Source organism: Hesperophylax consimilis, unplaced genomic scaffold (genome assembly GCF_061612785.1).
Source record: "Hesperophylax consimilis isolate HC1 unplaced genomic scaffold, BYU_Hcon_1.0 scaffold_34, whole genome shotgun sequence".
Taxonomy (NCBI): Eukaryota; Metazoa; Arthropoda; class Insecta; order Trichoptera; family Limnephilidae; genus Hesperophylax; species Hesperophylax consimilis.
The window spans coordinates 255,849-327,937 of record NW_028301264.1 but is presented as its reverse complement, the minus strand read 5'-3'; the positions used below and the strand labels follow the sequence as shown (position 1 = coordinate 327,937).

General features: G+C 36.4%; 1 protein-coding gene across 1 annotated transcript; it reads left to right on the top strand.

The window, feature by feature from the left end:
• Window positions 1-30,454: 30,454 nt before the first annotated feature.
• LOC149409152 (uncharacterized) lies at window positions 30,455-55,318 on the top strand. Its single transcript, XM_089650086.1, has 2 exons — window positions 30,455-30,927; window positions 55,232-55,318. Exons 1-2 carry the CDS (start codon window positions 30,634-30,636, stop codon window positions 55,316-55,318), a joined length of 381 nt encoding a protein of 126 aa, XP_089506212.1. The 5' UTR covers window positions 30,455-30,633.
• Window positions 55,319-72,089: the final 16,771 nt, after the last annotated feature.

Sequence of the window (72,089 nt, the reverse complement as noted above, 5' to 3'; positions counted from 1 at the left end):
ACAATATCATGGTGGTGTTATGACTCATAAAACAAAAGTAAAAAACAGTCGATCTAGATAATAATAATAATGATAAGTAGAGAGAGAGTACATTATTTTGAGTTTGTGTTATCTTTTCGAAAGTTAATAAGTCGAAAGTAGCCAATAGGGAAAGTGAGAATACATATTGAGTGTTATAAAATAACGGATAAAAGCATATAATAAAGTAAACATTACTGTAAATAGTTGATAGATGAGAGGAGAATAATTTATATCTCGTGTACAATATCATGGTGGTGTTATGACTCATAAAACAAAAGTAAAAAACAGTCGATCTAGATAATAATAATAATGATAAGTAGAGAGAGAGTACATTATTTTGAGTTTGTGTTATCTTTTCGAAAGTTAATAAGTCGAAAGTAGCCAATAGGGAAAGTGAGAATACATATTGAGTGTTATAAAATAACGGATAAAAGCATATAATAAAGTAAACATTACTGTAAATAGTTGAGAGATGAGAGGAGAATAATTTATATCTCGTGTACAATATCATGGTGGTGTTATGACTCATAAAACAAAAGTAAAAAACAGTCGATCTAGATAATAATAATAATGATAAGTAGAGAGAGAGTACATTATTTTGAGTTTGTGTTATCTTTTCGAAAGTTAATAAGTCGAAAGTAGCCAATAGGGAAAGTGAGAATACATATTGAGTGTTATAAAATAACGGATAAAAGCATATAATAAAGTAAACATTACTGTAAATAGTTGATAGATGAGAGGAGAATAATTTATATCTCGTGTACAATATCATGGTGGTGTTATGACTCATAAAACAAAAGTAAAAAACAGTCGATCTAGATAATAATAATAATGATAAGTAGAGAGAGAGTACATTATTTTGAGTATATGTTTTCTTGTCGAATATAGCTAATAGGGAAAGTAAGAATACATATTTAGTGTTATAAAATAGTGAATAAAAGCATATTATGAAACAAAATTTTTACTTTCATTTTTTATTTTTTGTTATTTTTCATTTCCTTGTTTTATATATTAATATTTCTTTAGTTTAATATATCAGCTAAACAATAGTAAAAAAAAAATGAATATACATTTGTATCACCTTACCAACAGAATTTCTTCAATTCAGTTTCATTTTCAAATTCATTTTCTTGTTTTTATCTATTAATTCAGCTTATGTTATGTTAATTCAGTTATTATGTCAGCTAAATAATAGTAAAATATGTCGTGATATAACTGGAAGTATTCTAGAATATGAATATACATATGTATTTTTTTTTAACAACAGAATAGTCAACACTATAATGTACCATATATTACATGTAAAAACTTTATCATACTGGAATGTCCTAAAACGGGCAATCGCCTAGTTGGACATTTTAAGTTCATTAATTGTATTATGTAATATTTACAAACAAACAATAAATAAATAAATAAATAAATAAATAAATAAACATCAATGTATATACTTGATAAATTATAGAAGAATAATTTAAATCTCGTGTACAATATCGTGGTGGTGTTATGACTTATAAAACAAAAATAAAAAAAACAGTCGATCTAGTTAATAATAATATTAGGTAGAGAGCGAGTACATTATATTGAATATGTGTTTTCTTTTTTAAAGTAGCTAAGAGGGAATAATAATAATAATAATAATAATTGGATGACTTGTATAGCGCCGTTTTTGTGCAAAATCACCTCAAGGGCGCTGTACAAACTTATAATCTATGTTCTTACTTAACTACTTATGGAGAAAATATACAGTACAATACTTACCTGGTAGGTCACTTGAGATTAACACTATTAACATTATCGAATTGTTTATTGGCGGAATTAAGATACAGGATTTAGGACTTTATTGAAAAATTGAATACAACTGGACTTTCTCTTAGGAATGGTATATTTAATTTAAGGGTACGACAGCTCAAAAAGGTAAGTTTTCAGTTTAGACCTGAATTCTGTTGGACTTGTTATGGATCTTAGTTCCGGAGGGAGTTTATTCCAAGCCTTCGGCCCAGATACTCCGAAAGCGCGATCACCAAACTTAGTATTTGGCTTGCGCTGAGGTTCTATCAGTCTGCCTACAGCTGATGATGTTGCTGATCTAAGCGTTGACTGCCTCAGACCAGTGTTTTCCGGGACGCATAGTTCAGAGATGTAGGGTGGGGCCATTTCATTGATGGATTTAAACACCACCCAGCACAGTTTGTACTGGATTCTTTCAGGGCACTTGAGCCAGTGAAGGTTACGAAGGTGTTCTGAAATGTGTGAATATTTTGAAACCCCGGTTATGAGCCGTGCTGCTGCATTAAACACTGATTGAAGTTTGTCAATTTGATATTTTGGAAGGCTGGCATAAATGCCGTTGCAGTAATCGAGACGTGAGACTACGTAAGAGTTGACAAGTAGTTTTGTTGCTTCTGTAGGAAGGTTTCTTCGGACAGACTTGAGTTGTCTTAGGTGAAAAAAACCGGTGCTTACAGTCCTATTTATTTGACTTTTAAACGAAAAGTCTGAATCTAAATTGACACCGAGAAGTTTAACTGTTGTTTTTGGGATGATATCGCTGCCGGAAATAGTAATAGGTGAATTGTCTATGAAATGTTGACGTTTGTTTGTGGCTGCCCAGAGAAACTCAGTCTTAGATGGATTGAGCTTCAGCTTGTTTGAAGACATCCAACGAGTTATTGCTTCTAGACATTCAGTTATACGGATCTTGAGACTATTGATTTCATTTGGAGCACAGTAAAAATAAACTTGCTGATCGTCAGCGTAGCAGTGAGACAAGAGATCAAATGACTCGATTATTTTGGCGACATCATTTGTAAAAAGGATGAAGAGAAGTGGACCCAAAACGGATCCCTGGGGTACCCCTGAAGAAAGTGTTGCGAAGTTGGAGAGTTTATTTCCAACCCTCACGGCTTGTAAGCGATTGGATAAATAGGATACCAGCCAATTTTTTATGTCGGATTTCAAACCAAATGTTTCCTCTAATCTCCTTATGAGGAATTCATGATCAATCGTGTCAAACGCTGCACTCATGTCTAGGAGTGAGATAAGTGATAACTTACCTGACTCTACGGCAAGAGTTATGTCTGATAGCATACGAAGTAGTCCGGTTTCAGTTGAGTGGAACTTTCTGTACGCAGATTGACGTTTTGTGAATAATTTATTTGAATTCAAGTGACTGGTTATTTGTGCGGCAGCAATTTTCTCCAGGATTTTTGAAATAAATGGTAGATTTGAAACGGGTCGATAATTACCTAAGTTATCGGCGTCTAGTTTTGAATTTTTCAGGATTGGTGTAACTACAGCTGACTTGAGTGGTTCAGGAAAGTCACCCGTGCTTAGTGATTTATTGAAAACGTGAACTAGGAATGGCGCTAAAACAGTAGAACATTGTTTTAATAACCATGTCGGTATGGGATCAAGACTGCACTGTTTATTAGGCGAGCTTGAAATGATTTTTATTACTTCTTCCAGCGTTGTGGGTTTGAAGGACGACAAAATTCCTTTAGAATTTAAAGTGAATATTGGCGGAGGGGCGTAAGATGCGGAAGCACGAATGGATTCAATTTTTTCCCGAAAAAAAATTGAGAAGGCTTCCGGGGTAATATCTATTTTCTTTGGAACAGTGACTTCGGAAATTACAGTCTTTATTGAGTTCCAAAGACGTCGCGGGTTGGTTCGCTCAGAGTTAATCTTTTCTTTCCAATAGTCTGATCTTTTGGAATTAATTTTACACGTATACAGTTTTTGAGCAAGGATCCACTCGTCTCTTGTAGTTACAGAAGAGTTTTTCCTATAGGTCCTCTCTAATTTCCGCATAAGTCTCTTCTGGTTTCGACATTCATCGTCAAACCAGCCGTCAGACTTTCGAACTTTCCGTGTTTTTGATGATGTCGGGGCATATTTATTTAACAGACATGAAAGTGTTTTATTATATGTCTTGACAAGTTCGGTAGGGGTCTTTGTTTCCCAAACATTGGGTGTACATAAGAGAGAGGTCTGTAACTCTTCCAGAAAATCGCTAAAGCAAAATTTACGCCATTCCCTTGATACAATTGTTCTATATGGTACTCTAGGCGGGTTAAAATCAATATCAGTGCAAACGAGCCGATGGTCTGACAGTCCTATATCACGAATATCTGCTGAAAGCGGTGTATCACTGTTCTTTGAAATTAGTACATCTAATGTACCACCAGCATCATGAGTTGGGACGTCGACCCATTGGTGGCATCCAAAGCTGGCTAACAGATCTAAGAATTTAACAGTGTTTGGTGATGTCACGCGCTCGAGACGAATATTAATGTCACCTGTAATAATGAGTGCGTCGGAGAGTCCGACTGAAAGTTCCAAAAACTGTGAAAACTCATTATAAAATTCGACAGAGATTGGTTTCGATCCGGGTCTATAAAGGGTGCACAACATGAACGACGTTCCTGAAGAAGAAACCCTGCATCCAATATACTCAAACGTGTTAAATGTACCGAGAGCTACTTTGTTTAGCCGTAATCCTGATCGGGCTATTATCGCGACACCCCCGTGATTCACGTGTGAGATATTGTTTGATGGTAGGTCCCCACTAGGTCGGGCTTCTTCAAGAACCACATATCCTAAAGCTCTGAGTCTCTTAATTGAGTACGAATCACTGTTCTCGTGCCAAGTTTCTGTGACCGTAAGGATATGGAGTTTTTGGTCTCTGAAAATATCGTCCACCACCTCTAGTTTGTTGTTAAGGGATCGCGCATTCCAGGAACCAATCGCAAGCTGTCTGCTCCTGTAGTTGGCATGTCGTTCTAATCTAATTTCATTTGAGTTGTTGTGGAATTTATCAGAATCGCGGAGGGCTATAGACGGTAGGTAATTCTGTTTGTCTATTGGTCCGACTACTTGAACACCCTGTACTGACGGATACTTATTATTATTTTCATTACTATTGTTATTATTAATAATTATTGGAACGTATTGTTCCTCCCTGCATAAATATTTTGTTTTTTGTCCACCGCGACACCCCCTGTATCTAAATTTCACATTCGGATCACGGACTGGATTGTATATTGTTGCTTTTGCAGTCACTGAAGGGTTCAACACACTATCACTTTTAAAACTTGTTGTTAAATGTTTTTTATGATAGCGTCCAGCACGACAACCCCGAGATCTAATTTTATGAGTAGTATTATTATCGCGTCCAAGGTCATATAATGATATTTTACAGCTAATTTAGGGTCCGTAAAAACACTTTCACTTTTGAGATGTAGTAGTGTCGCCCTGTCGTATCGGATATTGTTTACAGTCACCATAGTTCAAAGAATACCCATTATAAATCACTTGACGCATTTACACTTGACACGGTTGCTCGGTTCTCTTTACACTGCACATGTGGCCTATTCCTTCGGCCGATTACCGATGCTCAGAGTTATTGTGCACTTCTAGAAACACCGTGGCAGATTTGAACATAAAATATTTGAAATTTTGTATTAAAACTTGAATTAATCTCGAATCAGTGACACTAAAATTATTTTATTTTTATACATCTAACTTAAAAATTATTGCGGTTATTTTACACTTTATCTACACCGAAAAAATTGAGAACTTCCCAAGATTTTCAAAATAAACGCGGAGCGCTTAAAAAAAGCAGCCGGCCGCCCCAAGAGCGCCTCTCTGTCCAAGCTGGCATTCCTTGAAAAAAAACACTCCAAGTGTAGACAAAACGTCAGCATTTCTTGTACAAACAAAACAAAATTGTGTGATCAACTATGGCTTTCAGTGAGTTGACACTATTCGAGGGGTGATCAATCCAAAATTTAATGAATGACCTTAGTAATACTTAATTTATAGTCTAATACTGGTATTAACAGTAAGACTCTAATGTTTATCACATTTAGACTTAAAAACTATACAGAAACACATTTTCCTGTATTAGAGGCAAAGTGATAATTCCAAAGGAATTAATTACTAGTTAAGCACGCCAAAGCAGTACTTACTTTGTTAGAGACAAAACAACTTTCTTATGAACTAAGACTTATTTAAAGAACTTTTAGGAAAGCTATACCATACTTAAAGTTTATGAAATACAACCTATCAATAATAGAACAAACAGAACTTTTGTGCATCAGAAAGTAGCTCAAGTCTCTGAAACACAAAATTCCAAGATATACATTCTGAAGTTCCCTGGAGGTTCAATGGGCCGATAAAAGGGCCTCCAGTGGACTAAAGAAAGAAGGGCATAAACTTAAAAATAAAAGTATTACAACATAATCCGTTATACAGACGGAACCAAGAAATAAATCAATGTGTGTGCATGTATGTAACTAAGTGTATTATAACCAATATAATCAAATATTTGAAACTACCAAAATCCCTAAACTAGTGCATGTTATTAATAACAAGAAAAAACATAGTAACGAAGAAAGAAAGACTTATCTAACAAAATTTGGGCGCCAGTGACCACAAGGATCACGTTCCAGTTTACCGAGGGTAAATAAACGGTTTATCGTCGATAAACTAGATTTTAGTGTCCGTACTGAGCACAAGAAATGGAGGTACCAAACTCCAAATCATGAGAACAGAACAGTCACAAAAGAAACAAATGCCATAATGTGAAGGGTTGGTAGGCCTACACACTAAAACATTAGCTTCCTTAAAGGAAAAAATAACAAAACTAATCTACCCGAACAATATCTTTTACGTGAAAATTGCCTACAATTTTACCTTGCATATCTGCCAAGGTGTATACTAAATCTGAAACTTTATTTTTTATAACATTACGCACGAATCTTGGTGCCAACTTATGAGAAAAGTAATCCGGACCACTGGATTGAACAAAATTTTTCCTCCAAACGACATCACCTATATCATAAACCACGGATTTACGGCGTAAATTATAATGTTGGGCATTCTTTTTAAAGGCCTGTACTAATGCATTTGAAACTTGTTCATAAATAGGAACTAAGTCTTCCAACTTCTTTGCAAAATCGGGTCTAGACTGATCTAAAGGTATGTCCGTGAGACTAGAAGAAATATTAAATTTATGTAAATTACCGTCAATAATTTGTTCCCTGCCGTGCATGAGGAAAAAAGGCGTGAAGCTTGTAGCAAAATTAACAGAATTATTCAAGGCTGACTGTATCTGAGGCAGAAATCTAGACCAATTACGATAGTCAGACTCGGTCAAGATAGACAAAGCAGTCCCGACAGTTTGGTTATACCGCTCGACTACATTGTTTTGCGGGGTGTAATACGCGTTATAAAAAGGCATAGGAACATTATAATCGGACAACAATTGTTTAAACTCTTTTGAAATAAATTGTTTACCATTATCACACACAAAGGTTTGAGGAACACCGTGAACCAGAAAAATGAATTGTTCAACATTTTTTACAATGCTTTTAGCAGTAGCATTTCTTAGCGGAAAAATCCAAGTGTATTTCGAAAAGACGTCAACAACCGATAAAATATACATAAATCCCGCGTAACTACGTGGAAGAGGACCAACAAGATCGATAGACAACATTTGCATCGGTCTGTTGACTATTTTAGGATTCGTAGAAATACCCGCCGGCGCTGATGTATTTATTTTATGTGCTTTGCACGTTTTACACTTATTAACAAATTTTTTGACATCATTGTACAAACCCGGCCAAAAATAACGTAGTTGGACTTTTTTATATGTTCTGAATACACCTGGGTGGCAAGAATTAATAGACTCGTGTTCTTTACTTAAAATTGCGTTACGGTCCTCAAAAGGCACAACCAACTTCCAGGCTGTATCCTCCTGCAAATCGAAACGAGATTTAGAATGTCTAAATAAACAATTATCTTTAATTTGGAAATTATTGAATCGTTGTGGATTATTCATACAATTGGAAAACAAATTATTATACCAACTATCAGAAATTGTAGGCGTAGAATCTAAGGCAGCAACGGTAAAATCATCTTTACGAGAAAGAACATCTGGAACAGTATTCAATTTTCCTTTTCTGTGCACCACATCAAAAGAATACTGAGAAAGACGCGTAGACCAACGAGCTAGTCTACCAGTTGGATTGGACAACGAAACCAACCACTGCAAACTGGAGTGATCCGTTACCACTGTGAAATGAACTCCTTCTACGTAAGGCCTGAAATGATTCACCGAGTCTAACACCGCAAGGAGTTCGCGCTCCGTAACGCCATAGTTTCTCTCGTGAACATTTAAACACCTAGAGAAAAAAGAAACAGGATGTTCTTCACCGTCGAACACCTGGGTAAGCACGCCGCCGATTCCAACGTTGCTCGCGTCGCAATGTATAGTAAAGGGCAAAGAAAAATCTGGGCAGCTAATAACGGGAGCAGAAGTAAGAGCTTTTTTAATTCTTTAAACGCGTTTTCTGCTTCTGGAGACCATGAAAAATTACCTATTCCCATTCTAGAACCAGTGAGTTTAGTCAACGGGGCCGCAATAGTAGAGAAATCTTTAATAAAACGCCTGTAATAACCGCACAGACCTATAAAAGCTTTAATTTGTTTAGAATTTTGAGGGGTAGGGTACGTTCGAATACATTCTAATTTAACGGGGTCTGTACGAAGACCTTTCGCGTCTACGATATAACCTAGATACTTCAACTCTTCTTTACAAAACTCACATTTTTTGAGGTTAACTGTTAGGCCCGCATCTCTTAAACGTTCATAAATTTTAATCAAAATCTTCAAATGTGATTCAAAATTCTCTGAAATAATAATCAAATCATCGAGATAGCAAAATACGTTCTCGTCGAACTCAGGACCAAAAAGGGCATCCACAAGACGCTGCAATTCGCTGGGAGCATTCTTAAGACCAAATGGCATCCTCAAAAAATCAAATAAACCGTGGCCTGGTACAACGAAAGCCGTTTTAGGACAGGATTCCTTATCCAAGGGAATCTGCCAAAACGATTTGGACAAATCTATTGATGAAATAAAACGAGCACCCCTAAGTTTATCTAAAATACGTGAAATATACGGAAGAGGATAGGAATCAGCCAGAGTAACGCTGTTCAAGCGCCTTGAGTCCAAACAAAATCTGACAGAACCATCCTTCTTAGGGACAATCAAAACTGGGTTTGACCAAGCCGAACGAGAACGGCGGACAACACCTAAATCCAACATTTCTTTTAATTGAGCTTCTAGTTGCTTCTGACGAGTTTGAGACAATGGATAGTAACGCTGCTTAATAGGATCCCCTGTTGTCTTTATTTTATGACGTACCAAATGGGTTTTTCCTAAACCTCGTTCTTCGAAAGAAATCGACTTGAACTTAAATATAACCGAATTTAACTTTAGATTGTCTTGAGGGGACAGCAAGGAAGCTGATGTTAATTTACGAACCTCACTGACAACATTCCCAAAATCAACATTGCTGTCAACTTTTGGAAACAACTGAGGGGCCACGTCAAATTGCTTCCAAAAGTCAACTCCCAAAACAATTGAAGAGGACAGAGACGGAATTATAAAAAAATTAATATATTTTTTAATATTATTATAAAATACCAATACTCGCATGGTACCAATTATATCCTGACGTTTGCCATCCGCGGTGGTAACGTAAGAATCTAATTTCTTTAACTTAAATCCTAGACTTATGAAAAAATTATAAACAGAACCCCCGAAACAACTGACAAATGCTCCACTGTCTAAAAGTCCTGAAAAAACCAAATTCTTAATTTTAATATTAACATGTGGTCTAACATCTTGTCCACAATCAGCTAACGGCAAATATGCGTCCATGTTGCGCATGGAAAACTTAAACTTAGATTTATTACTAGAAACTGCCGACGACCCCTTATCACCCTTGTGCACAGAATGCAAAAGATCGTTGGCTAGTTTTTTGAATTATACTTATTTGCGTCATTATGCTTAAAAGAGTCCCTTTTCCATTTTTGACAAAATTGTTTCGTATGTCCCTGTTCTTTACAATAGAAACAATTAAAAGTTTTCTTACTATTAGAAGAAGAACTTGAAGAAGACGCGCGTGGAGAAAAGGAAGCCTGATTATACTTAACACGTGGAGAAAACGACCCTTGAGCTTGAGGCGGATACGACGGTTGAGAATACGGAACTCTATTAGAATACGACGATTTAGGAAACGAAACTCGCGGAGAAGGATTAAAGTGTGGAGCGGGTTTTTCTACCGAAAGTTTATCAAATTTACTGCACACACTTACTAGGGCTGAAAGACTCTTATCCGAGAAATAAGCAACGGCCAAGGCGTATTTAGGTAGGAGACTGTCACAGACTAAGTCTACCAATTGTTCTTCCGAGAGCGGAACATCCAACCTCAAGTTTGCTAATTGAACATCTTCAACATATTCCACCACAGCTTGATTAAACTTTTGCTTCATAGCGAACAAGGCTTTTAAAGCTTCCGTTTGGTTGGTACAAACGTCAAAACGGGAAATGAGGAGCTTTTTCAAAGTTGACCAAGACAGAGAGTCGTCAAAAATAGTCCTAAACCAAGAAAGAGCTCTTCCCTCTAGGAGGTCAGAGAAAGCGATAACAACCGAGGACAACTCCACCTTCCGGCTTCTAGATAGTTCTTCAATTCGTAAAATGAAATCTCTGACATCCGAATACCCAGAAAATTTTAAACCCCAAGAATGGACAGAAGACGAAGTTGAAGGAATAGCCGACTGATAATAATTATTAATTATAGTTTTAGTATTTTCTGAAGAAACTGTATTATCATCCCCCACATCTATATTAGAACCACCCCCAACTTTCAGACTTTTATTAAAGGAGCGAGCCTGTTCGCGCATACTGGATAGAGTAGCTTCCGGAACGATGTTACGATCCGATAACAATTTAATCATTTCCTCCTTCGTCACCCCATTAATATCCGAAATCGCCATCTTTGTTAAACTGGAGAAAATGATAATTAGAAATTAAATAATTATTCTTTAATAAGAATAATAACTTAAATGTAATAATGAGATATAAATAATAATTTATTTATAACACATCAATTACCAAACCCCCTGTACAAGTCAACTCGACAAGTATAAATTGTATACATTAACACGAGACACAACAGTACCGTCAAAGTATCCTACTAATATTTCAGTGCTCACCAGGCGACGGTATACAAGTACGATTATATACTAGAACGCCAAGTACAATTACGAATCAAGGATATTTACTTTATTGTAATTTAATCAAAAAAAAACAATTATCCAAATTGTTATAATAATTGAAAAAGAAGAAGAAGATGCTCATTAATAGAAATAACACGTCGTTAATTTCGATTAGATAACCTGCAAAACAGTTGTCAATGTTTGTAAACAATGAAGTAATTACTAGTACCTAATGTCAGATGAAACCACAACAACAACATAATCAATAATTTTTTTATAAATTTAATTTAGATTAAATTTGATAATATTATTATTAAGTTCTGCAAGTGTTTTAGTTTTTTATTATTGTGACAGCTGTTTCGGCTTACAAGGCCATTTTCAAACTGTGGTTAGTCCACATTGAGACGACGTTTTTATACTATTTCAAATGTAAATTTTGAAGGTGCATACATTGATTTATTACTGGTTACACCGATGACATGATCTATTGTTGGTTAAACCAATCTATGTTTTCCCCTCAGTAAATGGTAATGGGTTCTTAATTATTTACTAATGACTTTATTGCTATGAATTATTTGGGTGCATTATACTGCTTGGGTTTTGTGAAAATACTAAGAAGTGGTGAGTAAATTATTTTCCGTACTTTATTAATTAGTGTTAAATTTGGGTCATTCGTTCGTTTATTGATTTCTAATTGTTCAAGTAAATTTAATCTAATGCCCTTTTTTTCTATATGCAATGGTTTAGGACCCTTGTTGTTAAGTGGGTTATGATTATTCACCAAGAGATGTTCTGCGAATTTTGAGGATGTGTTTTTATTATTATAACATCGTATATGTTCTTGGATAATAGTTGAATTAAAAATATTTTCCTTCACAAGTTTGCAGGCATTGCCATCTATTGATTCGTAGGCGTAACTTAGTTTATTTTATAATTTTAATGCATTTAGGTATTTACTGACATCTATTGACTAGTAGAATAAATATGCCATATGTAGGTAGTGTATCCAAATAATTTGTTAAAATCTCAATTTTTAAATTTTTTTAAATGAGTTTCTCTTAAGAATGCGGTTCAGTACATACATAAAATAAGTTCCAGAATTTCCGCCGCACTATGATGCACAGATACACAAGTGATATAATGTTTCAAACAAACTTTTTGCGCTTTATTCCACTATTTTATACGGAGAAAAATTATACTTGACGTCTGTCATTGACTTTGTTGTAATGTTATGCCTTTGCCAATAACTTTCAAAGGATTCCCTGCGTACCCAGTAATGATACGGTTATCCGCCAATAATTTTAATGAACCAAAATGACGCTTAAAGATTTCTTCCTGCATTACACTTAACGAAGATCCCGAATCGACCATCGCTCTAAAATGCTTGTCGTTAATTATAATGTCTGCTGTGAACGGTTTTATTGAAGCTATCACATGATTATTACAACAAAAATCCTCAACAATTAGATTTACACTATTTGAAAAGTTATTATTCACACAATATTTTTGCAGATGACCTACTTCATTCCATTTGTAGCATCTCGCATTGCGAAATTTGCATGAATTAGTACAATGACCCGTTTTCTTGCAAATTCGGCACTGGGTTTTCGCACCCGATGGTACTGTATACGTCGGTTTGTTTACAGATGAACTCGCGGCAAACTTTTGTTTATTGCCCTTAGAAAAATGCCTATTGTTAGTATTCTTACTTATGATGTTAACCTCTGATTTAACTGAATTATTTGGAACGTCTAAAACTGACATACTATTAGCTATTTCCTCTAGTTCGCTAAGTGACAATTTCAGCCCTTCCAAGTAAATCTTGTCTTTAATGCGACCCGGTAATAATCCAATGGCAAACATATCTACTAAATTTTTCTCCAACCTAGCTTCAAATTCACAATAAGTTGACAAAGACCGTAATCTAACCCCAAAATCTTTAATGGATTCGCCCGCCTCTTGTCTTGCTGAAAAAAATACTTCGCGTTCTTTGAATACTGAACGCTTTTTACTGCAATGTTTTTCAAGAAGTGCCCATAATTTTTCAAACGATACGTCCGTAACTCTAAGTGGAAAAAACAAAACCCGGAACAATAACCTCCAACAAAAAAAAACAACTACTTAACTCAGGAACTCTCCTTTCCGCCGCCAGTCTTTCAGAAATTCCTTCAAAAGTTGTTATTATCCACCGCTCGCCTTGGCAATAGATAAATGCTGCAAACACCGCAGGACCTGGCAATGTTTTATTGTTCCAAATTAGCTCCACCTCTCGCCTTTGCAATGGATTATTTTCCTTTGTTAAAATGGTCCTCTGGTAAATTGCCTCTTAATTCCTAGAACAGAAATCGTCGATCCTAGGCCTCCACGGCCCTGGATAACAATCTTGTCTCCCTTCTCCACGAAGGAAAACACAATTGGAAGTCACCCCGTGACTTAGTTCTCACGTTCCTGGTTGACAAAATTCTGCTGCCGTGTGACAACAAAAAAAATTTCTCCAGTTATCCTTCGACTGCGCCAGCTGTCGAAGGATGACGGCCGGCATAGTCCAGTGGTAACGCATCGGACTGCCATTCCGAAGGTCGCGGGTTCGAACCCGGCGTGCGCAAATAAATTTTATTTGATTAATTTGTGTTATTTCACAATTAATTAATTAAAATAATATATAGTATATTTGCGGCACGTTCCAGAGTGGAAGATACTACCAGTATCGCCCTGGTGTAAGACCACCATTCAGAATTGAAACGTTGCTCCAAATGGCTTTAGCCGTGTTTAGTGACTAGATCTGAATAGCCAGGTACTTCCCCACCTTCCTCTTTCCCTTCCCCACTTACCTTCAGCCTCACAACATCCCCCAATTGGGGATGCCATAGTCTCACTGGCTCCAGACGGGAGCAGTTGGGACTCTTGTGAGGTATTCACTATAAAAAAAAAAAAAAAAAAAGCTGTGATGTTCTATCCTTTAGGACAGGGGTCTCCAAACTACGGCCCGCGGGCCGTATCCGGCCCGCCAGTGTCTTCCATACGGCCCGCGACATCTTATGACCAGTGTCATCAAGGACCCGCGACAGCTAATGGCTAAGACCTTGCTCAGAAGGGGCGAAAACTCCGCGATTTTTTTCGTGCGAATAAATAAATATGCTCGTTGGCGAGGTACTTGGCACCAATACATTGCGTCCACAAGTATCGCGCGAATATATCGAGAGGATTTTTTTGAAAAATCTCTATTTGATTCGCAATGATATCAAGGTCTGAGAAACGAGTATCAAAAATTATCTTCAAAGCTACGTTATCTAAAGCTATATTTTCATCCCTGAAAATTCTATTGTCTACCCCCCCCGCCTCCCTAGAACAGAAAATATGGGTGTCTAGAAATTAAAACGGTTTTGGCCCTCTGAACTCACTGGAGTAGTCAATGTGGCCCTCCGGCTGAAAAGTTTGGAGACCCCTGCTTTAGGATATACAGCCGTGGACTTCTTGCCACAGACTCCCAACACTCCTTGGATGGAAGATACCTCTTTCAGTAATAAATAGGTTACTTGTTATTAACTGGTTTATTTAGAATATCGCGTGTACAATATAACGAAAAAAGAATATCAAATACACTATAATTTAACTACAGAAACTAAGTAGCTTCATTTTATTTTGTTTTTGGCATTATTTTTGTAAGAGGTTGTGTTTTACTATGTATTCTATTTCCTTTTTGATTTTGTTTTGTGATTTTACGTTGACTTTGTTTTATTTTTGATTTGTTGTGTTCTTTGTAAAAAACAAGAAAATAACATGTAAAAGCCCAGCCGGGCGTAAATTTATAAATAAATAAATAACCGCGTTGGTCAACCTTTATCGGTACTCGCTAGATTCGGTCCCCTCGTGGGATTCCAATGAAACCTAACCTAAAGCTGAGACGCCCTCTGTCGTCGGAGGCTAAAACTAAGAGCACTGCCATCTGTGTCTGAAAGCCCGAAGCTTTATACACAACAATTTGGAACACTGATTAGAAAACTGTTATTGGCTGAAAAATTTGCGCTTCAGATCGACGAAACAACCGATATTAAAAATAAAGCACAGTTGATGGCTATTGTACGTTTCGTTAACGAGGACTTTATTAAAGAACATTATTTATTTTGTAAGGAGGTTCAAAACGAACTACCGGAGAAGAAATTTTTTAAGTAACCGATGATTTCTTCAAAATGTATAATATTAAATTGCATTGCTGTTTGCACGGATGGCGCTGCGGCAATGACGGGTAGTAAAAAGGGTTTTGTCTCTTGTGTAAAATCAAAAATTCCAACGTTACAATTTACACACTGCTGCATACATTGCGAAGCATTGATGGTCAAAAATTTACCGGAGGAACTTTTGAACACGATAAATAAATGCATTAAAATCGTAAACATAATTAAATCAAGAGCCCTAAACTCGCGAATCTTTGGAATACTCTGTGCAGAAATGGGAGTCAAAGGTGAATCCTTTTTGTTTTATACTGAAATTCGTTGGCTATCCCGAGGCAAAGTTTTCGCTAGATTGTTTGAGCTTCTTCACGAGGTGCATGAGTTTCTTCTAAATCAAAATACGCCCGAACTATATCAGCACCTCGATGAAAATTACTGGATAGCCAAACTTGCATACATGGCTGATATATTCGAGCATTTGAATGAACTTAATAATGAACTATGGCAGAAAGAGTTGCAAAAATGATGTTTGGAAATGTACCAAAGGACCTACCATAGTACAATTGAAAACAAACAATCTTGGTCTGGCCCAACAAAATGTAAATATGCTTCAGCAGAAATTTGGTCAGTATTTTTATTCCATTAATACGGAACAATACGATTGGATTCGAAATCTTTTTGCAACCAGTGCAATAAATTCTACAGAAGCACTGCCTCTGCAAATTCGAGAGGAATTTACAGATTTAAATAATGACATGACATTAAACCTTCACTTCTCCGAAGATCCATTAGATGTTTTCTGGATTTACGTTAAAAAATAATATCCTCGCATTTCCGTCAAAGCATTCCATTTTCAACGAAATATTTATGCGAGCAAAGTTTTTCAACGCTTGTATTAATTAAAAATGATAATCGGTCTTGCTTAAAAGGTCTTGACCAAGAACTTCGGGTTGCGCTGTCAAAAATCGAGCCGAATATAAAACTTTTGTGTTTTTTCACATTGTTCGTATGCGAATCACTGATTGTCTTCTTGTATTGTACACATCAGTTTTATTTTTGTATCTAAATTGTTTCACCTCTGGAATGCTTTGGTTTCACCTCTTACGCGTTTCACGTATTAAATAGTCTAATTTTGAAACTAAGAAACTAATTAGTAGATTTCCTGAATTTATAATCGAAGTCCAATAATTCTGAGCACTTTTAAAAACAATTTTCCTCACTTAGGTACTTATCAATAATAATAATTGGATTATTTGAACAGCCGTTGTTTTTTAAATCACCGTAAGTGCTCTGTCAAAATGTTACTTGCTAGGCTATCCTACAACGTATATTTTTTAATAAATTTAGTTATTTACAACTTCCCGGAATGTGATTTATGAATATTATTGCTTATGTTAAAAGCCTTCCAGAATTACCGGAATATAACGAGCAGCTTGACACACTTAAGTTTATTTCCACTAATTTGAAGGTACAAAGAATGTATAGTTTTAAAAACAATCCCGATGAATCAAAAAACGGTTCATATAAAACTGCTGCGCAACACACTCACACAAAGGAAAGCACTCACACAAACGTCATGACTGCATTGGATTGACCACCTGCAAATGAATGCTGCCAGATTGCTAATTTATTTACACAATAATTATTAAATTTTATTTAAAATATCGCAATTTTTTTAAAAAATCGACAATAAATTACAACTATAATTTAAAAAAATATTCTTAACCCCACGCTTTTTCGTAATTGATTAATTAATTCAGAATTTAAACGTTGCTTGAAATGACTAGCCGTATTTGGTGACCAGATCTGAATATCCAGGCTTAGAATTTAAACAATGCTTGAAATAACTAGCCGTATTTGGTGACCAGATCTGAATATCCAGGTTCAGAATTTAAACGTTGCTTGAAATGACTAGCCGTATTTGGTGACCAGATCTGAATATCCAGGTTTAGAATTTAAACGTTGCTTGAAATGACTAGCCGTATTTGGTGACCAGATCTGAATATCCAGGTACTTCCTCACCTTCCACTCCTTCCCTTAGCCATAAAACTTACCCCAATTCAACATAAAAATTGTTTAGATTATCGGATGTAATGAAATGCATAATAATTAGACCCCAAAATACTTAATTATTCAGGGAAATAAACCCCTGAGTCATCAGTTGGAAATACCAACGACATTAAGTGAAATTTTAAACAATGCAATAATCCTATTATTGCATTGTTTAAAATTTCACTTAATTATTAGCATTAGCAAATAATATTGGGATTAGCAAATAATAATTTACGACAATTTACTCGGAAATCAATAAAGCCAGAATAATAAAAAAAGAAAGTTATCACTTACGTCGTCTGTAAGTGGCTTTACCAAAGTTTGATAATGCCGTCAGAAGGTGAAACAGCTGTCACGCGTAATAATAATTACAACTAGCAGAACTTGTTTATAAACACACTGTTTTTATAAATTTTTTAATAAGACTGTTAAAAATAAAAAAAAATCTCTAAATTGAAATGGAGTTCTACAAACTAAACTTAAAATCAAATAAATTTATTGCGAAGGTTCAAAGTACTGTACTGTAATATTATATTAAATAATTTTTACGTGTTTAATTATTGTTTAAAGTCAGATTAAAGCGATTAAAAAACCCACCTGGCAATTCTTATTCGAGTTTCGTTGTTTTTACGTATTGGCGCGCTTACAAGCATCAGTCGTCTCATTTTTAACCATTAATATTTAGTGTGTAGGAAAGAGAGAAGACGCTTTTCGACACACTTGTCGAAAAACTTGTTGAATGCCGACGGGCATACTCTTCTACAGATTTTATTAAATATTGATATGTAGGTAATATTGATGTGTAAATGAATGACATTGTGAGAATTTTACCAATAAATAATAAATGAAAATGCGGACATGTAGTTTATGTTAATTTTTTTATTGGAGCATTTGTTCGAAGTGACTACCATTATTTTCAATGCAAGCGTGTAGTCTTGTTATATTTTGATTATTTAAGTTTGCAGGATTTGCTTTAATTTCTGCAGCGGCTTCCATCACTCGCTCGAGCAGTTGCTCTCTTGAGGCTATTGGCTTAGCATACACTTTTTCCTTGAGAGCCCCCCACAGGTAGTAATCCAGGGGGGTCAGGTCGGGTGATCTTGGTGGCCAAGCAATGGCCGGACTTCCACGGCCTATCCAACGACCAGGAAACTCGACTTCCAAGTAGTTCCGCACGGCAATCGAATAGTGTGGTGGGGCTCCATCGTGCTGGAACCACATTCTCCGTAGTAATTCGAGGTTCACATCTTCCAGAATCTCGCCCAGTTGCACTTGTAAGAACTCCAAATACATCGGTCCATTTAGTCTGGGAGGCAACTCGATTGGACCGAGTATTTGATTTCCCAGGATTCCTGCCCACATGTTGATGGAAAATCTGTCCTGGCTCGACGACTCCCGAACAAGCTTGGGGTTTTGTTCAGCCCAATGGTGCAAGTTGTGCACATTTAGCACTCCTGTTTTAGTGAACTGTGCTTCGTCGGTAAACAATATGTTTTTCATGAAGTCTGCATCTCTTATGACATTATGCAGCATTCTTCTGCAGTACACGACTCTGGAAAAGTGGTCATTCTCCATGAGGCCTTGGCAGCGCCTATAGTGAAAAGGTTTGAGCCCGTGCTTCTTCAGAACTCTCCATACCGCCATGTGTTCCCTATGTCCTATCATCAGAGCGACCCGACGCACGGACAGCGTGGGATCTTCGGTAATTAAATTCAGGATTCTCTCCTCAACTGCCACAGGAACGATGTTGTGTCCTCCGCCGGCGCCTTCAATCCGTCCGATGCCACAGTCACGCAATTGTTGATACATCTGAAACAAAACAACAAATAACAACTGCTTTTATTATTCAGCTCAGTAATAATGTCAAATAAACAATCGCGGGCTTTTTCACTCATTTTATTTTTAAAGAACACTTATTTTAGGCACATATCAGAAAACTTACGTTTTCTCTTCATTTATTTCATTTTTTTTATAGTAAAATGTATAACAAAGTGTTTTAAATTATAATTTTCTTAACTAGGTACGGTTGATATCACAGGGGTGAAATTGAATTCAAGTAATTTAAATAATCCCATGGTGAGAAAGGGAGTGAATTCAATTGCAGTGAATGATGCATTTATTAGAGATTAAAATTAATTAACTTTTTAAAACGCCGTTTAGTGACCACTGAACACAAATCACCTAAAGTACAATTTACATTTTTAAAGTTGGTGGCCCCTTGTTATGTTTTTAATGTTCCCAGTTTAAATTTCAAAAGCGCTTTTTGGCATTATCAATGAATTTTTTATTTTATTATTCTTTATTTTGGCTTTCACCCATTAAGAGTGATCTTGGCCATACATTACAACATTTTTCTTATTAATAAATATAACAAATTACAGGATAAAATTGACATGATTGACAAAACAACATTGATAAAACAACATAACATAACATAACGTAACATAAATAAACCAAACATAACATAAACATAACATAACATAAATATAACATAACATAAACATAACCATAACATAAGCATAACATAACATAAACATAACATACTTAACATAAACGGTACAGAGCTGGTAACAGTAGATTATCACAAAATTATAAAAATAGGAACCTGTGTACAATATAAGTGGGCGCTTTTCGTTATTAAACCAAAGATTTTTCTAAAATTAGTAGCGTTTTTTAAAAATAGAATTATGAAATTGGCAATCTTATAAACAAACACAGCATATGGGAGTAAACAAATGTGATTATAAAACATAAAGAAAAACATAACACAAACATACTATGAACATAACATAAACATATCATAACATGCACATAACATGAACATAACATATCATAAACATAAACCTACCATAAACATAACATGGGTGTAACATAAACATAACTTGACAAAAACAATACAGAGCTGGTAATAATGGGTAATTACAAAATTATAAAAATAGGAACCTGTGCACAATAGTAGTGGGCATTTTTTGTTATTTAAAAGAACAGATTTTTCCAAAATTAGAAGCATTATTTTTTTTAAAACAGTTCTATGATATGAATATAAACAAATACAATAAAAGAATCAAGAAAAATATACAAATGCATAAAGAATAGTGTTTTAACTCAGTCAAAATATGCAGAGTTGGGATTAGTAAAAATAGATGAAAATAGGAACCTGAACAAGTGAATACAAATGAAAGTGAAAGAAATTTGGTTTATATTTATTATTATGGTCAGATATTAAGGCCATTTTTATAAATAAATTTTGCCAACAAATGGTAAATTTCAGGAGTGTTTAAACTAAGAAGGCAGGGAATACTGGTAGGCAATTTAATATCAAGTTTTACCAATTCATGCATGAAGTTTGGAAATTGGTCATTGATAGGACACTCAAAAAAATTATGGTCCAGAGTATCCTCTGACCCACAATCACAGTACGGCGAACTGACTATGTGGAACCTGGCAAGATGGCTAAGACAACAAGTGTGACCCAGCCGCATTCGGGTTAAGGAAGAAATATATTTTTTAGGCATGGTAGTGTATTTGTGAAACCAGGGCTTAACAGGAATAGAAGGTTGAATTAATGAGTACTGGAGACCTTTTATCAAAGAAGATTTTTTCCATTCAGAAGACCATTGGAGTTGGTACTTAATTTTTAGGATAGGGAAATGGTCTCTAACCGGAATAGGGATATCACTTAATGGACCATGGGCAGTGGCTTCCTTAGCAATATGATCAGCCATGTCATTCCCAGTAATACCGAGGTGTCCCGGTATCCAGGCTAGGACCACTGATGCATGAACCAGTGACATGGAATGCAGTAGGTCCCTGATCGAGCAGATTAGAGAGTCGCTACTGGAATTGAGTGGGGATGCGCTTATTTTTTGTAGTGAGCTAAGCGAGTCTGAAAGGATGAGTGCGTTTTTAATATTTAATGATTTGACGAGTAGAAGAGCTTCTATGATAGCTATGCATTCAGCAGAGAAAATGGAGCATTCTTTGGGAAGTTTGTGTGGGAAACACAATTTTCTGTGAGGAACATAGACACTGGCCCCGCATTGGGAGTCCTGACTGAGTTTGGAGCCATCTGTGAAAAATTTTATGTAGTTTGGCCAGTTGTTTTCAATAATTGTGTTAAATTCTGCATTATTTAATTGAGTTGAGTTTTTAATGTTTTTTTTACTTATTCCTATAAATTGATGGACCTTCGGATAGAAAGTAAGGCTTTCATAGGGGTATGAGTATAAGGGAAGAGATTCATTGAGATAGGTGTTTGTAGATAAATCCAGGAAAGAGTTGTAGCAATCATAAAAAAGGGGAGGGGTATGATTTTTCCAAAAGTGATTTGAATTAACCTCATACTTTAAGGATTGAAGTATAGGAATCAAGGGATGGGATGTTATTGAACATGTTTTGTAAACATATTTTTCTGCTAGGCATCGCCTTCTTATATGTAAGGGAGGTTCGCAACATTCCACTTGCATTGCGTTGATTGGAGAAGATTTCATGGCTCCTAAGACAAGGCGAAGTGATTTTGACTGGATTTTATCTAATTTATGAGAATTTGAAGTGGACATTGGATCAAACAGACAAGATCCGTAATCGAGATGGCTTCGGATGAGGGCATTGTATAGAAGTTTTAATGAAGCTGGGTGGGATCCCCACCACACTCCTGCTAGAAATCTGAGGGGATTGATGTTGCTTTCACATTTTGTAACAACGTGATTTATATGAGAGTTCCAAGTAAGCTTGGAGTCCAAAAACATTCCAAGGAATTTAACTTCCTTCGAGATAGGGATCACTTCATCGCCAAATATTACCTGAATATCCGGAAGCTTTCGTCGACGAGTGAAGATGACAACTTTGCTTTTGGCAGGGGAAAGTTCAAGACCATTACTATTTAACCAAGCCAAGAGTTTTCTAAGAGCGTTGTTAATTGCTGATGCTGCGATGAAAAGATTGGCGGATATTTTGTAAAACGTTAAGTCGTCAGCATATTGGAGTATGTTGCACATAAAATTAATAGATTTTTCCAGATCGTATGTATAAATATTATACAGAATCGGGCTTAAGACAGACCCTTGCGGGAGTCCTTTGAATATTTGTCTTATGTGGGGAGAGGATTCGGATCCATCTACAAAAACAGTTCTTTCGGAGAGCAAATTGATAATGAATTGAACCAATTTAGGAGGAATGCCAATCGCCAGTAACTTTTCTTTAAGAATGGGTATATTTACATTGTCGTATGCTCCACAGATGTCTAAAAATACTGCAATACAATATTCGTTTTTAGATAACGCTAATTTGACATCTGTAACAAGAGAGGAAAGGTTGTCAAGGGTACTTTTACCCTTTCTAAATCCAAACTGGGAAGGGGGAAGAATATGATTTTTCTCTACAAACCAGTCTAATCTATTCTTAATCATTCTTTCAGCTACTTTGCAAAGTGTTGAAGAGAGAGCAATCGGTCTGTAACTTGAGCCTAGACTTGGATCTTTGGTACTTTTGCAAATGGGAATGATTTTTTGAATTTTCCAGTCCGGGGGAATAATACCAGAGTCCAGAAAGATATTGATGAGAGAGAGAAAGTAGGAAAGGGAATCGTCATCAGTGTGGCGGATGAATATGTTCAAGATTTCGTCATTGCCCGGAGCTGAGTCTTTTAGGTCTTCCGTGGCTCTTTTTAACTCGTCTATGGAAAATGGAGCATCTAGCCAAGATGAAGAATTTGGGAAGTAAGATAAAACAGGCACTTCGTCAAGATTAGGTACATAAGGGGGAGCAATTTTGTTAAGAAAGTCAGAAATCCAAATACCAGAATTATGAGATGACTTCGGAAGGGAAAAGGAAGACCTAAACCTGCGAATCATGGACCAAACCTCCCCCGCTGGAGTAGCAGGGGATATATTAGTGCAGAAATTACGCCAGCTGTTTTTTTTTTTAAAACGGAATGTACGTTTAGCAACAGCTTGGGCATTCTTGGCTTTCAAGAAATTTTCCATTGTCATCTGTTGGCAGTATATCTTATTGGCCGCTTTCCTCTCCTTCAGCACTCGAAGGCATTCTTCATCCCACCAGGGGGGAGGGTGAGCCTTCGTGCTTACAGGGGATGATTTGGGAATAGACTTGTCTGCAGATTTTAGAATGGAATCAGACCAAGATTTGTAAGAGGAGGTGCAGTTATCTGAAGAAGGTGTAGGCAGGGAAAGGGTGTGACCCTGGACAGATTCTCTAAAATGGCACCAGTCGGCTTTTTTTGTGATAAATTTTGGCTTTCTTTTAAAGAGGTTAGTATTTAACCCTTGAGCCAGATTTATAATAATTGGATAGTGGTCACTGCCGCAGGGGTCTGATGAAGTTCTCCAGGAAATTATTGGATATATACTTGGGGAACAAAGAGTTATATCCACCGCACTAGGGCTCTGCCCAGGTAGACTTAACCTTGTTGGGGATCCGTCATTTAGAAGGCACATGTTCAAGGAGTCCATAAAGTCAATTATTTTGATTCCTGAGGGATCCGTTGATGAAGAACCCCAGAGAGGGGAGTGGGCATTGAAGTCACCCAGAATGACCAGGGGAGAAGATATTTTTCTAAACATGTGGATCCATAATGAAATGTCAAATGGGGTAGAAGGGGGAATGTAGAGGGATACAAACGTAATATTAGAGACAGTAGCTGCCACTAACTGGAAGGATGAATCTGGGGGTTTAATGGAAATAGGGGTGAAGGACAGGGAGTTTTTGATTAGAAGGGCTGCACCACCCTTCCCATCAATGCGGTCGTCCCGCAGACATTGGTAGCCACTCACCTTGAAGAGCTGAGATGGTTTAAACCAAGTCTCAGAGATGGCAGCAATAGAAATTGTGTGTAATTGTAGAAGGCGGATGAGGTCAGCCTTATTGGAGAAGGCGCTTCTACTATTCCACTGAAGAATCCCTGCTGTCAGGGCAGCCATTGGAAACAAGAGAATTTAAGGAGGAGAGTATAGAGGCAGCGTTGGACGGTAGGGAATTATTGTTATTAATTATAGAAATAAGTAACATGATGAGAGTTTGAATAATATTAGAATTGTCATTAGAAATGATGTTGTTTGAGGAATTGGGATTTGAATCAGGGATAAAGGAATTGCAGTTCAAAGAATTGGTGTTAGGAAAGACGGTATTTTGTGGAAATGGGGAGCTGATGTTACCATTTGGGAACAAGAGCTGGGAGTTATGGCCAAGATGATCATATCCGGGGGATTTAAGAGGACGAGAAGCAGATTTTGTCATTACAGTCTTCCTGTATGACGAGTTTGGAGGAATAATGTTTTGAGTTAACTGGGGTTGAGAGGCGACTTCAGCAAAAGATTTTTTAGAGGGAGCTATTATTTTAGAAGCATGGAAGTATGATACGCTATTGGAAGCCATATAACTTTTAATGTTTTTTTGGCGTGAAAGTTCGGGGCAGGATGGATTTATGGCTGTGTGAGAGCCTGAGCAGTTGATGCAAGTAGGGGGGTTGGAAGGGGAGGGGCATTGCTCTGCTAAATGACTTTCTGCACATTTAAAGCAGCGAGGAGAAGAACGACATGATTGCTTGGAATGGCCGAACCGACAACAGTTAAAGCACTGAATTGTCGGGTATGAATAAATTTCCACTGGGAGAGAGTTGTGGAAAAGGTACACATGAGAGGGAAGAGATTGGCCTTCAAATGTAAGAACTACAGTTTGGGAGGGTTTCCAAACTATAGAATCGGAAGTTCTATCTTTATAATTCAGCCGCCTAGTCTTTAAAACTTTCCCCGAAGATGCTGGGATAATGAGTTCCGTGATGAGTTCTTCCTCGGATAGGTCTGTGGGGATACCTCTCACTAGACCCATGCGGGAGACATTAAATGAAGGGATGTAAGCCTTGTATTTTTTGGCAGAGAGGTAGTCAATGGAATTTATAAATTTATTGGCATTGAGTGCAGTTGTGAACTCTACACAAATGCGGAATCTTCCTTCGGATCTGATACCACCTGGGGAAATGCCAAGTGGTTTTTTTCCAACAAATTTACCGAAATCAAGGGGATGCAGTGAGTGGCCTTGTGTGTTGTTTTGCACATACACGATGAAGGGGGCTTTTGCTGAAGTCGGGTACAGTGAAGCGAGTGGAGGAGCGACAGTCTCTACAGGAACTGTAACCTGAGAAGATTCCTTTTTCGGAAGGACGCTAACTTTTCGTTTTTTGGGAGTAGAGGAATCAGTCATTATTTCAACCTCGCTAGCAATGTCATTATCAAAATTAACAGGGTCAGGATCAGGGGGGACGGGATCTGGTGGTTTTTTACCCATGGCAAAGGCCATTGGGGCAAAAGGAATGTATATTAATATAAAATAACACTTACTGGACTTGGTCAGCAATAAAGGCACTCAAAGAGGACAAAAAATATAGTTTTAACCGAAAAAAGGCAATAAAATTAGGTTTTTTCGTATTCGAACGGAAAAAAGACAAGTGAGTTCTTCAACTGTCAAAGTTCGAATGATTATCAATGAATGTAAATAGTTTCAATAAACAATTGATAGGGTACAAACCTGGACAAAGGTAGCATGGTGTGGGACGCGTCTTCCAGGAAACCTCATGCGATACTCCCTTACGGCTGCTCGTGAATTTCCATTGCAAAATCCATAAACAAAAACAATATCTGCTTGCTCGGCAGGTGGATAATTGAGGGGCATATTTCAACAGTAAAAACTTAGATAACAAAACAAAAACAAAACTAGAAACTTGATGACATGCGAACTCCCAAAACAGCACTGACCGTGACCACTGATACGAGACGGGGTGGCGGGAACCACACGGGACTTGAGACAGAATATGTGTGAAAGAGATGACAGTAGCGCGGCGTTGCCAATTATTTTACCCCTATACTGTGGGCAGTAGCGGAGTGTGGAAATTTTATTTATTTTTTGTTTTTAAAAGAAAAAAAATGCTACCGGACAGCAAAGTGTACATAACATTTTTTACTCCAAATGTGCTAAGGAATAGCTGGTTAAAGTTTGTCGGGTTAGTGCCGATACACCCTGTATAAAAAAAAAAAAAAAAAAAAAAAAAAAAAAAAACGATAGTTTTATTTTCACTCTACCGGTTTCGGAAGATCCCTTCCTTCGTCAGGAGAATATTTAAAACTAATCTACTACACAAAATATTGATACATAAATACAAAAATGTTAAGTGTTTGAGAGAGATGTCGACAAAGTGGAAGGGGTAATTACGGGAATTCCAGGAAGAACAGAGCGGTTAACTGGAAATATGTCAAGAATAGGACTATAAGACAGATTAATTTGGTTATTTATTATACTGGAGTTATTATTGATGGCTTTTCTGATTTCAAGTGCTTCTAAATTATCTAATTTTTTGCCTTTATTACTACGGTGAAGAATTTTAACCCCTGTATCTTTACTAAAAGTATGATCGGTGGAAATGAGATGATTGGCAAACTCCGAAAAATTATTGTTATTTAAACATCTTAAATGTTCGGTGATTCTAATATTTATATTTCTAGTTGTCTTACCTATGTAGAACGATTGACAATCATTGCAACATAGTTGGTAAATGCCTGAGTGGCTAAATTTGTGATCTTTATCTTTAGTATTTTTAAGTAACTTTCCCAAGTTGTTATTAGTATAGAACGCGGGTTTAATGTGCAACAAACAATAATGTCTAATATAGTGGAGTGGTATAGCAGCACAGTAATTTGTATCATTAGTCACAGTAAATGACGTTTTTCACGGTCCAAATCAGCAATATTATTTATTGGAATTGTCTTGGATGTATCAGATTTCCGCAAAAGAATGCGCCCTCCTCTAGACCAAGCATGTTTATAATTATGGTCTCTAGCAAATTTTTTTGTTTGTGATAGCAAAAATTTTCCTTTCTGAGTTAATTGGTCGGATATATAAATGTGATTGGCGGTTTGCGATAATCCTAGGTCCCTTGTTTTTATTTGGTTTGTCACATTAGTAGTGGATTTCTTGTAAGATTTGAATTTGGATAGGAACTCGTCCCGCGATGTTATGGTATTGAATGTCGCCACGATAGATCTTGAATTTTTGTCGGAGAACTTCGGTCCAATCCTGTTTATTTTTTTTATTACAGAATGCACGTCGCTATTTTCGTAGTTGATGATATTACAGATTTTTTGAGAACTTCTGCATTATTTTCAATGTTTGACTCCGGGACACCTCTTATCTCGATGTTACAGATTTGGCTTAATACTCCAATTTATCAATTTTTTCCTCTTCCTTAGAAATAGTATTGAGTAGTATAATATTATGATTTTTTTGTGCAGTTAATTCATCATTGACTATTTCTTGTGCTTTTTCGATAGTATTTATCCGTTTTTTTAAGTCTTCTTGTTGATCTGTCATAAATTGGATAGTTTTTATTAATTCGATATTTTGTGACATGAGAGCTTCATATTTATTTACATATGAATCAAATTTGTCTTCCACGAATTTCATTATGGTTGATTTGAATTCAGTGAGCTCATTTAAAAATAGTTAAAAATAGTAATAGCGAGGTCAATGGACCATTAGCTCCATCTATATTTGAGGTTGGTAAGCTTTCTGTGGTTGTTTGAATTGCGAGTTCAGGTTTTGGCGCTTGAGAAAACTGTTTTGCTTGTATGGCGACAGATGGCGGTTCTTTTTCGTTGTTCAATGTTATTTCATTATTCATCTGCTTTGATTTGATATTTTTATTATTTTTAATACATTTTTTGCATTTCCACTGCAAATTCCTTGCACTACGGCGCCGCGGCGTGTCGTTTCAGTAATTTCAGCACAGCCAAGGTGGTAGCTTTTTTCACAGACACTACAGCTTATGAAATCCGATGGAGTGTCAATGTCTTTTTCGCAAATAATGCACTTTGTATTCATTAAAATATTGTTTGACACAGTCTTTACGTAAAAAGTGATTTTTAATGGCTAATAATATTTTAAGATAGTAATCGTTAATCACTATAGCGTCACAACCGATAATTTTTTGCAATAGGTAGAGATAACACTTCAGGGCAGTTTGACACTTCGAGGTAGTTTAGAAATGTAGGTAAAAAAGCACTAAAACAAGCCACTTCACGCGATAAAAATTCACTGGTTTAACGCGCGGTCTACAATTTAGAAGAATTGGGCACTTTAAACTCAGTTCACTAATGGTTTTTTTGGTGATTATTAATAAAATTATGTAGACATAAAAATACATCACACTGCATGAATGGGTAGGTATGTTGTTGAATGATGAAAAGTATGATTTTTTTTCACTGTGAATAAAGCTAAATCCCACCAAGTTGTTATGCAATATTTACAGATTGGTATGTTAGCTTTCAATAATTAACATAATTTAATACATTTTATTAATTTTTGTATTTTTAATTAGTTTTTTACTAAAACCCTGACAATAGAGCCATTTAAAAAAAAAAAATTTTAAACGGAAAAAAATAAAACATGTGTGAATCACATATTGTTATCAAAAGGTTAAATGGTTGGAAACACTGTTTCAATATAGTATTATATGCATAAGATGACCGCTGGATGTCACTGAAATCAGTTGATGCCTGCGCGCAACGTTTGGAGGTTAGCTGTCACAGTTTTTACATACGTTTTTGGTTAGCTTGCCGTCAAATAATACGGTTTTGTAGTGTTTTTATGAGTGATTTTTATTAAAATTAATAGTTTGTCTGCGGTTTTCGTATATTTTTAAACGGAGAATGTTGATGAACAGACGGACGAAGAGCTGATTGACGATGGTTTGATGGCATATCTCGACTTGACTGGAATCCACCTTTGACATCCTCTGGTGCGAGTCGTAATACCTTGCGAATATCTATTTCAAATGCACCACCATCCAAAAATCAAAACTACAGTAAACTGTTGCGTTCCTGAACCGCTGAATGTGGTGCATAAAGATATGTACGAAAAGCTGAAGTCTTATAATGCTTTCCAAGAGTTTTCATTATTCTTTGATGAAGTGATTCAGTTTATTCTTGAGAGTATGATCAAATACGCTCGATTTAAAACCAATACCGAATTCCAGTAAGATATATACGAATTGAAGCGTTTTCTTGGTTTCTGTGTTGACCGGCTACAATACATTGCCATCTACCACAGATTATTATTTGTCTGACCCGACCTTGGGTGTAAGCGTCATCAAAAAAGGAACCAACATCCACATTTCGAGCTTATAAAGCGCTAGATACATTTTTGCGATAACAACAATCTAGATATAACCGACAGAATGGCTAAGGTATAGTAGCCATAACATAAACTTTTTATATTTAGTATTCTTCGACTGACGTTCCATCTTTATTTGTAGGTTTGTCCATTTTTTAACATGCTAAAAGTGAAATATCTTCTATTTGGTGTTTTTGCACACAAACTTTTCATTGACGAGCAAATGATGCCATATTTCGATCGACATTATTGCAAGATGTAAATTAAGAATAAGCCAATCAAAGTTGGCTACGAGATTTGGTGTCTTGCTTCCTCCGAAGGCTACCTGTTTCGAAGCAATGCCATATTCCTGAGCATCTGATACATAATTATGACCCCGTATTAGGTCAGAGATTATCCGTCGTACTGTCTATGATTGACCCGCACGCCATGAGTTATTTATGGACAATTTCTTCACATCTCACCATTTGATGTGTATCCTGAACGATAAGAGAATGTGCTAGAAAAATCATAATTTTTATGGACGCTATTTTTAGACTTGGGTTCGAACTTTGGAAACACTTTTATCAGGCTCTATGTGACCGAACGGGCTGAAATTTTGGAATGGTGATGAGAATTGTAATCGAAATCGAATTCAGTCACAAAATCTGTATAAAATTCTAAGAAAAATCATGACTTTTTTGGACGCTAATTTCAGAACTTAATGTAGATTCGCTCTTGGTCGTGTGGGTATTCGTATGATTTGAAATCATCGGATGAACATCCGTTTCGACATATTATTTCATTAGTGAATCTTTAACACGATTCTTGTTACACATTTATTTTGTCGCAACGTGAGTAGCTGACGCAATTTTTTCCTGTCCTTACTACAAAATGCTAAAAATATATTTTATTTTGTTTCAGACTGACGTTTGTTACAGGATTAACAAATACCTAGGTTCCTTTGTAATTAATTGTGTTTGTAAATCAGCTTCGTTGACAATAGTTGGTTAAAAGTGAATTTACTATTATTATAATTAATTCGTGAACTGTGTCAATAATTTTACTTCAATACGTGACGAGTGAACAGTACAGAATAAAACACAGTGACGTGCTATCAAGTGTTGAAGTGCGAAGTGCCGTGAAAACGAATAATAATAATGGATACCGTAACTCAAGTTAATCAGGGTTCTTGGATGAACACTCTGGTAGCCCGGCTTGGTGGCAGCAAGCACCCCGAGGGGGAAGAGGAGCCCGGGGTACTGTGCCCCAAGGACAGGGCTGGCTCCCCGCGCCCCCTGGACAGACTCAGCCCAGCGCACAGCCCCTGCCTGCCGGAGCCCCCGTTCCAGGCTTCCCTCGTGGCAGATAAGTACCTGCTGCTGGAGCAGGTCGAGGGTTCCTCCCTCTGTCGCTGCGTGGACGTCAGAACACAACACGAATATGTTTGCAAGGTAAGAATACAATATCATCACCGTCCGATAATACCTATTCCATACGTTCACTTATTCACTCATTCTTTCATTCCCCTTTTCCCGATTTCTTAGAGAACGATTACAATACATAATGAATACTGACATTGTCATTAGAACGTATCGTGTCATTGTCATAATGCTAGGTACCTAATTTGTGCGCCTGCCTAGTGATTAGAAGCGTCATAAACATATTGTAAAAGTTTCCGTCTTTTACACATTATTTGTAATACCTATCAAATAAATCATCATCTCTATTTATCATCTATTTCATAACAAATTACGTTGTTTGTCGAAAAGTCTCCGTATGTTTTGCATACTATCGGGTTTCATATTTTAATTTACCAATATCATTTGCGTCGTAGTGCTGATTTTTTTTTATTATTCTAGAAGAATAATAAATAACACGTGGAAAACAATAATACGATATAATACCTACCAACCTATATTGCATTGTGCATGTAATTTAGAATAACTGCTTCTGCCTTTTCCCACGTGTTGATTTTGTGAGAAAAGTTAGCCCAGCTAGGGGTATCCAATAGTCAATGGTCCTCGAATACCAATATTGTAAGAGCTGCCCTTTTTGTATAGTAATGATTCCAATGTTAACCCAGCAGGGGTTTCTGTTGACTACGCCTTGCCCGTAGTAGGTACTGTTGTGATTCCAATTTCTCATTTCACAAAATGCATATTATTTAGTATTATTAATATTAATGAGTTTGATCAGGTTTGTCCAGCCTGCTGCATCGAATTGCCTCAAGTTCGTGAGAGATTTATCGCTTAATTTATTCTTTGTATTCTCATTTTAAAATAACACGTCCTGCCGTATTATGCGAATCGGGGATAAATCTCGGAATACTCCCAGTATCCCAAATGATTCGACCAAAGGGTTGGCCCTGACCGTCTGTATGTATTGTTGTACCGGTTTATTCTTTGGTCTACATCTCCTAGTCTCCTTCAATGGAAGCAATCTTCCAAACAGGCCTTCCATTGATATTTATTTATTTTTATTTTTTTATTTTATTTATTCGATACACAAACAGGATATTTATAAAAACATTAATTATGGTTTACAAAATAAAAAAGTACAATTATAAATATCCCTAGACTAATGTGTCTGCAGCAATCACATTTGCACATTCACATAAGCAAACATGTAAAACAATAACAGTATTTATTATACAAAACATAAAACTTAATAACAAAGATTGAAGCACATAATAAGTAGAAAAATTTAAAGAATACATATTATAAAAAAAAATCTAAACCACTAAACAAGTTTTTTATTTATTTATTTTTCTTTTTTAAGTACAGAAATCGTGGAGATATTTCTTGAAACACGTTATATTATTTGCAAAAAATATCTATGACAGTGTGTATTTTAGCAAGATCATTGTATGATCGAGACATTCTAGACATAGGATTAAAATAACCAGTGTTATTGGCAAAAATTTCGGTCCAAAATATGTTCATATTTCTAGTATATTTGGGCCTGGCGTAAAAAGTGATTTGATTGACTAAGTTACTATTAACACGATTATTCACAATTTTGTAAAGCATTAAGAGGTCATTTATATTTCGTCTTTTAACTAAACTCTCTAATTTGAAATATGTAAGTCTTTGTTCATACCCATTTAGAAGATGGTAGACACCTGATCGATAAGACAAAATCCGTGTAAATTTTCTTTGGACAGATTCAAGTCAGGATATCTGTGTCGTGTAATGTGGATTCCAGACTGTTGACCCGTACTCAAGAACACTACGGATTAACGAATTGAATAGAATTATTAGGCTATTAGAGTTCTTGAACAGTTTAGTTGATCTTACAATAAAACCTAGTACTTTATTTGATTTATTTACAATGTATTCTATGTGTTGGTTGAAGGTTAGTTTGTTGTCGAATATAATTCCTAAGTCTTTGATCGATTCAACTGTTTCCAGATTGTGACCACATATGCTATATGAGTATAGAGTTTTGTTGGTGTTCTTGGTGAAATTTATTACTTTGCACTTAGCTATATTCAATTCCATTTCATTGTCAATACACCAGGCAGATAATGTGTTAAGGTCTTGTTGTAAGAGTTCACAATCTTCCATAGTTTGAATTGCTTTATATATCTTGAGGTCGTCAGCGTATAGAGAAAAATTACAGTGGAGTTTACATGTAAGGTCGTTGATGAAGATTAAGAAAAGCAAGGGTCCAAGGTGTGATCCTTGTGGAACGCCCGACGTAACTTGTATTGGGGAAGAGTTAAAACCGTTAGCAGTAACTAATTGACTTCTATTTGATAAATATGATTCTAACCAACGAAGCAGATTTCCGTGTATGCCGATTTTATCCAGTTTATTCATTAAGATAGGGTGACTAACTTTGTCGAAAGCCTTACTGAAATCGGTGTATACGGCATCTGCTTGTGTTTTTTTATTCATTGATTTTTTTTATAGTATACCTCACAAGAGTCCCAACTGCTCCCGTCTGGAGCCAGTGAGACTATGGCATCCCCGATTGGGGGATGTTGTGAGGCTGAAGGTAAGTGGGGAAGGGAAAGAGGAAGGTGGGGAAGTACCTGGCTATTCAGATCTAGTCACTAAACACGGCTAAAGCCATTTGGAGCAACGTTTCAATTCAGGGCGATACTGGTAGTATCTTCCACTCTGGAACGTGCCGCAAATATACTAAATATTATTTTAATTAATTAATTGTGAAATAACACAAATTAATCAAATAAAATTTATTTGCGCACGCCGGGTTCGAACCCGCGACCTTCGGAATGGCAGTCCAATGCGTTACCACTGGACTATGCCGGCCGTCACAGAAAGAAATTTACACAGAAAGTCCATATACTCGATTAAATTTGTGTTTGTTGATTGTTTAGCTACAAAGCCATGTTGGAAAGGGCTAAGTATGTGTGTTACGTGATTAAATATGTCTTTATATACAATGGACTCAAATATTTTGCCAAAACAAGATAAAAGGCTGATAGGACGGTAGTTCTTTACATCATTTTTACTGCAAGACTTATGGATCGGAATGACGTGGGCAACTTTCCACAGATCTGGAAATACCCCTTCGTTCAGACTTTTGACGAATAATTTGTGTAAAGGTGCTGCAAGTTGATCTGCACAATTTCGAATGAATAGTGGAGGAATACCATCTGGACCGGAACCCTTATTGATATCGAGAGTGTTCAACTTCACCTTGACCTCGTCTAGGGTTATTTTGATATGAGATAGTGGATAATTATAGAGTGGGGAAGAAAGTTTAGAGTCACTTTTAAAATTAGATGGTGAGCTAAATACAGAAGAGAAGTAAGTAGAAAAGAGTTCGCATGTTTCTTTGCCATTTGTTGCTGAATTTTCGTGGAGATGCATGATTTTTGGGAGAGAATTAGAAACTCTTTTCGATTTAATGAGGGTTGACAGATTTTTGATACTGTTAGGGAGAGAATTTTCTATTGAATCTACATAGGCTTTAAGGCAGGTACGTATGGATAATTTTACTCTAGCCCTCAAGATGGAAAAACTGTCATAGTCACATTGATTTTTGTATTTTTTCCACTTCTTTCTAAACTTTTCTTTTTCTCTAAGTTGGTGGATCAAAGCACTGTTGAACCAAATTGGAAACCTTTTGTTGCTGTTTCTTAAGCGCGGAGTGTGTTTTTCAATTGATAGCCATAATAAGTTGTAAAAATGTAGTAGGGAATCATTACAATTCAGAGTATTAAGATCGTTCCAGTTATTTAGTGATAGCATTTCATTGCATTTAGTGTAGTCCGTTTTTTTGAAGTTATATTTGATGTGATCTGGGTTGGTAGATGTAACTTCTATGACAAGCACATACCTAACAAAGTTTTAGTTTTCTTGAAAAAATAATTTAAATTGCGTACAGTCAGTATTAAAATCTATGATTAAATTACTAATTAAAACATATGTATTTTCACAAAGGTGAATCATTATTTTATACATATTGTTGGGGACGGATATAGCACCGTCGCAACGCGGAATAATAAGAATTGGAAAGGTTCGGAATGCCGACATACCCTTTTCTATTCTTCCACGGTTTTCAAATCCTTCTTTGCGCTGGTTCACAACAAATCACAAATTTCACCATGCGCGAGCTCACGATGGCTTTGATTTTCGACACGGTCGATAAAGGGGGGCTCCGTAATCAAACAATGTTGACAGGACGAATATTTTAACTCAACTAACGTCGGCATAGGAGAGGAGAGGAGGTGGGTGTTGGGTAGATAGGCCACAATAATTTTACAAAGGAAATAAAGGTAGGTAGCACGATGCTAGGTGCCAACACATATATTTTAGATAAATGACCGATGTGCACTATTACGATGTCAGTCCACTTCCAACTATCCATTCTCCCAGCAATATTTCTCTCCCAGCCTCTCCAGGTCAACTAGCACATGCTATATTTCTCGGGTTATTATACTTACCTATGTGTTCAATCGCTCGATCTTCCCCCGCTCGTTGTACGTACGTCATACATGTCCATGATTGCCCAGCCCTTGTTATTCGAAGGCTCTCATGCTGAAAGTTATGGGGGGTTGATGGGTCAAGTCATCTATCGCTGCATTATTATACGACGCGTTGTGTGGTTTACATAACATTTGCAGATTAAGTGAAAAATCTCGGAATGGTTTGGCAGTCTTGGCCATAAATAAACCACTCGCTCTCTTGGCACTGTTGGGGACGGATATAGCACCGTCGCAACGCGGAATCATAGGAAATGGAAAGGTTCGGAATGCCGACTTACCCTTTTCTATTCTTCCACGGTTTTCAAATCCTTCTTTGCGCTGGTTCACAACAAATCACAAATTTCACCATGCGCGAGCTCACGATGGCTTTGATTTTCGAAACGGTCGATAAAGGGGGGCTCCGTAATCAAACAATGTTGACAGGACGAATATTTTAACTCAACTAACGTCGGCATAGGAGAGGAGAGGAGGTGGGTGTTGGGTAGATAGGCCACAATATTTTTAAAAAGGAAATACAGGTAGGTAGCACGATGCTAGGTGCCAACACATATATTTTAGATAAATGACAGATGTGCACTATTACGATGTCAGTCCACTTCCAACTATCCATTCTCCCAGCAATATTTCTCTCCCAGCCTCTCCAGGTCAACTAGCACATGCTATATTTCTCGGGTTATTATACTTACCTATGTGTTCAATCGCTCGATCTTCCCCCGCTCGTTGTACGTACGTCATACATGTCCATGATTGCCCAGCCCTTGTTATTCGAAGGCTCTCATGCTGAAAGTTATGGGGGGTTGATGGGTCAAGTCATCTATCGCTGCATTATTATACGACGCGTTGTGTGGTTTACATAACATTTGCAGATTAAGTGAAAAATCTCGGAATGGTTTGGCAGTCTTGGCCATAAATAAACCACTCGCTCTCTTGGCACGAAAGGGTCGAGAGGATGCACTAGGTGGCATGAAAGGCTGGGAGGTGATTGGAGAGACTAAGGTAAACTAGGATGAGGTGATTTTGCACAGCGGTGCTGCCAAGGTCTGTTATCTGTGTGAGGATGTTGTGTCGGCGCTCTTTATTGACAGCAGACACATGTCAGCGCTATATTTGCGGCGGACACATGCCTGAACGAATGACGAGCCTCGTGCTGGCACAGTTGGTGGACGGGGTAGTCTCTCTCCCTGCAGAAGCTGGTACAGTTCCTTCGCTACCTAGGACTCTTGCAGCAGAGTCTCCATCTTCTGTCTTCGTCGAGCGTCACAGCGGTGCTGCCAAGGTTTGTTGTCTATGTGAGGATGTTGTGTCAGCGCTCTTTATTGGCAGCAGACACATGTCAGCGCTATATTGGCGGCAGACACATGCCTGAACGGATGACGAACCTCGTGCTGGCACAGTTGGTATAAATAACAAATGTAGTTCCTAGGAAATAAATTGTACAGCGCCCTTGAGGTGATTTTTCACAAAAACGGCGCTATAAAAATTATCCAATTATTATTATTATTATTATTATTAGTAAGGGTCTGTACTTAGACATTAGAAAATCGAACTCAATGGGAGGATGATAGGAGTCAACTTTAGATAGCACATGTGAAGCAATTTGAATTTTCAGGTGATGGTTGGAAAACACTAAATCTGAAATTCAATCTATGTTATTAGAGACATGATTGAACTGATTAAGTTCAGTCAAATTTTGGAAGTCTAGTAGGGATTTTGATTTTTGGCTATTATATATGACTGGTCTGGTGTGAATTTCGTTGACATTTAGTGGGCATTGAATAGATGGTGGTACATTAAAATCACCCATTATTATTGTTACATCCTCTGATGATAAATTATTATATGTTGTTTGACACTTTTCGAAAAAATCTGTGAGATTTTCGATTGGTATATCTGGAGGCAAATACGCCAAACATAAGTTGATGGTTTGCCTAGATGTTTCATGCAATTTAAATTTAATCCATAAATCTTCTGTTAATTTTGAGCTGTGTGTTGGAATTGTGATAGATGTCATTTCTTTCTTTATGGCTATTAGAACTCCACCACCTGATTTTTTAAAAGAACTCGATGTGTCCCTATCTCGTCTGTAAATATTATATCGATCATCTACTATTTCATGGTCATAGATTGAGGAGTCTAACCATGTTTCAGTATAACAAATCAAATCATAATTGCAACTGAGCACTTCGCAGTGCAAATCATTTAATTTGCTTTTCAAACCACGAGCATTTTGATAGTAAAATGTTATTGCCGTTTTGCTGGAATGCATTTTGAAAGTATATATTAAGCATTATTTTTTATTTTTTATTTTTTTTATTTTTTTTTATTTATTTACACGAACATTGGGCTTTTACATACATAGTTAAAAAAATAATATTCTGAAAATTGCAAGTTCACAAAATTAATAGTAAAAATACATATAACCATATCCATTTGACATATTATAACAGCAAGTAAATAGTACAAAAATAAGAATATTCCTACTCCTAAGTTATACAGACTTAAATTAGTTAATAAGAAATGTAAAATTTATATGTAAATGCTAGGTAGTGGCAGCAGTAACATGATAACAATACGGCACATAGTGTATGAGGCCTTTGAGTAAGAAAGCTAACGAAATAATTATTTTTATTTTTCGGAATAACTTTATTGAGTAAAACCTCAAATTGAAATATTTAAATATTGAAGACAATATAAGAGATTTTTAAACGAAAATCTGAAACAGAAAAATCAGAAAAGGAAACGGTCACATCTGGGACTCGAACCCAGGACCCTTGTCTTTCCGGGACAATGCTCTACCAACTGCGCTAATGGGACCCTATTCCCCTCGGTCACTTTTAACTGTATCATACTTCGAATAAGAACTACCAACATTGTCTTCATTTTTTCACCGCACATTTTTATTGGCAACTATCTTTATGTATGATCGCAAGATTCAACCCGAACTAAATGCAATCCAGACAGCGTCTTTTTTTAGATAAACCTATCTTATTTTTTATTTTTAATGTGCGACATCTGTTGACTTTTTCTGCAAGTCTAGAATGAATATTTATTTTTCGGAATAACTTTATTGAGTAAAACCTCAAATTGTAATATTTAAATATTGAAGACAATATTAGAGATTTTTAAACGAAAATCTGAAACGGAAAAATCAGAAAAGGAAACGGTCACATCTGGGACTCGAACCCAGGACCCTTGTCTTTCCGGGACAATGCTCTACCAACTGCGCTAATGGGACCCTATTCCCCTCGGTCACTTTTAACTGTATCATACTTCGAATAAGAACTACCAACATTGTCTTCATTTTTTCACCGCACATTTTTATTGGCAACTATCTTTATGTATGATCGCAAGATTCAACCCGAATGAAGACAATGTTGGTAGTTCTTATTCGAAGCATGATACAGTTAAAAGTGACCGAGGAGAATAGGGTCCCATTAGCGCAGTTGGTAGAGCATTGTCCCGGAAAGACAAGGGTCCTGGGTTCGAGTCCCAGATGTGACCGTTTCCTTTTCTGATTTTTCTGTTTCAGATTTTCGTTTAAAAATCTCTAATATTGTCTTCAATATTTAAATATTACAATTTGAGGTTTTACTCAATAAAGTTATTCCGAAAAATAAATATTCATTCTAGACTTGCAGAAAAAGTCAACAGATGTCGCACATTAAAAATAAAAAATAAGATAGGTTTATCTAAAAAAGACGCTGTCTGGATTGCATTTAGTTCGGGTTGAATCTTGCGATCATACATAAAGATAGTTTCCAATAAAAATGTGCGGTGAAAAAATGAAGACAATGTTGGTAGTTCTTATTCGAAGTATGATACAGTTAAAAGTGACCGAGGGGAATAGGGTCCCATTAGCGCAGTTGGTAGAGCATTGTCCCGGAAAGACAAGGGTCCTGGGTTCGAGTCCCAGATGTGACCGTTTCCTTTTCTGATTTTTCTGTTTCAGATTTTCGTTTAAAAATCTCTAATATTGTCTTCAATATTTAAATATTACAATTTGAGGTTTTACTCAATAAAGTTATTCCGAAACATAAATATTCATTCTAGACTTGCAGAAAAAGTCAACAGATGTCGCACATTAAAAATAAAAAATTAGATAGGTTTATCTAAAAAAGACGCTGTCTGGATTGCATTTAGTTCGGGTTGAATCTTGCGATCATACATAAAGATAGTTGCCAATAAAAATGTGCGGTGAAAAAATGAAGACAATGTTGGTAGTTCTTATTCGAAGTATGATACAGTTAAAAGTGACCGAGGGGAATAGGGTCCCATTAGCGCAGTTGGTAGAGCATTGTCCCGGAAAGACAAGGGTCCTGGGTTCGAGTCCCAGATGTGACCGTTTCCTTTTCTGATTTTTCTGTTTCAGATTTTCGTTTAAAAATCTCTAATATTGTCTTCAATATTTAAATATTACAATTTGAGGTTTTACTCAATAAAGTTATTCCGAAAAATAAATATTCATTCTAGACTTGCAGAAAAAGTCAACAGATGTCGCACATTAAAAATAAAAAATAAGATAGGTTTATCTAAAAAAGACGCTGTCTGGATTGCATTTAGTTCGGGTTGAATCTTGCGATCATACATAAAGATAGTTTCCAATAAAAATGTGCGGTGAAAAAATGAAGACAATGTTGGTAGTTCTTATTCGAAGTATGATACAGTTAAAAGTGACCGAGGGGAATAGGGTCCCATTAGCGCAGTTGGTAGAGCATTGTCCCGGAAAGACAAGGGTCCTGGGTTCGAGTCCCAGATGTGACCGTTTCCTTTTCTGATTTTTCTGTTTCAGATTTTCGTTTAAAAATCTCTAATATTGTCTTCAATATTTAAATATTACAATTTGAGGTTTTACTCAATAAAGTTATTCCGAAAAATAAATATTCATTCTAGACTTGCAGAAAAAGTCAACAGATGTCGCACATTAAAAATAAAAAATAAGATAGGTTTATCTAAAAAAGACGCTGTCTGGATTGCATTTAGTTCGGGTTGAATCTTGCGATCATACATAAAGATAGTTGCCAATAAAAATGTGCGGTGAAAAAATGAAGACAATGTTGGTAGTTCTTATTCGAAGTATGATACAGTTAAAAGTGACCGAGGGGAATAGGGTCCCATTAGCGCAGTTGGTAGAGCATTGTCCCGGAAAGACAAGGGTCCTGGGTTCGAGTCCCAGATGTGACCGTTTCCTTTTCTGATTTTTCTGTTTCAGATTTTCGTTTAAAAATCTCTAATATTGTCTTCAATATTTAAATATTACAATTTGAGGTTTTACTCAATAAAGTTATTCCGAAAAATAAATATTCATTCTAGACTTGCAGAAAAAGTCAACAGATGTCGCACATTAAAAATAAAAAATAAGATAGGTTTATCTAAAAAAGACGCTGTCTGGATTGCATTTAGTTCGGGTTGAATCTTGCGATCATACATAAAGATAGTTGCCAATAAAAATGTGCGGTGAAAAAATGAAGACAATGTTGGTAGTTCTTATTCGAAGTATGATACAGTTAAAAGTGACCGAGGGGAATAGGGTCCCATTAGCGCAGTTGGTAGAGCATTGTCCCGGAAAGACAAGGGTCCTGGGTTCGAGTCCCAGATGTGACCGTTTCCTTTTCTGATTTTTCTGTTTAAGATTTTCGTTTAAAAATCTCTAATATTGTCTTCAATATTTAAATATTACAATTTGAGGTTTTACTCAATAAAGTTATTCCGAAAAATAAATATTCATTCTAGACTTGCAGAAAAAGTCAACAGATGTCGCACATTAAAAATAAAAAATAAGATAGGTTTATCTAAAAAAAGACGCTGTCTGGATTGCATTTAGTTCGGGTTGAATCTTGCGATCATACATAAAGATAGTTGCCAATAAAAATGTGCGGTGAAAAAATGAAGACAATGTTGGTAGTTCTTATTCGAAGTATGATACAGTTAAAAGTGACCGAGGGGAATAGGGTCCCATTAGCGCAGTTGGTAGAGCATTGTCCCGGAAAGACAAGGGTCCTGGGTTCGAGTCCCAGATGTGACCGTTTCCTTTTCTGATTTTTCTGTTTCAGATTTTCGTTTAAAAATCTCTAATATTGTCTGCAATATTTAAATATTACAATTTGAGGTTTTACTCAATAAAGTTATTCCGAAAAATAAATATTCATTCTAGACTTGCAGAAAAAGTCAACAGATGTCGCACATTAAAAATAAAAAATAAGATAGGTTTATCTAAAAAAAGACGCTGTCTGGATTGCATTTAGTTCGGGTTGAATCTTGCGATCATACATAAAGATAGTTGCCAATAAAAATGTGCGGTGAAAAAATGAAGACAATGTTGGTAGTTCTTATTCGAAGTATGATAGAGTTAAAAGTGACCGAGGGGAATAGGGTCCCATTAGCGCAGTTGGTAGAGCATTGTCCCGGAAAGACAAGGGTCCTGGGTTCGAGTCCTAGATGTGACCGTTTCCTTTTCTGATTTTTCTGTTTAAGATTTTCGTTTAAAAATCTCTAATATTGTCTTCAATATTGAAATAATTATTATTGGCAGTATTGTTAACAAATATACTGCGTTTGACTGGTTGTAGTGGCCTGCTCAATCGAGGGCGATTGGTCAGCCATTTTACATAGTTTATATTAAAAAAATATTGTGCAGATTATAAATAAAGAATAGTAAAGCAATAATATAACATTTATTTTATCATTAGACATAATATAAAACCAAGCAAAAAGCAAATATAAACATGATAGTTTGTAGGTATAAGCCTGTTTTGTCAATCTTGAGGAAATAATTCAATAAGGGGTGCAATAGCTAGATGTTTGTTGTTTTATTTTAAAAGTTCTAATATTTTGGTTTTAAATTTGGAAACCGATTGGAAATGATAGACATCGATTGAACTATATTTGTTTCCAAGTGTATGAAGCCTTTGAATTGGAGAGTTTACGAAGTAATTATTGGCAGATTTGGTAACAAAATATAGAGCATTTGAACGGGTATCATGGGTAGGTATACGCAAATTAATTAAGCTCGTTAAATCGAGGGCGTCCTGGTTGCCATTAGATATATTGAAAAGGCAAACTAAGTCACTCACTGTGCGTCTTGTAGTTAAATCGCTTAGGTTTAGTAATTCCATTAGACATGTTTAATTAAGTTCTTCGATTGGTATTCCAAGTTTGTAATTAATAAACCTTAGAAAATAATGTTGTACTCTTTCGAATTTTTGCTGATGAGTCTTATAAAATGGAGCCCAGATTGTTGAGTTGTACTCCAAATTACTTCTTTCCAACCCAGTATAAAGCAATTTGAAGGAATTAATTGTTTTAAATTCTTTTATCGTCCTCAGAATGAACCCCAGGCATTTCATGGCCTTGTTGGTTATTTCATTTATATGAGGAACAAAAGTTAATTTACTGTCAAATAATATACCAAGGTCCTTAATTTGTTCGACTCTTTTTAGGACATTGTTGTTGATACTATATCGTATTGCACTCCGATAGCCAATATTCTGGCTTCCGAGCATTTGGTTGCTAGCTCCCATAGCCAAAATAGTGGCTTTCCCAGGCGGTAACTTTGAAGCTCTGTTTTCCCCATTTGCCGATACCATTATGTGAATTTTATTTCACAATGGTGTGCACAAAGGATTAAATATTCCTTAAAATGTATTCATAGTCAAAATACATTAAAGGATTAGCTTATATAAATGTTTCTTAGAATTTTTGGCATTTTTGACCTACTTTGTATTTTTCTGTGTGTGTTTTATTTGGTCAGTCTGTATCGGTACATTGTTCGCGGCGGAGCTCCTCCTACTGTGGTGACCATTATTCTGTGAACGTTTCAAAATTGAAATAACAATTAAATATTTTTAAATATATTCTTATCGCCATGGATCAATTTAATGAATATTTCGAAGAAAGTAATGATAACGATGTGTTTAGTAATATTAACGAACAAAGTGAAATAATAAATCAAAGTGTAAATAATATTGAATCTTCATTGAATAATGCCTTTGAAAACATTGAAGACTTCCAACCTGACTGTGATGACGACCTTTTGATATTTGATAACGTTGACTCTATTGTGAATAATTCTATACTAAACGGTAACGAATCAGATAGTGATATCGAAGCGCGACCAAGTAAAAGAAGGCGAGTTGTTTTTTTCTGAAAGTGAAAGTGAATCAAACAGTGATAACTGGGAAATTTTAAGTAATATTTTTCAACCAAAAATTTATGATTTTTCCATTGGTGGTGACGCGCTGGTCCTAATATCACATCAAATTGTAATGAGCCGCTAGATTTTTTCAAATTGTTTTTTACTGGTGAACTAATAAAATCCATAGTCAGTAATACTAATAATTACGCAAATAATATTATTTCAAATACTCAAAATTTAAGTAAAAATTCTCTTTGGCATTCTTGGAGAGATTTGGATGAAGGAGAATTTAAAGCTTTCTTGGGAGTCATATTAAATATGGGAGTGAGACCACATCCCAATCTCCAAGATTTCTTCTCGACTGCTTTTGTCGCGTACTCCCCATTTTTCAGCAGTGTTTTTAAAAGAGATCGTTTTTTACAAATATTTTGGATGCTACATCTCAGATTCAATGAAACAGATAACAACGAAACACTTGAAAAAAGAGTTGATAAAGTAAATGGATTTATGCAATATATAGACAGTAAATGTAGAGAATATATGATACCCCGTAAAGAAATAGTGGTAGACGAATCTGTTGTCAATTTTAAAGGCAGGATTTGTTTTAAAACTTATAATCCAAACAAACCAAATAAATGGGGCATCAGGATATACATTTTGGCGGATTCGGGATCTGGTTATATTTATTCATTTGTTCCGTATTATGGTGCCGTAACCACGAATAGGTTAATTAGACCTGATCTTCCATTTACTTCAAGAATTGTTTTACACCTATACAACAATTTATTAATTTCCATTCCTGAAGCTGAAGGCTTTCACATGTTTACTGACAGGCTATATACAAGCCCGCAATTAGGAGAGGAATTGATGAAGTTAAAAACTCATCTAACTGGTACAATAATGACGACTAGAAAGCATATTCCATTACCAATAAAAAATGCTAAATTGAAGTCAGGTGAAACGATAACATGTGTCAAAAACAATGAATTGCTTCTTGCTTGGAAGGACAAGAGAATAGTTACAGTATATACCAATCATTATTCAAACGATTTTAAAATTGTAAGAAGAATAATGAGAGGTGGCGAAGAAGAAACCATAATGAAACCAAATATGATTATAAATTATACAAAATATATGGGAGGCGTGGATACTGCAGACCAGTATACTGCAGCCTACCCATTTTTGAGGAAAACATTAAAATGGTGGCGAAAATTGTTTTTTTGGGGTCTTGAAGTTTCTGTTGTTAACTCATATATTTTATATAAGGAAAAACAAAATGAAATGAAACTTAAGGCTATGACACATCTTGAATTTGTTGACAAACTTATCATTCAATTAGTCGGAAATCACAGGAGGATTAAATAGTACTAAAGGCAGACACTGTCTCGATCCAGAACAAAGGTTGGATGGAAAATTACACATACTTATGCCTCAAAATGAAAAAAAATGTCGTGAGTGTATAGTGTGTTCGGATAAAAAACAACGAGAAAGGACCATATATTTTTGTAAAACTTGTGACAATAAACCTGCTATGTGCGTTGGAGTGTGCTATGAAAAATATCATACCTTAAAAATTTATAAGTGATTAATTTTAATATGACAATAGACATTTATAGTGTTAAGTTATATATATATATATATATTATTTTTTTCAAATGTGTGTAAAACTGTTTATACTTGTCTCTTCAAAAACACCGTGTATCTGTTGAGATTCTTCTACCTACTGGTCCGCCTTCTTATTTTACCTGCTCCGCCTCCTGGGACGATCTATCTTTTGTTTTCGGTGCCATTTTCAAGTAAGTAACATGTAATAATCCAAAACTAGAACCAATGAATTCTTTAGGAGGGTAGGTATTCCCGGAATACAAAGACCTAGTAAACCATTGATTTACAACGTTAGCCGGACAAGCAATAGGGTGCTCACGAAAACATCCTTACAAATAAATTTTAAATATTTCGAACAAAAAAGACACCTCTTTTACGAAATAAGTACCTTCAATTTTGTAAGAAATATATTACTCATAATTTAAATGATTTACTAATTATCTTGACTTTAAATAATTGTGTTTTGTGACTTTTTCGAATAATGTCGTTCTAATATATTATCCCGCTGCAATGGTCACCATATAGGAGTAACAGGTTGTCCAAAAAGAATGAGTAAAATAATGTATTTTTTTAATCTTCTAAGGAAAGTATGTTTATTTTTTTCAACCCCAGAGTAGACTACTGGTCAATAGTGAATCCAATAGGAGTGCAAAGTGATATTGATATTTAATGGGATTTTTGATTCGGGTAAAAGTTATTGATTGACATTTTTCAATGTTGAGAAACAGTTCATTAAGGGTGCACCACTCTTGTAGCCTCACAAGATTTGATTGCAATACGCTACAGTCATTAAGATTAGTTATTGTTTTGTAAATTTTTAAATCGTCCGCAAATAAAAGTATCATAACTCCATCAAAGATGGTAGTTATGTCGTTGATAAACAAGGAAAAAAACACTGGGCCCAGATGTGACCCCTGTGGGACTACGGTGAAGATTTCAAAGTGATGTGAAAAATGTGAATTGATTTTTACTGATATTTTTTTTTGTGAAGGTAGTTTCGAACCATCTTAAAATATGCCCAGTCATACCTAGGGATCTTAGTTTGCTTAAAATAATTTTATGTGAGACTTTGTCGAAAGCCTTACTTAAGTCTGTGTACACTACATCTGTTTGAAGACGATTGTTCATGGAATTAGTTATATATTCCTGATATATCATTAAGTTTGTTAGAGTAGATCTTTTTGCTATGAAACCGTGTTGTCGATATGAAATTACTCTATTGATTTCAGGCGAGAGTTTAGAGAGCAGGACAGATTCAAGTATTTTCGGGATTGAAGACTGGATACAGATAGGTCTATAGTTGGATATATCAGATTTATCACCTTTCTTAAATATTGGAGACAGAAAGCTTGATTTCCATTTTATCGGAAAAATGCCAGTTTTTATGAACACATTAAAAAGTTTAGTTAGAGGATAAGTCAATACTGATGAGCATTTCGATAAGAAGATTGGTGGAATGTTATCAGGACCAGCCGATTTGTTAAGGACAAGGGATTTTAATTTGGTTCTTATATCACGTTCTTCAAATATGCATTGATTGAAATCGATGTTATTATTATTAGGTGTTGTGGCGTCGAGCATTGGTGAGTTGTTTGTAGAAGCATAGATTTTACTGAAGAATTCAGCAAACAGATCAACAACTTCTTGGGAATTATCTGCCGTTTTGTTATCTAAATACATGTTAGAGGGAATACCGGAGTCATTGTTGTAAAGTAATTTTGAAAATTTAAAGATGTTATGGGGGTTGGCAAGAGCCAATTCTTCACATTTGTCGATGCACTTTTTATAACATTGCTTGGAAATTTTTTTGGTTGACTTTCTGAGTTCGTTAAATTTAGCGTCATCAATAGGATTGCGTGTTGATTTGTAGATTTTATGAGCTATTTTTTTGTCTCTAATTATTTTAATGAGATCGTTACTGAACCACTTTGGATAGTTATGTACATACATTTTTGAGACAGGTACAAGTGAATCAATAGATTTATTTAAAATTGAGTAAAATTTATCTACCATTCTATTTATGTTTTCTTCAGAGTCCAAGAAGTTCCAGTCAGTTGAAGATAAAAAAAAGATTGGTGATTTGATTAAAATCGGCTTTGAAGAAGTTCAATTTTGTTGATGCCGATGGATTTATTTTTTTAATTGAACAGTTGCATTCGATCAGTAGAGGGGGGTGATATTTGTCTATTGGGAGTATAGATTCAATAGATGCGGATACTTTAACTAATAAAGAATTTGGAAAAACTAGGTCGAGAAGACGAGAATTAATATTGAGTACATAGTTTAACTGTCGTAGATTTAGAAAATTTGACATCTCGATTATCTCATGAGAACCATGGTTGATGTTGTCCGTGGTAGAAGTTTTATTGTTATCTATGTCCCACATGACATTTGGCAGATTGTAGTCTCCTGTCATAATCGTGGTGGCGCCAGGAAATTTCCTTCTGATTGTTTCGATTTCGAAGTAGTGGTCCTTGTATAATTGGGCGTCGGAAGATGGGGGAATGTAAATACAGCCAATGATGATTTTTTCACTTTTGGTGGACACCATGATGAATAATTGTTCAAGATGTGTATGTATGCACTTGAGTTTTCTTGATTTGAGTCTATTGTTTATGGATAACAATACACCTCCTCCTCTGGTTTTAATGCTTTCGCTTCTGTCTTTTCTATATACTGTGTGATTAAAGAAGCCCAATTCGGAAGTTTCAATGTTTTTATTTAGCCAAGTCTCAGTGAAAGGGTAGGAGTTGTAGTTTAAGGTTGGTATGTTTGTTTTCAGGTCCTGTAATTTTGTCCGAATTCCACGTACGTTTTGATAGTATAATGAAATTTTAGTGTTTAGTTTTTTGGGATCGTTTTAACGATTGTAAGATTGTTATTAATATATTTTATTGTGATATCCGTTTCACCTGAAGACTTCCTTTTTTCCAGTTCTTCTCTTTAATCTATTAAATATTTACGTTGTAGAAAAGACTGGTCTTGATAAATTCGGATATGATTCTTTAGAGTGTCTTTCTTTTTTAGTAGAATTTTCGGCCATTTAGCTTCCGGAAATTCAACTTTTATACTTCTCGGTTTGTCAGTTTTCCGAATACCCAATCTGTAGATTTTTATGTCAAGGTTTGTTGTCGAGTTTTATTAAATATGTCTTTTTGTAAAATTGAAATGAATGCTTTGAAAAGAAGCGATTTAGAACGTGAGAATTTTTTGTTTGTTTGTGGTAAATGATTTTGTCTATGGTATCAGATTTTGACAGAACTAGAAAAACTGCTTCCAAAGATCGAACAAAAGTCTGAAATTAGCGTCCAAAAGAGTCATGATTTTTCTAAAAATACAATTTTATAGAGATTTTGTGACATTCGGTCTCATAGAGACTGATAAAAGTGTTTCCAAAGTTCGAACCATTGCGTCCATAAAACTCGTGATTTTTCTAAAAATACAACTTTATGTAGATTTTGTGACTGAATTCGTTTGGATAACGATTCTTATCACTATTTCTATACAAACTGTTTCCATAGATCGAACCCAAGTCTGAAATTAGCGTCCATAAAAATCGTGATTTTTAAAAAAATCCAACTTTATGGAAATTTTGTGACTGAAATAAATACATAAAGATAGTTGCCAATAAAAATGTGCGGTGAAAAAATGAAGACAACGTTGGTAGTTCTTATTCGAAGTATGATACAGTTAAAAGTGACCGATGAGGATAGGGTCCCATTAGCGCAGTTGGTAGAGCATTGTCCCGGAAAGACAAGGGTCCTGGGTTCGTGTCCCAGATGTGACCGTTTCCTTTTCTGATTTTTCTGTTTCAGATTTGCGATTAAAAATCACTAATATTGTCTTCAATATTTAAATCTTAAATTATCGTCCATAAAAGTCGTGATTTTTCTAAAAATACAACTTAGTGTAGATTTTATGACTGAAATCGTTTTGGATCATGATTCCTATAACTATTCAAAAATTTCAGCCCGTTTGGTACCATAGAGCTTAAAAAAACTGCTTCCAATTTTCAAACCAAAGTCAGAAATTATCGTCCATAAAACTCATGATTTTTCTCAAAATACAACTTTATTAAAATGTTTTGACTGAAATCGTTTTGGATAACGATTCTGTTCACTATTACAAAAAATCAGCCCGTTTGGTACCATAGAGCCTGAAAAAACTGTTTCCATAGTTCGAACCCAAGTCTGAAATAAGCGTCCATAAAAATCATTTTTCTTAAATTTATGCAAATTTTGTGACTCGTCCATAAAACTCGTGATTTTTCTAAAAATACAACTTTATGTAGATTTTATGACTGATTTCGTTTTGAATAACGATTCTTATCACTTTTTCAAAAAATTAGCCCGTTTGTTACCATAGAGCCTGAAAACACTGTTTACATAGATCGACCCCAAGTCTGAAATTAGCGTCCATAAAAATCATTTTTCCTAACTAAATGCAAATTTTGTGACTGATTTCGTTTTGGATCATGATTCTTATCACTATTCCAAAATTTCAGCCCGTTTGGTACCATAGAGCTTGAAAAAACTGCTTCCAATTTTTAAACCCAAGTCTGAAATTATCGTCCATTAAACTCGTGATTTTTCTAAAAATACAACTTTATGTAGATTTTCTGACTGATTTCGTTTTGGATAACGATTTTTATCACTTTTTTCAAAAAATCAGACCGTTTGGTACCATAGAGCCTGAAAAAACTGTTTCCATAGTTCGAACCCACGTCTGAAATTATCGTCCATAAAACTCGTGATTTTTCTAAAAATACAACTTTCTGTAGATTTTATGACTGATTTCGTTTTGGATAACGATTTTTATCACTTTTTCAAAAAATTAGCCCGTTTGTTACCATAGAGCCTGAAAACACTGTTTACATAGATCGACCCCAAGTCTGAAATTAGCGTCCATAAAAATCATTTTTCCTAACTAAATGCAAATTTTGTGACTGATTTCGTTTTGGATCATGATTCTTATCACTATTCAAAAATTTCAGCCCATTTGTTACCATAGAGCTTAAAAAAACTGTTTCCAATTTTTAAACCCAAGTCTGAAATTATCGTCCATAAAACTCATGATTTTTCTAAAAATACATTTATATTAAAATGTTGTGACTGAAATCGTTTTGGATAACGATTCTGTTCACTATTACAAAAAATCAGCCCGTTTGGTACCATAGAGCCTGAAAAAACTGTTTCCATAGTTCGAACCCAAGTCTGAAATAAGCGTCCATAAAAATCGTGATTTTTCAAAAAATCCAACTTAATGCAAATTTTGTGACTGAAATCGTTTTGGATCATGATTCTTATCACTATTCCAAAATTTCAGCCCGTTTGTTACCATAGAGATTGAAAAAACTGCTTCCAATTTTCGAACCCAAGTCTGAAATTATCGTCCATAAAACTCATGATTTTTCTAAAAATACAACTTTATTTAAATGTTGTGACTGAATTCGTTTTGGCTAACGATTCTTATCATTATTTCAAAATTTCAGCCCGTTTGGTACCATAGAGGCTGAAAAAACTGTTTCCATAGATCGAACCCAAGTCTGAAATTATCGTCCATAAAACTCGTGATTTTATTGTGACCATCCCGTATCGTGATTGTCCGATCAGCAGCCGGGGTTTCACCTGCCGGCGGCCGGCCACTGTTTGTCGCGGGAGGTCTAGGTCTGTTACGGTGTGGGCCGTCACCGTGAACGCGTCTCCGTCGCCGCGCACCGACAGTCTCACCCGCCGGGACGTAGCATCGGACGAACACATCCCATTAGCGCCCCGAATTCGCAGGCCACGTACCGGACCCGCGGCTCCAACGATGTCTGCAACATATGCCTCGACTAGGGTTATTGCAGAGCCCTTGTCAAGCAGCGCGTGCACGGTCGCATGGCCCCCGGGGCCGCACAATGTCACGGGAATCACTTTCAGTAGCACGTTTCCCCCACTTTCCCACGTGTTCGTGACTGTGTGCGCCTCGGGGCCACGAGTGTACGCGTCATCGTGCAGCAAGCAATGATGCGGGGCACGGCACGTGCCCACTCCGCAGTTGGTCCGGTACTCGCACCGTTTTATCTGGTGCATACCGTCCAGACACTTAAAGCACAACCGTGCACTTTTTACAAGCTCCCAACGCGTACTGATTGTTTCTTCGGCGAATTGTGGACACTTGTAGAGCTTGTGCAAATCGTCTTTGCACAGTGCGCACCAAATTTCACTGCGGGGTTCCGGCCGCTCGTCGGTCACGTACACATTTTCACGATACGGGCGGGCGGCCCGCTGTTGTTCGACCGAGCTGCTCGGCCGCGCTGCTCGGCCATTGTCGGTGAGGCCCGACCGCGGCACCGCGTTGGTCAGCCGCTTCAGGAAGGCGGCAAGCTGCACCACGGTGGCCGCGTGCGTCTGGTCGGCCACCTTACCCAACCACAAGACGCGTAGGGCTAACGGCATCTTCGAGGCGATTTCGCTGAGGAGGGCCGGGTTGGAGAGGTAATCACCCCGCAGGTTCCCCAGCGAAGCCACGATGTTCTGCACCGTGCCCGAGAACTCCACCAGAGCCTCGGTCGATGCGTCCTCCTGCAGTCGGGTTAGCCGCTTTATCCGGTCGAACATGACCACGGCGACAGAGTGCGCGCCCCCAAAGCGGTGCTCCAGGACATCCATGATTTCCGGCACCTGCGCCGGGTCCAGGAGGAGAGGGCTGACGGCTTCTCGTGCCTTTCCCTTCAGGGCACGCTGCAGCCGCATCAGGTTCTCGGCCGCCGTCATTCCGCAGGTGGCCGTCGATTGCAGGAATTGTGCCTTCCAGGCCTGCCACTCTATGGCGTCGCCAGCGTAGGGCGGCAAGTCCTTTGCGCTGGACTGCCGGGCGATGAGGGATGCCATCCGCTCATCTTCGGGATGGTAGCGAGGTGTGCCACCGGCCTGGGACTGCCGGAGGGCGTCGGCGAACATGGCCGTCACCTGGGCAAGAGGGACACTCCCTTGATGCACCCAGTCTCGTGTCTGCCTCGCTGCCTCATCCGCTCGGTTGCAGGCCCCGTATCCGTAAGCGGGGGGTTGCGATGGCGAGATTCCGCTCGGGGCAAATGCTGGGAACTGGGCGGGCCCGCGGGTCACACCGGGATAGCCATACTGCGGCTCTGGTCCACCTCGCAGCGTCACGGCGCCTAGGGAAGCGCCGTCCGTGAGTGGATCCGCAGCATGGTTTTTCTCCGTCCCGGTTTGAGCCCTCACGGCGCGGCGTGAGTTCCCGATGACATCGGTAGTCTGGGCTGTGGCTTGTGGCACAGTGGGTTCTCCCCCCACTGTGAAGGTATGGCTGTGACCGGGGCCGCTAGGGGGCGCCGCAGTCTGTGGAAGGCCAGTGGTTTGCGCCTCCGCTGCGTAGCTCTGAGTAGGTACGCCCGGGGGCGCCGGCGTCGGCGTCGGTGTGTAATCCAGCCGCGGCGCAGTGGTTCGCACCTCCGCTGCAAACCCGAAGCCGTGAGTGAAGCCGCTAGATGGCGCCGCCGTCAGTTGGTAGTCCGCCCCTGGTGTTGTAGCTTGCAAAACAGTGGGCTCTCCCACTGTGTAGGCAAGGCTGTGACTGGGGCCGCTAGAGGGCGCCGCAGTCTGTGGCAGGCCAACCCGTGGGCCAGTGGTTTTCGCCTCCGCTGCGTACCCCTGACTAGGTACGCCCGGGGGCGCCGGCGTCGGCTGGTATTCCGCCCGTGGAGCTGTGGCTTGCGGAACAGTGGGCTCTCCCCCCACTGTGTAGGCAAGGCTGTGACTGTGGCCGCTCGGGGGCGCCGCAGTCTGTGGAAGGCCCACCCGTGGGCCAGTGGTGTGCGCCTCAGGTGCGTAGCCCAGGTTTCGTCCGAAGCCGCTAGATGGCTGGCTTCCGGGATAGGCTCCCTAGAGGCCCTTCAGCGTGGCGATAAGTTCTGCCATCTGTCGGGCGTGGTCATCCTGCAGCTTCTGGGTGCGCCGCCTCTCAGCTCTTAGCTCGAGCTGCACCTGCCGGAGCGTGTCCTCGCTGGAAGCCTCGCTTCTTGACGAGACGTCGGCCGCGGCAGGGGGCGTCTGTGGTGGTGATGCACCGGAGGGACCAGGCAGTAGGTCCGCTCGGGGATCAGAGGGGGCCAGGGGGGCGGTTGGCCGGAGTCCGGGGGGCGCGGCTGTGGCCGCCCCGGTTGGTGTGGGATCATCGCTTCCCTGCGATGAGTCCCCGTCAGCGCTGTTCTTCCCAGAGCGCAGTGAAGGTGACATCTTTCCACGGAGAGATCCGGCGTCGAAGGACCACTTATGTATCAGACGTAATGGTGACACATAAGACTGTAAAAGGGGCGGTGATCCCAATCTGTGGAGGCGTGAGATGTCGTCCTTCAGTGGCGTGGAGGGGTAGAACGGGGCCGTCTCTGAAGCCGCTGTAGAGCTGGTCCGATTACTTGTCGCTTGTTCTTGAGCTGATTCCGAGTCTGGTCCGAAAGGGTAGGCAGTCCGTGGTCCAGGGTGAGGCGGGGGTCAGAGTGAAAGAAGGCGAGCAGAGTCAGAAGTCGGAGCGAGGTAGAGGGCAGAGCAGAGAGAGAGGTGTAGAGCTGGTGGTGGTTTCTGGTTATCTGTCTTTTCAAGGGACTGTTGCCCGTTTTATAGGCCACCGGCGGCAGGCGCTGGCCGAGCGACGCTCACACGGGCCAACTTTCTCTTTGATTCTGGGAATCGAAGCCCGTGTTTGTGACGCGCTCGCGGCCCCGCCGCCGGTCTGGTTACCGCCTCTCGGCCGGTAATTTTGGGCCCGCGGCTGAACGTGACCACGGCCTCTCTTTGTTCAGGCACGGTCCTCAGAATCGCGCTTGTGGAACGTTCGGGCGGCAAACCACCTCGCACGCTATGACGGCGCACGGCCCTTTGCTTCGGGTCACGGCCGAACGTTCCCTCTCGTATAAGCACGATTCTCATAACCGTGCCCGAATTAAATGCTAAGCTAATTAAATGCTATTAATCCACCAGTTCTCTCGGTATACTTCTCTGCCCGTGTCTCCTAGCCAAGCTCCGACGTTTCATTTATTGTTTACATATTCATTTTTACATAGGGGTTCAGACATACATTTTATACATTTCTTTCATTTTATACAATTTAGGTTTAGACAGATTGGCGTAGATTATAGATTGGCGACCGCGGCCGAGCCCGGAGCAGTACGTCCGTAACAAATTTTATATACTTAATTAATCAAAACTATATTTTTTTCCAAAATTTTTATGAGATGTCTTACTGACAGCCCTGATTCAATAGAGCTAACTCTTAGTTCTCAGCAAATTCAACCAAATTCAATATTGAAGGTAACAATAACCTCAATACTAAACTACTCTACGGATTGAAAATAAAAATGCTAATGTACCTATGTATACCAGATGTTATTTTTGTTTAATCTTCAACATAATTTCTCAGTAATTATTCTGTTTAACATAATACTGTTTCGCTCCTGTGAACCACTGTAAATATAAATCATGTATATTGTAAAAGCCTTTTACGGCGTCTAAATAAATAAATAAATAAATAATCAAATTTTAAGACTGGTGAGATATTTTAAAAAGTGCCACAAAAACTTCATTGTTATGTAAATTTAAAATTCATTAATTATTTAAAGATTATTTATCTACGCTAGTCGGCAAATATTATGACTAAATTTTCCCATTAATAATAGTTCATCAACTTAATTAAATTTCCACTTTAGAGAAGAAGCAATGAACTGGACACTGGGTACTTACCTACTAGTGTATTCCGTTTAACTATGACCTTTCAGTTCATAAAATAAATATTGTTAGCTCTATCATACGCGCACACTCTATCATAAGCAATTACAACGATTTTTAGGTACCCATCTGCATCAACCCACCATATCAAAATATTATTATTTATTTTAATTAATTAGTATGTACATGAGTTCTATCACATTAACTTTCGAATTTGATAAGAAATTTTCTTGTGTCACGCTTTTTCAAAGTTCTTATGTATTTTGTGTGTTGTAACAGTGTGAGCAGCAATATTGATTATCGCGGTAATTAATTATTTTTTCCTCTTTTTGCAGCTTTGTGAAATCAACGATGACCCAAAAAGGAAAGAGTTTTTGGACGACCTATTCTCCTTTATGCAGAAAAGAGGTAAGCTTCTATGATTCTATTAATTTTTAATTTATCTGATAGTATTAATACTCCAGCGTCTGGACGATGTAGGCCCTCTGATTGGTCAAATTTAAATTTTCTGTTTCGTTCAAATTCCGCTAACTTGAAAATTAAGACACGATTTGAAAATTAAGAAACGATGCTCATAAAATTTTTGGATAATATCGAAGAAAATATGTTTTAGAAAGTTCACAATCCATTGGATTAATTACATTACAGTAAAAATTATCCACAATTACGTATTGAAATTCGACGTTTATCATTATTCACGCGGTGTAGCATGTAGGTTAATTTATGATTCACGCGAAAGACACATTGTTCAGTGCTGCCAGCGTATATCGATTTCCAATCAATTCAAAAAGCCTTTATATCCAGTTAGTGTCAAGCAATGTACAATGAGTTAGTTAGCGCCCTTTGCGGCAGCTGGACGCGTCATGCCGTCTTCCAACCGCTTTGTGTTTTTTTTTTGTATTTTCAAGGGAAACGAGGCAACATCCCTTTGAAATTATTTTTAAAATCAGTGAATCAACATTTTAAATTAACTTACCAATTAGTTATCAGAACTTTATAGTAATGTGATTAGAGTGCAGTGTTTTAAAAATGAATAATCGAGAATTGTGCTAAAAATATATTCTAAATTCTCGTCCTAAGTTGAACTTAGGACGAGAATCGGTAACTGTAGGTGGTACGCCAGATGTTTTCAAATGAATTCTTGGAAACTCTGAAAGCCCTAACAAGTGCACAGGGTAATTTATTGCGGAACAATGCACCACTAACACAATCACCAGGAACAAGTGTACAAGGAGATGAACTTGCCGAACGACACAGCGGTGTGCCAACGGTTTGTTATCTATGTGAGGATACTGTGACAGCGCTTAATTAGCAGCAGACACATACCTGGACGGATGACGAACCTCGTGCCGGCACTGTTGGTGGGCGCGGTGCACTCTTTCGCTGCAGCAGCTGGTCCAGTTTCCTCACCACCTAGGATTCTTGCTGCAGAGTCTCCATCTTCTACCTTGTCGAATGTCACAGCGGTGCTGCCAAGGTCTGGAATCCATGAGAGGACATTGTGTCAGCGCTCTATTAGCAGCAGACACATACCTGGACGGATGACGAACCTCGTGCTGGCACTGTCGGTGGACGCGGTGGACTCTCTCGCTGCAGCAGCTGGTCCAGTCTCCTCACCACCTAGCATTCTTGCAGCAGATTCTCCATCTTCGTGTCACCTGTTTCTGTACTTTATTTTATTTAACTTAATTTCAATTTCAATTTGTAATATTTATATACTTTTTGTAATATCTGCATTAACTGTAAAGCGCCCCTGAGGTGATATCTATGAAGCGGCGCTATACAAATCATCCATTAAATAAATAAATGTCAGTGTAATTTTTTAAAGTAATATATATTTATACAAATATATAATTATAAATAATAAATATAATATATTATTATCCACCATTATAACGCCGGCTGCAAAAATAACCAGTTCCACTCGATACTTAAATACGTAATTTATTATTTTTTGATATTACAACACCGACCCCATGCGCCGCCATGCGCTGTCAATGTTTGATATGTGTCATATGTGATAATTACCGAATTTTTATTTGTCGAAATCGTAATTCGCACAGAATTTCTTAGAGCGGAATGGCCGCAGATAATAATTCCTTCCGAAGGCGAAACGCGCCATTTTGTCTGTCGTCCTTTTCCAATCAAGCTCCTCGTCCCTGTCCCCCTCCGGTACGACTGGTACAATAATAACTCCGACCGTAGTTAATTACAAATAAATAAATTATTCAATAATCGGCCCGTGGGCAGATGGCACGAGACAGGGCTGCCAGCCACCTCATGCGTCTTGTCTCGGTCCTGCAATGAAATCTTAATCACGATTCAAAGAAAGTTAAATCAACTTTTGTTGGATTTAATGTGTTTACAAAAAGTATCGTCAATGATAAGGATGATTTAAGGTTTAAATTTATTAACTTCGCTCTGGTTTTATATTATACTATGGAGGTTACTCGCGTTAGTATACTATTTTTAAGATTGAACAATTGAAAAATTTGAGAAAAACAATATGGCGTCTTGTCTTCTTTTAAAAATATAAATTAATATTTCAAACAATGGAAATTTACACAAACGATGGAAATGTCGTGACATTACTGACAGAAAAAATTGAAATCTTGAAACACGGAATTTGCGCAGCTTGTGCACAAAAACTGCAAATTTCGTGCCTCAAGATTTCATCTTTTCTGTTTCAGGAAACAAACTTGTATTTTATGGTTTTTATTTGATTGTGTATTTTAATTTTAATATTGTTCACGGTTATTTTCACAAAGACTAGTACGTATTTTTTTTATTATTTGTTACGTATTTAAAGTGACCGATTTTAGCCAACCCTGTTGCACACCTGAGTGCAAAGAGTCGCTCCGAGTCGATGGCTTGAGTCATGATATTAATATAATCCGAATGGTTTACAAACTCGCTACACTTACCAGCGAGCCCGTGTGTGGAAAATAATAATATATGCCTTATATCTTATATTATAATTCCGCGAGAGTTATTGTTGCCGGCCGCGTGCCATCTGTGGAGAACTAAATGCACTACGGAAGATGAGATGTATTCAATTCATCTTATCTAAGCTCGAACATCGTCATGTAACGTTACATAGTAATAAACCTTCCTATTTGTTCTAATTCATGTCATTTCTTTTTAAAATCATTAATTCACATTTTGACAGCCTGCATTATTTGCATTTGATTTAATTTCATTTTCCTAATATAGTCACCCGAAATAAAAATATATTTCACTGTGACTAATTCCACGGCATACACGGCTTAGGTAACCAATACGCAGAAGTATCAGATATTTTTAATAGCACCGAAAGAACTAAAAAAAGCATTTCACATATTTATAGGAAATAGTTATTAGTTAAAATCCGGATTGTAAATTTCCGTTATTATTTTTTTTATATTCTAATATTTACCGTGTAAATCTTTTGTAATCGTTGTAAAAAATGCATCATTCTATATTTAAAGGTAGGTATCTACTTTGTAATGCAAATAAATAATCATATTTCAAGGTTTCGGCTTCTGCTAAAAAAAGAGATAATAACTGAATGAAAATAAATTATTATGAAATTCTTCTAATCTGCCAAGTCTCTCAATTTTTGTTCAGTTCGATTTTTATTACTTGCTTTAGAATGCGACATTACAATAATAATATGTTTTTACATAAAACAATAACTTTGTGAACATCGATTTTATTTGACATATATTTTGCCGACCCGGTTTCGCTTGTGCCGTAGATGTTTTAGGGCAGTATAAATAATACTCTACTGATAACTGCCTGACAAAGCTACAGACGATTCCGGTTCTGCTTGGAGATAAGGAATTGTACTTAACCTTAAAATTAATAGTCTTTTGCTTTCATCCAAGAGAATCGCAGTTAACGAAAAAGTAATACATTTTAAGGTACAATTCTCCATCCTTGAGTAGAACCACATCACAAAGTATCTGCTTCTTGTGAAAATAGAATAATATGTAAATAAAACATTTAAATAGTATTGTTATTTTCTGTTGTATTTTTATAAGACATATATTTTATTCCACCTATGCCAAATCTAATGATTGTTTTCTCTTGTTTAAGGTAAGTCACTTCGCAGTAATTAAAATATGACGAATTCTCCTTTGCTGATAAGGTCGGTAAGTAATGAAAAATAAATTTTAAAAAAAATATTAATAAAAGCGCACGTTCGTTAAGAGAGTAACAAGATAGTAAATTTAAAGTTTTGAAAAATTACCATCTCCTGCATATTGATAATGCCTTCAGAGGGCGAAACAGCTGTCACGCGTAATAATAATTACACAGCAGAACTTGTTTAAAAATAAACTGTTTTTATAAACCCAATAACAATATTATTGAATATATAAAAAATAAAATATAAAATTTTATTTACTGTCTTGAATCGGCATCTACATAGTATTACGATAAAAATGTCTTTATCAAACATCGGAAGCTTCGGTTTACAAAATTATAATTATTACAACACATTTTAAAAAGTTTGAAGATGACCGTATCATGGTGAAATAAAGCAATAACTTTGTGAACATCGCTTTTATTTTTTTACACCTTTTGCCGACCCGGTTTCGCTTGTACCTTAGATTCTTTAGATTCGAAGCTACAGCGCTAGGGAACCTGAGGGACGATTCCGTTTATACTTGGGGATAAAGAATTGTCCTTAATCTTAAAATTAACGGCACTTTCGCTTTCATCCAAGAGAATCGCAGATAAGGCGATGCCATACGTAGTCATGCAAAATCATGTGTTTTTGGTTTTAAAATTTGGTCGCCTATAATGTTTCAGATGCTTTAATTAAATACTGCGAGTAGAATTACATCAGAATCAGTTCGGTTCAGTTCGTAATATAATTTACTTGTGATTAAAATGTAAACTAAGTGATTTAATTGTAAATTATAACTTAACCTCGAAATAGACAACCTAATAATAAAAGTGTTTTCATACTTCAAACAGGCCCATAACAAGAAGAAAATAAATTTGGCTGACACCACTGGCATTGGCTGACACCAATTTTATTTTCTTCTTGTTATGGGCCTGTTTGAAGTATGAAAACACTTTTATTGTAAGGTTGTTTATTTCGAGGTTAAGTTATAATTTACAATTGAGATGACTCTTCCTTTCACCCTTTGAATTTAATTTTTTTTTTTGTAATACCTAAGTGATCTTAGGCCACTGGCATTAAAATCTCCTTAGAACTCTCTCTCCCTTTGATAGCTACGAAGCTCAAGGTTCTCAAGTAATATATATACATTTCTATAAAGACAAATGTACTTGGTTAATTAACACGCCGGTTACGACCTTCAACGTAACTCCCTCGTATTTAGTTGTAATTAAATCCCACCAAACGTTGTGTGATTTTTTTCTTTATGGTATCGGGTTTTTAATTACTTTGTTTGGTAACCCCTAGTTCTCTTTAGGACAGGGATGGAGTCAGAGATGTTAATTTCAAAGTTAACGAATCGAAGTTGGATCAATATACCTAAAGCCCCCGTTTTCTCCATACTGTCTATCTCTCTTAATCTGATCTCCTTAGAAGTTCACCTAAGCCGTCCTCCCGACCTGTCATAAAACCTTAATACACAATACGAAAAGTCAAATATAATTTGTTAGTAAATTACAATCATAATTTGTTCTCCGGGGCCCTCTGGATTGCCGACCTCTCCTACTAGATGGGATAAACATGAGACTAATTTCAAGCGTGTTAGTAGAATTCGGTTGTTGCATATATGACGAACTCGGAATATTACTTTGCTAGCAAAATCTGGCTCCTACCTCCTGCAAGACGTGAGAATGATCCGTATCGATCTGGGTTTGGCATGATCATTCGACCCAATCTCCTAGTAGGTGCCTCAGTCACCGTGTTCTAGTCAACCATTCTTGTGGCCGTCACATACTACGTCCAAATCTCGAACAGAGTCCTCACGCTTCCAGATTCCAACCCCTCCTGGACTACATTTACTTAGAACGAACCGGTTTCGTTCTATATGCAAAAATATACTTGCGGCTGAAACTTTGGAATTGTAATGAGAATTGTAGTCGATATCGAATTCAGTAAGAAAATCTCTATACAGTTGCACTTTTAGAAAAACCACGACTTTTTTGGACGCTAATTTCAGACTATTGTTCGAACTTTGGAAGCAGTTTTTCGAGGCTCGATGGGACCAAACGGGCTGAAATTTTGTAATTGTGATGAGAATTGTAGTCGAAATAGAATTCAGTCATAAAGTCTCCATAAATTCGTATTTTTAGAAAAATCATGATTTTTATGGACGCTTATTTCAGACTTGGGTTCGAAATTTGGAAGCACTTTTATCAGGCTCTATGGGACCAAACGGGCTGAAACTTTGGAATTGTGATGAGAATTGTAGTCGAAATCGAATTCAGTCATAAAGTCTCCATAAATTTGAACTTTTAGAAAAATCATGACTTTATTGGACGCTAATTTCAGACTATTGTTCGAATTTTTGAAGCACTTTCATCAGGCTCTATGGGACCAAACGGGCTGAAACTTTAGAATTGTGATGAGAATTGTAGTCGAAATAGAATTCAGTCATAAAGTCTCCATAAATTTGTATTTTTAGAAAAATCATGATTTTTATGGACGCTTATTTCTGACATGGGTTCGAACTTTGGAAGCACTTTTATCAGGCTCTATGGGACCAAACGGGCTGAAACTTTGGAATTGTGATGAGAATTGTAGTCGAAATCGAATACAGTCATAAAATCTTTATAAAATTGAATTGTAGAAAAATCATGACTTTTTTGGACGCTAATTTCAGACTATTGTTCGAACTTTGGAAGCAGTTATTTTTAGATATCGCATTAACACCAATCACTTTTGCACCAATCTTACTTAAGTTAATTTTCTTCCTGATTTTATTTTGTATATTTTCTGAAGATTCGTCAGCATTGTTCGATGAAACTATTAATTTATAATCACTTTCCAATATTTTATTTTGGTTTTCATCTACTTTGCCGTATCCAAATGTTGGTTCAATTATTTTTCCCTTTGCAAGATAATTAATCAGATAACTGAAGAGTTAGATGTCCCATCCAGTTGAATATAGCACTTGTTTTTGTTGTAATTAAGTTAATTTGTTCTTTATTAAATTTATTCACTTTATCTTGAATACAATTCAATAAATCATCAATTGCCTCCTTCGCAGAATCCATGAATTGATGTGGATTCATATTTTTTTGAAGTAAAAAACACCGTTTTTTAATAAAAACCGTAATAGGTTCTAGATATTTAGGATAAACTTTAAATTTCGTTATGTTTCACTGTTTGTTAATTGTTTAATTCACTAAATTGTTGTGTCTTATTGTCCTTTTTTCACAAACAATGAAATAGAGCACAGATTCACTTTTTTAAAGTTTGAAAACGCACAAAAAACGCACGATCGTGAAATCAATGTATTCTGCACTTTTTTACTGCTAAAATATAGCTTTATTTGCGTTTATTTCTTTAAATTAGTATGAGCAAGGATGAAACGTCAAGTCTGTAGGTAGATAAAATTATTATATTGATTTGTAAAGTTATAAATTTCAGAAAGGTTTACGAGACACAAAACGGTAGTGAATATAAAATAATACCATTATATCTACTTATTGCAAAAACATGTTCAAATTAACATACTACCACATAAACCGATTTAACTTTGCGATGTAGTTTAACTCTAAATAACTCCAAATTTTTAATACGTTTTTAATGCCATCTGGTGTTAAAATTAGACCCGCATCGACTAGTAAAACTCGAAAATTTAAAAAAAAATTAACCTTTTAGATAAACACAAATTAGGAAACTGCGTAAAATTATGGTGCCATTTTTACTCGCGAATACTTCGTAACTCCTTAATTCAGTATTGGCCGGTGAGCCGTGCACGCTTGTTGTGTTTTTGACTGAGGAAATTTATTTACGGTGTAATAGTTTTACCGTGAAATTAACTGAGATAAGTTGATTAATCAATTTTGAACATTTTATAACCTTAATTTTAATTATGAAGTCACGAATAGTGTTTTGTATCTGTAGTCTAAAGTGACGTCTCCTGCACCGTGTGACGCTCTGCCGTAGATTTCTTGTTTTATGTGCCTCTTCGGTTGCGTTCACCGCTTTTACAGTGGTACCTGCTTATCACCACACGCCCTCCTGATGTCATCATCACTGCACGAATTGATTTAACTAACCCGGAGCCCTTCGCGTCCTACCTACAAGTGGATCTCTTCCTGATGCATATCCGGATCCGGTTCTTCACTGTCCTCTTCAAACAAACCCAAAATATTGACGGTGGAACGTGCGGCAATTCCATCTCGTCTCTCCTCAGACACAGTCCGTTCTCTGTCAGGCATCTTCCGCGGGTCAAGCACATGTCTTGGTATGCCATCTACTTCGATGTTGTTGACTGAAGTAAGACCTGTCACCCTTCCATGCACGATGTGCATCTCCCATCTACTGGCTTAACCGCAAGAAGATCGCCCACTTAGAGCTCAGTCAATACTTCCTCTTCTATATTCACTTGCGCAGAAGAGTGTCTCCACGAGTAAGTGTGAACTATACTAGACAGCGCAATACCTCGATCATCCTGACTTTTTGCAGCCAAAGATTGTACCGAAACACTGCCTGCAGGGGGATCGCTTCCACTTCTGGCTGCAGTTCTCTTTATTGTTTGATGATGTCGTTCAACTATACCATTTCCAGCTGGTCGGTATGCCGCTCAAAATCTTTGACGAACATTCCATCTCTTACACTTATCTGTAACACTGTAGGAACAAAATGCAGTACCATTGTCCATGAGAACTACTTTGGGCGGGCCTCTTTCCCGAAACACTTCTTCCAAATGTCTGATCATCGAAGCTGCATTATCTGACTCGATTTCCCGCCACACGGCAAATCTACTCGGACCGCAATCGATAAATGTGAGTAAACATTTCCTACCGAAATGAGTAACATCAACTGCCAAGCGACTCCAGGTTGTCACAACATTAAGATTACCCGCTTCATGGGATGATGGTGGAGGGTCAATTGTCCTGCATTGTACGCAGGAACGCACGCATCTATCGACGTCCTTTCTTCTCGCCTCGGGATCGACCAGCCGGGCAAGATGAAGCGTTCACTTTACTCCAAAGTGATGCTGAGCATGAAGAGTTTCTACGCTTAAAGCACATGTTTGCTCACCAGTTCCACTTTCAAGTCTCCCCCACCTATCTTCACACTCTGAGGAGTCTCTTTCACAACGTTTCCTGTCATGGCTATTCTTTGCCCAGGTCTTGCAAACCCTAGTAAGTACATCAGTTTTATTTCTACAGGAGAACAAGGGTGATCGACAATGTCAGATCAAATTCTTCTACGATCTCCTTCATCAACCCCAAGCGTCACTTAACGAGCATCTCTGACACGACTACTCCCGGTCAGTGTAGATCTCACCCAGCACAAAACCGTCGCCGAATCTGTAATGATCTCTAGAGTTTGAAGATTTCACTTGAGAGTCAGATTTAATCGCTTAAGGAAGGAAAAGTACCAGCATTTACAAGACTTAAAACAGACATTAGAAAAGGATTACCACTCCTTTTACGATAACCTTCCGCATCATTAAAATCTTTAAAATGCATCTAAATAGACTGCCTCGACATATACATGCATTGTTGGGTTTTATTTTGTGAATGAAAAATTCCTATCTCTCAAATTTTCCGCTAGGTTTTTTTTTTATTTTTTTTTTATTTTTTTTTTTTTATTTATTAAATTTAATATAATTACATTTAATACAATATAAGATATGGGTAGTCCCACAAAGCTGTGACAATCAGCTTGTCTGTAGGTTCTACCATTTAATGTTATAACATAATACACATTAGCTTAAGTTTAAATATTAATACCAAATATAATGTTTAGGATAGATAAACGTTTTGTTCATTTATTAACCACTTTTTTGTCAGTTTAGGGCAGGGTTCCTAATTATTTTTCAAGTTAAAGTTTTTGTTAAATTTGTTATAAATCACAGGTATCAAATAGTCAAGTGTTCTGCTACCATACTTATTTGATATTAGTGGAATTTTTAGGCCTTTTTTTTAAATAATAAGTAAATCTTGTTTTGTGACTATGCACCAATGGCTTTTTGTACGCATTTTCTCCCGCATTATCCATAATTATAATAAACCAGAGAAGCCCTTTAATTGGGAGTAGGCCCTCAGAGCCATACAGTAATTTTAAGTTGTTTCTTTGTTTGTAAATGCTAGGTTTAACAATTTTTTTAATTATAGCAGTTTGTAGATTTTGAATGAATTTAATATTAATATTACTCGAGTGTCCCCAAGTTCGAATTCCATATCTAAGTATTGATTCGACCATAGAATGATATATAAGTTTGAGAGTACATCGAGGCAATACAAATTTTAATTTATAAAAATTACTCGCTAAACATCGGAGCTGGTTACAAATTTTGATCACACTTTTGTCCCATTTAAAGTTATTGTCTACGATTATGCCAAGGTAAGTATATTCGTTTGCAAAATCAATTTTTTCACAGCAGCAGATATTATCCATTTTTTTATGTATACAATCAAAATTATGTGCAGTTATTTTAGGTAAGTTCCACATTTTCAAGCTCGGTGATCTTATATACATGCATTTAGTTTTTTTGACATTAATAATTAATCCTACATCATGAGACCATTTAAGTAGTTCGTTAAAGTCAATTTGTAATTCTTGAATAGCTATTTCAGGGTTTTCATTAGAGACAACTAGTGCAGTATCATCAGCAAAAATAAATCTACGGGCTATTTTAAAAAGTTTAGACATGGCAATTACATATATAATGTATAATTTTGGTCCTAAAATTGACCCTTGTGGCACCCCTGATTTAATAAATCTAAAATTACTCATTACATTCAAAATCTTTACATACATTTTTCTATTTGTTAAATAGTTTTTGAAAAATGATAGGAGTTTACCACGGATTCCTATGATTTCGAGTACCTTGATTAATTGTGTATGGCTGAGTGTATCGAAAGCTTTTGAGAAATCAATAAATAATACTAGTACATGTTTTTTTGAGTTAAGCTCTGAATTTATATAATTGGAAAATTTTTCGAGCAGTTTATCACAGCTTTTTTGTTTTTGGAAGCCATACTGACATTCATCAATAATGCCCAAATTATTTAAATATTTATCCAAATTTATAGATATATATTTTTCTAATATTTTTTCTAATGCGGGTAATAAGGAAATAGGCCTATAATTATTTGTTACGGTGTGATCTCCATTTTTGAAAATGGGCCTTATGATGCTGCATTTTAGTTCAGCTGGAATGTGACTTGTGTCAATAATTCTGTTAATTAGGTGAGTAATTATAGGACTAAATAATTTAACATGTTTTTTTAGATCATACATGCGAATTAGATCCACGCCCGGTGTCTTTGAATTTTTCATTCTTCCGATAATGCATTCAGTTTGTTCTGTATTAGCTCTTGGTAGGTACATTGAATGTTGCAAATGTTCTTGCTTCAACTCAGACGCCCGAACATTGCATTCGTGCAATAACTGATTTACGCCGTCGTCAAAGAATTTTGCAAAGTTTTCTGCCACCACATCCGCAGTTTGGGAATTTAAGAAATATTTAGATATGACTTCATCACAATCTGATTTATTTTTCCTACCCAATACTTGATTTACTTCATTCCATGTTTTTTTAATGTCCTTGAAACAATGTTTAAATTTGTTATTATAGTATTTTTTTTTTGTGTTTAATATTTTTTATTTGGTTTATTTCTGTATTTCTTGAATTCGATTTCATATATTTTATTGTTAGGCGTGTTTTTCCATTTCCTCCATAATGTATCACGTAGTTGTATATTTTCAATGAGATTATAATTTATCCAGCCCTTTTGGTTATTACGCTGTTTATTTGTATTTGATTTTGTTTCAGTACTTTTTTCGTAAATATATTTGAATTTCGATTTAATTTCTTCATAAATTAAGTTAGGTTCCGTTATGTTTAGTATTTCATTCCAATCAGTGATTTCAATAAGTAGGTCGACTTTTTTTTCCGATATTACAGTATATTTCGTATGGTGCGATTTATTGGTGGTACCTGCCTCATAGGTAGAGAAACGCATCGTTGTTGCAATAAGGTAGTGATCCGCTATTATAGTTTCACATACAAATGAGCTGATTTCATTTGTCTCTCTCTCTCTTACATAGATATGGTCTAGACATGTAGCCGTTACATAGTTAGTCAGTATGGCTTCACGGGTAACGTCATTAATACATTTTAAAAATCCAAATTTAGCCATAATGTTTTCATATTGCATTACAATTGGTTCCTGATAATTTAATAAGTTTATGTTCGTATCCCCAAGTACCATAACGGATTCTTTAATTTCAATATTTCCCAATATTACATCTAGCTCTTCGAGAAATATTTTTTTATTTGAATTAGGTGGTCTGTATATTGCCAATATATGTAGACGTTTATGTTTTTTGACAGAAATAGTTCCGTAGACACATTCAAATTTAGTTGGCATTATGTTAATTTGTTCAAACGTTAGGTGATCTTTCACATATAAAATAATCCCGCCTCCCGATTTGTTTTTTCGACAAAAGTAATGAGAAGTAAAACCCAATATTTTGTATAGATGTATGTCATTTTCATTAATCGACGTTTCACAAAGCGTGATTATATCAATATTACTTAGAGAGCTAGAGATAACGACAAGAAACGTATCCCAATATTTTGATAAGGATCGAATATTTAAGTTGATTGCAGTTAAATTATTATTTCCCGAAACATGTTTTTTGATAATCCAGTTCTCAAAACTTTGTGTGCGTTCATAAGCGATTTCAGAGGTGTCAAAATCTACGTTCAAATCACCCATATTGAATAATATTTTATTAGGCGGCAATAGTATTTAAACAAGTGTTGTTCATAAAACTGTTCGCAGAAAAGTATGTATCTTTTGTAAAATACGTATCTCCATTCTCGGTTTTTATGTAAACTTCCTAACTCCGATTTGAAATAGAAAGCCTTAACTTACAAAAGTTTAATGATTGAAAATAAATTTCGAAATATATTATATGTTCGAAACATAAATAAAAAGAATGAGCCGTCTTTCATTTTTTTTCACTATGAGGTTTTTTGTGCCTCCTGTAAAATTTTACATTTGGTGGTTACGCATTCTACGAATTAATGCGACGATATGGAAACATAGGTTGAATAAATGTCGTGATTTTGATCTGCATCGGCTGTTAGTTTGGTATTTATGTATAATTTGCAAATACGATGGTTACTCTGAAGATCAAGTTGACAAGTTTTTCGAAATTTAAGGCTTTAGGAATGAATAATGGAAAACCAAACCAACTAATCGCAAACGGCGCAAACCACTTTTGCTCCCAAATCCAGATTTTTCAATTTCACATGGTAAAATATACGATTTGTTAATAATGATCTGGAAACGCTGCCCGCAACCCTGTATCTGACTCCAAAAGTGCAGATTAAAATAGATTCAAGGGTTCAAATAATTTTTTAAATAAATAATTTTGTTAATGCCGCCATTTACCTTTAAGTATCTTCACTTTACCAATGTCGAATAGTTCTACCAACGATAGCAAAGTATGATTCAATTCATACACTTACTCAACTGTGTTTAAATTGCCTTACCGTTGATACCTCCGTCGTATTTGTGTCACCTTTTAAAGGTTTGAACACAGCTCTCAGTTAAGCTTTAATCGCACCACTTTTTATAAAAAGATTCCTTTCGATAACTTGTTGAATTTTGACCTAATTCTAGCGTGATTGTATCACAACGTTCAACGTATTCGTACAACGGATACCAAAAACGTTTCTCAGATTGCCACTAATCTTCTCATATATATTTGAGTTTAAAAAAAAAATAATACAAGTACAATAATAATATATTATATTTTTTACGTACACTCTCCTAATATATATGAGAGTATTAGTGCAAAGGAGTCAAATCATACAATGTCCAGTGTGTTTAATAGATATAGTGTTTTTTCAAATTTTAAATTCAATCTTTAGCAAACACATCATTTACTATGTTCGTTATGTTGACGACATTTTGGTCTGTTGGAAAGGCACCAACAGACAATTAGATCTTTTTGTCACATTTGCTAACTCCATCAACCGTAAAATCTGCTTTACGGTTGAAAGAGAGTGTAATAAGAAAATTAATTTTTTAGACCTAACAATCGGTAGAGAAAATAATAAACATACGTTCGAAATTTTCCGTAAGCCTACGTTTACAGATACGACCATTAATTATAAATCTTTACATCCATGGTCACATAAATTATCTGCCTACCACTCAATGGTGCATAGGCTTACTAACATCCCACTCGACAAGAAAGCATACGAGAAGGAAAAAAATACAATCCTAACTATTGCTAAAAATAACGGCTTCAAGGGTAGAGACATCGAAAAAATAATTAATAATAATAAACACAAAAATAACCTTAAATTAATTTACCCAGCGACTAATAATAAGACGAATAATAAATTCGGGTGTTTAGAATTCATCGGACAGACATCTAATAAAATTGCCAAAGTCCTCAAAAAATGTGGCTTAGATATTGCCTTCCGCACAAATAACAACTTAGGATCATCTCTTAAAAACTCAAAAAGTAAGGTACTCAAATTACAAAATAGTGGCATTTATAAACTCCAGTGTGACGAATGCAACGCTGTTTATGTTGGACAAACGGGCCGGTCCTTTAACACTAGGTTCAAAGAACATATAAGATCTTTTAAAAATAATAATAAAATACAATCTCAATTTGCCAAACATCTCCTAGATGAAAATCACTCACTTAATGATAATAATAAACCAACTCCGTTGCACGTACAAAATAAAGGCCGTAAACTGAATCTTTTAGAGCAGTTAGAAATTAACAAAAATTCTAATAATCCGAAAGCTATTCTAATTAATGAACAAACCAATATAATTCGTTCACCCCTACTAGATATCTTCAAACCTAGTGCACATTGAAGTACTTAATTATACTATTAAAATAACCCTATGAGTCATCGTTTGGGAATAACTAACATTAAGACATTCAGTCAAATTTAAACATTACACTAATTGGGGAAACTTTACTAGGGTAATAACCATCAATAATTTCTAACATTTTTACACAGAAATCAATTAAGAAATCAGTAATTGAAATTAAAATACCTACCTAGAAATAATATAAATGTATCGTCTGTAAGTGGGCTACCCACAGTTTGATAATGCCTTTAGAGGGCGAAACAGCTGTCACGCGTAATAATAATTACACAGCAGAACTTGTTTAAAAATAAACTGTTTTTATAAACCCAATAAAAATATTATTGTATATATAAAAAAATAAAAAAATAAAATGGAGTTCTACAAATTAAACTTAATAACAATACGTAATCGTTTTGGATCATGATTCCTATCACTATTCAGAAATTTCAGCCCGTTTGGTACCATAGAGCTTGAAAAGACTGCTTCCAATTTTTAAACCCAAGTCTGAAATTATCGTCCATAAAACTCATGATTTTTCTAAAAATACAATTTTATTTGAATGTTGTGAATGAATTCGTTTTGGCTAACGATTCTTATCTTTATTTCAAAATTTCAGCCCGTTCGGTACTTTAGAGCTTGAAAGAACTGCTTCCATTTTTTGTACCCAAGTCTGAAATTATCGTCCAGAAAACTCATGATTTTTCTAAGAATACAATTTTATTTAAATGTTGTGAATGAATTCGTTTTGGCTAACGATTCTTATCTTTATTTCAAAATTTCAGCCCGTTTGGTACTATAGAGCTTGAAAGAACTGCTTCCATTTTTTGTACCTATCGTCCATAAAACTCGTGATTTTTCTAAAAATACAACTTGATGTAGATTTTATGACTGATTTCGTTTTGGATAACGATTCTTATCACTTTTTTCAAAAAATCAGCTCGTTTAGTACCATAGATCCTGAAAAAACTGTTTCCATAGTTCGAACCCAAGTCTAAAATTAGCGTCCAAAAAAGTCGTGATTTTTCTAAAAATACAACTTTATGTAGATTTTATGACTGATTTCGTTTTGGATAACGATTCTGATCACTATTTCAAAAAATCATCCCGTTTGGTACTATAGAGCCTGAAAAAACTGTTTCTATAGTTCGAACCTAAGTCTGAAATTAGCGTCCAAAAGAATCGTGATTTTTCTAAAAATCCAACTTGATGCAAATTTCGTGACTGAAATCGTTTTGGATCATGATTCTCATCACTATTCCAAAATTTCAGCCCGTTTGTTACCATAGAGATTGAAAAAACTGCTTCCAATTTTTACACCAAGTCTGAAAATATCGTCCATAAAACTCATGATTTTTCTAAAAATACAATTTTATTTAAATGTTGTGAATGAATTCGTTTTGGCTAACGATTCTTATCTTTATTTCAAAATTTTAGCCCGTTTGGTACTATAGAGCTTGAAAGAACTGCTTCCATTTTTTGTACCGATCGTCCATAAAACTCGTGATTTTTCTAAAAATACAACTTTATGTAGATTTTATGACTGATTTCGTTTTGGATAACAATTCTTATCACTTTTTTCAGAAAATCAGCTCGTTCAGTACCATAGAGCCTGAAAAAACTTTTTCCATAGTTCGAACCCAAGTCTAAAATTAGCGTCCAAAAAAGTCGTGATTTTTCTAAAAATACAACTTTATGTAGATTTTATGACTGATTTCGTTTTGGATAACGATTCTGATCACTATTTCAAAAAATCATCCCGTTTGGTACTATATAGCCTGAAAAAACTGTTTCTATAGTTCGAACCTAAGTCTGAAATTAGCGTCCAAAAGAATCGTGATTTTTCTAAAAATCCAACTTGATGCAAATTTCGTGACTGAAATCGTTTTGGATCATGATTCTCATCACTATTCCAAAATTTCAGCCCGTTTGTTACCATAGAGATTGAAAAAACTGCTTCCAATTTTTCAACCCAAGTCTGAAATTATCGTCCATAAAACTCATGATTTTTCTAAAAATACAATTTTATTTAAATGTTGTGAATGAATTCGTTTTGGCTAACGATTCTTATCTTTATTTCAAAATTTCAGCCCGTTTGGTACTATAGAGCTTGAAAGAACTGTTTGCATAGATCGAACCCAAGTCTGAAATTAGCGTCCATAAAACTCGTGATTTTTCTAAAAATACAAC

Bases quoted from the DNA above. Each gene is read 5' to 3' on its own strand.
- LOC149409152 (XM_089650086.1), top strand. From the start codon at position 30,634: ATGGATACCGTAACTCAAGTTAATCAGGGTTCTTGGATGAACACTCTG. The intron at 30,928-55,231 runs GTAAGAATACAA...CTCTTTTTGCAG, and splicing joins AACACGAATATGTTTGCAAG to CTTTGTGAAATCAACGATGA.